Below are 66,421 nucleotides of genomic sequence, written 5' to 3'. Positions count from 1 at the left end.
CGCCTCTTTTTGCTACTCGGCGCTGCACTAATTCAACTGATAATTGCGCGGTCATGCAATGCTGCACCCAAACGAAATTTACGTTCTTTTTTTCACACAAAATAGAACTTTCTTTCGGTGTAATTTGATCACCTGTGCGTTTTTTATTTTTCACGCTATAAACAAAAAAAGCCCAAAAATTTTTAAGAAAAACAATATTTTTACTTTCAGCTATAAGAAATGTATAGTAAACTCAAAGTTGGTTATAAATTTATGCCAAAATGTATTCTGCTCCATGTTTTTGGTAAAAAAAATCCCAATAAGTGTATATTGATTGCTTTGTGTGAAGTTATAGCGTCTACAAACTATGGTATAGATACTGTAATTTACGCCATTTTTCTGCTATACAGCGCTGTGCTAGTTTAACGGACAATTGCGCGGTCATGCAATACGGTACATAAATGAAATTTACATCCTTTTTTTCCCCACAAATTGAGCTTTCTTTTGGTGGTATTTGATCGCCTGTGCGGTTTTTATTTTTTGCGCTATAAAAAAAAAGGCTGACAATTTTGAGAAAAAAAAAACAATATTTTGGACTTTTTGCTATAAAACATGTCCAGTAAAAAAAAAAAATGCAAAAATCTAATTTAGTCATAAATTTCTGCCAAAATGCATTCTGCGACATGTCTTTGCTACAAAAACCCAATACGTGTAAATTAATTGGTTTACGTGAAAGTTATAGCGTTTACAAATGGCGGGAAAGATACTGGGATTTTAGGGTTTTTTTTTATACTAATAATGGCGGCGATCAGCGAATTATGGCGGGACTGCGGTGGACATTCTGACATTGGGGGGTACTGACTTGGGGTCACTGACATCCCCAAAAACACTAATACAGTGATCAGTGCAAAAAGAAAAACACTGACACTGTACTAATGGCACTGGGGAGGAAGGGGTTAACTTTATTTTGAAGGGAAGGGTTATCTGAGTGAGGGGAGTGTTTACTAGGGGGCGGGGGGGGGTGTACTGCACGGGACAAGGCTGATCGAGAGAGAGAAACTCTTCTGTCTCGATCAGCTCGTCCTCGAGCTGACAAGGAAGTGACAGAAAGCAGAGCTACTGCAGCTGTGCTCTCTGTCACTGTTTACCGCCGATCGCCGGGAAACAACCGCTAAGGACCGGCTGTGACCCGGCGACTGACATCCGCGGCGGTGATCGGCGGGACAGATAGGGAGGCGGCGCGCCTCGCGCGCGCCCCCTATCTGTTTACAAAACACACGTTTTAAAATGTGGTTTTGCCTGCCAGTGCCGCCCTGCCGCCGTATTTCTACAGTGACAGGGCAAAAGTGGTTAAAAAAAAAAGATTTTTTTTTTTGGGTGTGTTTAGTGTCATAACACACCAGTCACACGCTTGCTGTACCCATCCCATTGTCTTATCCTGCAACATAGGCACCCTAACCTGTAGGTACTCACATTGCATTGTGGAATGTAGAAAAAGTAGTAAATTCTGACCTGAGGATGAATTAAGATTGTATGTAGCATACTTCCTGGCCCCTTAGTCATTTTTGGGGAGATCTTTTTTTTTTTTGTACGATGTTTGGATTCGTGTAATATACTGCTTGTACAGCACTGCTTTGAAGGATAAGTTCACCTTTTGGTAAAAAAAATAATAAATGCATATTTTTTTGCATGTAAAAAAAAAAATGTGCATTTATTATTTTTTAACTCAAAAAAATTATTTTGCGCTAGTAGATATAAAATTATCTCAATAAATCAAACATATAAATGGTGCAAAAAAAGTATATATGTGAAAAATGTCCACACTTTAAAAAATATAACACAAAGAAACTAGCAAAAAATATATATATATAAAGTGACAATGCCACCACCAAAAATAAATAAACTCACCAGAGCTAAAAAATATAATATTTGAACCATATATTGCTCTGGGAACAGTAGTTTTAATGAGAAGTCATTCATAGATGCATCTTCAAAGAATAGTATTCTGCAGAACCCAGATCCACATAGACCAATTTCAGATGGAGCAAGTTACTTTCAAATTATTTATCATCAAGGAAATCCACTTCTTAAGAAAGCCACCTTCAAACGTATCCAAAGAGGGAAATGCCAGACACTCGGAAGAAACAGAAGAGCTTCATGGTGCAGTATTATTAAAACAACATCTTTATTCAGTACTCATTGTACTTAACTCAAAGGTTGTCCCAGCCGACACCAGCATTAACAGCAATCACAGCAAAACAGACCCAGCTACTCGGCACATGCGCAGTAGCTCATTGGAAACGTAATGACGTCACATCGATCAAGCTCCGCCCTACGGAGCTCCGTGAGGACGTCGATGACGAAACGCGTAGGGCGGAGCTTGATCGATGTGACGTCATTACGTTTCCAATGAGCTACTGCGCATGTGCCGAGTAGCTGGGTTTGTTTTGCTGTGATTGCTGTTAATAATGGCGTCGGCTGGGACACCCTTTGAGTTAAGTACAATGAGTACTGAATAAAGATGTGGTTTTAATAATACTGCACCATGAAGCTCTTCTGTTTCTTCCGAGTGTCTGGCATTTCCCTCTTTGGATACGTTTGAAGGTGGCTTTCTTAAGAAGTGGATTTCCTTGATGATAAATAATTTGAAAGTAACTTGCTCCATCTGAAATTGGTCTATGTGGATTCTGGGTTCTGCAGAATACTATTCTTTGAAGATGCATCTATGAATGACTTATCATTAAAACTACTGTTCCCAGAGCAATATATGGTTCAAATATTATATTTTTTAGCTCTGGTGAGTTTATTTTTGGTGGTGGCATTGTCACTTTATTATATATATATTTTTTGCTAGTTTCTTTGTGTTATATTTTTTAAAGTGTGGACATTTTTTCACATATACAGTCATGTCCATAAATATTGGGACATGGACACAATTCTAACATTTTTGGCTCTATACACCACAATGGATTTGAAATGAAACGAACAAGATGTGCTTTAACTGCAGACTGTCAGCTTTAATTTGAGAGTATTTACATCCAAATCAGGTGAACGGTGTAGGAATTACAACAGTTTGCATATGTGCCTCCCACTTGGTAAGGGACCAAAAGTAATGGGACAGAATAATAATCATAAATCAAAATTTCACTTTTTAATACTTGGTTGCAAATCCTTTGCAGTCAATTACAGCCTGAAGTCTGGAACGCATAGACATCACCAGACGCTGGGTTTCATCCCTGGTGATGCTCTGCCAGGCCTCCACTGCAACTGTCTTCAGTTCCTGCTTGTTTTTGGGGCATTTTCCCTTCAGTTTTGTCTTCAGCAAGTGAAATGCTCAATCGGATTCAGGTCAGGTGATTGACTTGGCCATTGCATAACATTCCACTTCTTTCCCTTAAAAAACTCTTTGGTTGCTTTTGCAGTCTGCTTTGGGTCATTGTCCATCTGCACTGTGAAGCGTCCAATGAATTGTGAAGCATTTGGCTGAATATGAGCAGATAATATTCCCGAAACACTTCACAATTCATCCGGCTGCTTTTGTCAGCAGTCACATCATCAATAAATACAAGAGAAGCAGTTCCATTGGCAGCCATACATGCCCACGCCATGACACTACCACCACCATGATCACTGATGAGGTGGTATGCTTAGGATCATGAGCAGTTCCTTCTCCATACTCTTCTCTTCCCATCACTCTGGTACAAGTTGATGTCGGTCTCATCTGTCCATAGGATGTTGTTCCAGAACTGTGAAGGCTTTTTTAGATGTCGTTTGGCAAACTCTAATCTGGCCTTCCTGTTTTTGAGGCTCACCAATGGTTTCCATCTTGTGGTGAACCCTCTGTATTCACTCTGGTGAAGTCTTCTCTTGATTGGTGACTTTGACACACATACACCTACCTCCTGGAGAGTGTTCTTGATCTGGCCAACTGCTGTGAAGGGTGTTTTCTTCACCAGGGAAAGAATTCTTCGCTCATCCACCACAGTTGTTTTCTGTGGTCTTCCAGGTCTTTTGGTGTTGCTGAGCTCACCGGTGCATTCCTTCTTTTTAAGAATGTTCCAGACAGTTGTTTTGGCCACGCCTAATGTTTTTGCTATCTCTCTGATGTGTTTGTTTTGTTTTTTCAGCCTAATGATGGCTTCACTGATAGTGACAGCTCTTTGGATCTCATCTTGAGAGTTGACAGCAACAGATTCCAAATGCATATAGCACACTTGAAATGAACTCTGGACCTTTTATCTGCTCATTGTAATTGGGATAATGAGGGAATAACACACACCTGGCCATGGAACAGCTGAGAAGCCAATTGTCCCATTACTTTTGGTCCCTTAACAAGTGGGAGGCACATATGCAAACTGTTGTAATTCCTACACCGTTCACCCGATTTGGATGTAAATACCCTCAAATTAAAGCTGACAGTCTGCAGTTAAAGCACATCTTGTTTGTTTCATTTCAAATCCATTGTGGTGGTGTATAAAGCCAAAAATGTTAGAATTGTGTCCATGTCCCAATATTTATGGACCTGACTGTATACTTTTTTTGCACCATTTATATGTTTGATTTATTGAGATAATTTTATATCTACTAGCGCAAAATAATTTTTTTGAGTTATTTATTACACCTTATTGATTTTGGTGGTTTTTTGCAGCTGGTATATTATAATAAGTGATTTATAGATATATATATAGATATTCTTTTTCGTTTTCCATAGGCGCCATTATATATATATATTTTTTCATTTATTATTTTTTGCTGCAGTAGTATGTAAAGCATTGCACCGGTGATCAGTAGATCTTTGATGCCATGCAGCTCTCCTGCAGACCTGTTAGAATATCTGCTTGGCCGTACGGGATGTATGAGATGTATGAGAAAGCAGATAGACTGACAGGAAGATTCAATTCATTACCACAGCAGAGAGAAGGAGAAATGATTGCTTTTACAGCCTTTATGGGTGTAAAAGCAATAGGTGCAAAAAAAGAAAAAAAAAATCTTCATCACCCCCCACAAGTAGTACAGTATGTTAATAAAAAAAACAAACCCCCATAAATTATAATATATAAAAAAAAAAAAAATGTAAAAAAAAGTTTTTAAATGTATTATTTTTGGTTATAAACTAATTTTGGTTATTTATGTATTTATTTTTTTTATTAAAATGATAGATGAATACATTTTGGCCAAGATTTATGAAGAAAGATTATTTGCAAAATTTTATAAGAAAAACACTTTTTTCAAAATGTTTGGACTTTTTCCATTTTTATATAGCAAAAAAATAAAAATCCCAGTGGTGAATAAATACCACCAAAATAAAGTTTTATCTGTCTCAACAAAAATGCTAACAAATTAATTTGGGTACAGTGTTGCATGACCGCGCAATTGTCATTCAAAGTGTGATAGCGCTGAAAGCTGAAAATTGGCCTGGGGGCAGGAAGGGGGAAAGTGTCCGGACAGGAAGGGGGTGAAAGTGTCCGGACAGGAAGGGGGTGAAAGTGTCCGGACTGGAAGGGGGTGAAAGTGTCCGGACTGGAAGGGGGTGAAAGTGTCCGGACTGGAAGGGGGGGAAGTGTCCGGACTGGAAGGGGGGGAAAGTGTCCGGACTGGAAGGAGGTGAAAGTGTCCGGACTGGAAGGGGGTGAAAGTGTCCGGACAGGAAGGGGGTGAAAGTGTCCGGACAGGAAGGGGGTGAAAGTGTCCGGACAGGAAGGGGGTGAAAGTGTCCGGACAGGAAGGGGGGGGAAAGTGTCCGGACTGGAAGGGGGTGAAAGTGTCCGGACTGGAAGGGGGTGAAAGTGTCCGGACTGGAAGGGGGTGAAAGTGTCCGGACTGGAAGGGGGGTGAAAGTGTCCGGACTGGAAGGGGGGTGAAAGTGTCCGGACTGGAAGGGGGGTGAAAGTGTCCGGACTGGAAGGGGGGGAAAGTGTCCGGACTGGAAGGGGGGAAAGTGTCCGGACTGGAAGGGGGGGAAAGTGTCCGGACTGGAAGGGGGGGAAAGTGTCCGGACTGGAAGGGGGGGAAAGTGTCCGGACTGGAAGGGGGGGGGGGGGGGAGTGTCCGGACTGGAAGGGGGGGAAAGTGTCCGGACTGGAAGGGGGGGGGGGGAGTGTCCGGACTGGAAGGGGGGGAAAGTGTCCGGACTGGAAGGGGGGGAAAGTGTCCGGACTGGAAGGGGGGGGAAAGTGTCCGGACTGGAAGGGGGGGAAAGTGTCCGGACTGGAAGGGGGGGGGGGAAGTGTCCGGACTGGAAGGGGGGGAAAGTGTCCGGACTGGAAGGGGGGGAAAGTGTCCGGACTGGAAGGGGGGGAAAGTGTCCGGACTGGAAGGGGGGAAAGTGTCCGGACTGGAAGGGGGGGAAAGTGTCCGGACTGGAAGGGGGGGAAAGTGTCCGGACTGGAAGGGGGGGAAAGTGTCCGGACTGGAAGGGGGGCAAAGTGTCCGGACTGGAAGGGGGGGAAAGTGTCCGGACTGGAAGGGGGGGGAAGTGTCCGGACTGGAAGGGGGGGGGGGGGAAGTGTCCGGACTGGAAGGGGGGGGGGGGAAGTGTCCGGACTGGAAGGGGGGGGGGGGGGAAGTGTCCGGACTGGAAGGGGGGGGGGGGAAGTGTCCGGACTGGAAGGGGGGGGGGGGGAAGTGTCCGGACTGGAAGGGGGGGGGGGGGAAGTGTCCGGACTGGAAGGGGGGGGGGAAAGTGTCCGGACTGGAAGGGGGGGGGAAAGTGTCCGGACTGGAAGGGGGGGGGAAAGTGTCCGGACTGGAAGGGGGGGGGGAAAGTGTCCGGACTGGAAGGGGGGGGGGAAAGTGTCCGGACTGGAAGGGGGGGGGAAAGTGTCCGGACTGGAAGGGGGGGGGGAAAGTGTCCGGACCGGAAGGGGGGGGGGAAAGTGTCCGGACCGGAAGGGGGGGGGGAAAAGTGTCCGGACCGGAAGGGGGGGGGGGAAAGTGTCTGGACCGGAAGGGGGGGGGGGGAAGTGTCCGGACCGGAAGGGGGGGGGGGAGTGTCCGGACTGGTTAAGAAGTGACAAAATCCGCTGAGGAGAAGAAGCCCTGGGGGACGGGGTCAAGGGCTTGGCACCATCTTGCACCCTAAATATGAATGTCACATGGTACAAAAGGTGTACTAGGCCTTTAAGCGATTTTGTTTTGTTTTTTAGGGGGGGGGAGGGGTGAATTGGTTTCAGTTGATTAGTATTTATATATTAATAGAGATGTATCGCTTCCTGATCTAATCAGCCTTGAAGTCTTGGGAATTTTGGAGCAGATTACATCTGTGCTGGTGGTGTTCAGGCTCTGACTGACCTTGAAATCCTATTTTGTGTCTTCTAGGATGATGACTTGCCTCAGGTGCTTTTGGGAATTTTCATTGAGCAGCCCACCCCATTCCTGCCAGAGTTCCTGGAGAGACTGTCCACTCTGAGCTACCCAGGAAACCGGCTGTCACTCTACATACATAACAGCGTAAGTGCCATCTCCTGCTTCTACCACAAGGTCTGTGTAATGTCCCATGGTGGTGATGGTGTCACTCTCTACTATTGAATCCTCCGTGTGAAGGAAGAAGATATGGATGACCGCATTCCAAAGCAGGCTACTTTTATTGTACAGGATAATAAAACAAGGTGACGCTAACGCATTTCACCATTATAGCTATGATTAAGCCAGCCTTTCTCCTCCTTTTAACACAGAGGAACCTTGAAATAATGTTCCGGTCTCAGGGAAAACCCTGGTAAAAATGACTACATCTACAGCTCATCATACATTAGAGTGATGGTCAATGGGAAGAATGCTCCTTACACTTGTGGTCATTGAGAAGAATTACCCCCCTTACAGATAGACAAAAAGATCAGTGGTGTCAGTGGGAACTTATCTAAGAGACAGAACTTGCTCATTGCTTGAAGAACCCCTAGCAACCTCTGGAGGAACCTTGATTGAGAAACCCTGTTCAGTAGGGTTGAGGTCAGGGTTATGGTATGGAGGAACTAGTGTGATCTTCACAAGCTGGTCAAACCATGACTTTGAGGATGGTTTTGTACACAAGCATAGACATGCTGGAACAGAAAAGAAACTTTCCCAAACTGCGACCACAAGATTTTATAGTGTCTATGGAAATTTATGCCCATTTGTGGGGTCAGTACTGATGTTAGATGGGAAGAATCTCACAATCAACGGTCTGTTCATCCTAAAGCTGTTCAGTAGGGCTGAGGTCAGGGTTCTGGTATGGGAGGAACTAGAGTGGTCTTCACAAACTGGTCAAACCATGTCTTTGAGGCTGGTTTTGTACACGGTCATAGACATGCTGGAACAGAAAAGGAACTTTCCCAAACTGCGACCACAAGATTTTGTTGTCTCTGTGGAAATGTATGCCCATTTGTGGGGTCAGTACTGGTGTTAGATGGGAAAAATCTCACAATCAATGGTCTATTCATCCTAAAACTGTTCAGTAGGTTGAGGCCAGGCTCTGTGCAGGACACTTAGGTTCTTCCGCACCAAACTCACCATACCTTGTCTTCATGGAGTTGGCTTTGTACGTAGGGGTACAGAAAAGGGTCTTCACCAAACTGTTACCACAAGAGTTGGCTTTGTACGTAGGGGTACAGAAAAGGGTATTTACCAAACTGTTACCACAAGAATGGCTTTGTACGTAGGGGTACAGAAAAGGGTCTTCACCAAACTGTTACCACAAGATCAACTTCCTCCACACCAAACTCATCATACCTTGTCTTCATGGAGTTGGCTTTGTATGTAGGGGTCCAGTCATGGGGGAACAGAAAAGGGTCTTCACCAAACTGTTACCACAAGATCAACTTCCTCCACACCAAACTCATCATACCTTGTCTGCATGGAGTTGGCTTTCTACGTAGGGGTCCAGTCATGGTGGAACAGAAAAGGGTCTTCACCAAACTGTTATCACAAGATCAATTTCCTTCACCCCAAACTGGTCAAACCAAGTCTGTATGGAGCTGACATTGTGCACAGGGACACCGTCATGCTGGAACAGAAAAGGGTCTTCTCCAAACTTTTACCACAAGGAAGAGCACAGATGTCTACAATATGGTATAGTATTAACAGCACCCGTCACTGGATACGCCTTGGTGAGGTGTCCACATTCTACCACTGGAGGTGTGATGGTGTCCACAAACCTTTGGCCATGCGGTGTATTAGAAGCTGGCAGGGAACTGAAAGCTCCAGAGCCCCCAGCAGTGTATTTATAGTATGGGCCTACTCGGTATAGGAGCCTGTTTGCAGTATTTAGGTCACATTATGCACCAATTGTATGTGCTGGGGACAAGATAGGGTTTGCGTTGTTTTTAACTTTTTTTTTTTTTTTTCTTACCCAAAAATAGGAAGTTTTCCACGAGAAACACATCCAGACTTTCTGGGAAAACCACAAAGACGAGTTCTCAAATGTGAAGATTGTGGGCCCGGAGGAGGCGCTGAGCCAGGCCGAGGCTCGAGATATGGGCTTGTAAGTGTTTAGTGAAAGTAGAGTGGGGTGACCTTGGATAGATATGTGTGTTTGGGGGGGAGATATTTCAAATCTGACCTCCAGCCTTCCCTTCAGTCTTGCGCTGGGTTTACCAGCTCCTCTCCTGTGTTTAGATAGCTTACACTGGTTTCACTGCACACTGTGAGCTTCTCACAAACTGCATTAGGAGCTGCAGCAACTCAGAACCCACCTCAATTCATGGCTGGAGGACATCCAGCATCATCTAGCCCCCAGCCTTACGTCCCTGGCTTGCTCCAATCATGGAGGCTCAGCATCACTTTTGCGTGGTCTACATGCAACTATATCCTGACCAGAAACACCCACTCCACCAGACTAACAACCAAATCCTCAAGGCATTTTGAGAACGCCTCACAGGAGCCAGCCACTTTTTAGCATGAGGGCTTTTGAGAGGAGTACAGAGTTTCAGGAAGGTATGCACCCCTGCTGGCCCTTCCACCAGCCATGATCTGCTTGGATTGCATAGTGAAGTGCAGAGATCTAATGATGTCATCACTGGGTCTAAAGTAAGATATTTAATGAAAACGGAAATGTTTTCTTTACCCCCCCTGGCGGTATTCCCGAGTGTAGCTCGGGGTAAAGTTTCAGCACCACAAGCGGTACACCCCCCCAAGCTACACTCAGGAATACACTGCAGCATCGCTCCGGGATCTCTTCTGCACTTAACCTTGTCCTGCGCTCCCGCGATGTCCCCCCTGCAGCCTCCCCGGCCATCTCCTCCGGCCGATGTTGGCATCCGTCTTCCGTGTTCCGCTGCCTGTGACGTCGGGACGTACGGGGGGCGGGAACTGGCGGGAAATTTAAAAATTTCCAAAAGTGACATTTACTAAATACACTAAAATCACATAGTATAACATTCCTGTATCAAACATTTCACATACATTTTGTCCCGAGTGCTTTGTCCGGCGCCCTGCCTGCATTTTTACTGTTCTTTCTGCCTGGAAACTGAGAAACGTCCATGGCGTCCAAAAAGCGTCCCTTTAGGTCAAAAGCGGTTTTAGACCGGCTAGAGAACAGCGATAGTAAATCAGAACCACTTGCAGAATTGAGTGATAATGATTCGTGGGGGAAATTCCTCATCAGACACTGAAAACGATTCTGCGACTGAGCTCAGCGATGTCGAACTTGGCGCTATATTTCACATTCAGTGTTTTGGGTTTGATTATATTATTGAGTTAAACTTATTATTATTATATTATTATTATTTTTTATGATTATTAAATTATAATTTATGATTTCGTGTTTTAAATTTTATCCTCCCCGGGATGTTTACTAGACTCTTGTTCGGACAGATTTCAGTGAGTTATTCCTAAAAATTACAGCCTACAATAAAAAAAAAACATATTTCCATGCAAAAAAAGTACCGCTTTGAGCACAGAAATATGGCCATAATCAGACCGCTTGGGAAGCTACCTTTTAGTAGCATGTCGATGAGGAAGGAGGGAGAGACCAGGGAGGGCAAAATATAAGCAGAAAAAAACTTCAGCTTTAAATTTGGTAAAGGTATAGAATGGAGTAGGAAGTCTCCTCCATCTGTTAATACACAAGCAAATCTAGAACCTCCGCGTTATCGACTGTATGACCGGAAAAGTCTACCGAGCATCGCGATTGTCAGAATTCTCAGCATTTCACAGAACTGTAAGTAGCCTTTACATAGTCCAATGAAGCTTATATGTGTCTCCTAGGAAAGATTTCTTTTAAATCCTCAACAAACTCTTCACAAATATTCCTGAGAGACATTCAGGAGCGGCGAGTTCTTAAGAGATTGGCCGGGTCGGGGTGTCTGCTTAAGTTCTATTAAAGTCAACCTGCGGTAACTTTACAAATCTACTGACCTGTCACAATATACAGCAACAGGATCATTGTTTCAGAAAAGCTCCACCTTTTCTTAACCTCTTGCCGACCGCGCATAGCCGAATGACGGCTTCACCGCGGCCGGCCAGTTCTGAGTGGACGTCATATGACGTCCTCCCAGAATGCGCTCTCCTGCGCCAGGGCGCGCACCCGGCGATCTCCGTGATCGCTGTGTCCTACGGACACAGCTGATCACGAGATGTGGTAAAAGGCCAATCATACCGGCCTTTTACCACGTGATCAGCGGTGTCCAATGACACGCTGATCACAGGGAAATGCAAGTGCCGGTTCTCGGGCTGCACTTTCCTCACGCTGTCAGATCGTGAGGAAAGTACTGCTGAGAACCGGGCAGTTGTCAGAGCGGGGATCGGCACCGATCATCAGGGCACTGAGGATCAGTGCCCTGATGATCGGTGCCCAGCCAGTGACACCCGCAGTTCCGCCCAGCAGTGCGCCCACTAGCTCCGCCCACCTGTGCCACTCTGCAGTGCCCCCACCTGTGCCACTCTGCAGTGCCACCTACCTGTGCCCAGCAGTGCCCCCACCTGTGCCCAGCAGTGCCCCCACCTGTGCACTCTGCAGTGCCACCTACCTGTGCCCAGAAGTGCCACCTACATGTGCCCAGCAGTGCCACCCACCTGTGCCCACCCACCTGTGCCCACCAGTGCCACCCACCTGTGCCCACCAGTGCCACCCACCTGTGCCCACCCACCAGTGCCACCCACCAGTGCAGCCCAGCAGTGCTGCCAGTCAGTGCAACCAGTCAGTGCCCAGGGGTTGTGCCAGTCAGTGCCGCCAGTCAGTGCCCAGCAGTGATGCCAGTCAGTGCCGTCTATCAGTACCCATAATCAGTGTCACCTATCAGTGCCGCCTATCAGGCTGCATATTAGTGCCGCCTATCCGTGACACCTCATTAGTACTGCCTATCAGTGGCCCTTTAGTGCTGCCTATCAGTGCCGCCTATCAGTGCCCATCAGTGCCGCCTCATCAACGCACATCAGTGAAGGAGAAAAAATACCTGTTTGAAAAATTTTATAAAAGAAACAAACTTTTTTTTTTTCAAATTTTTTGCACTTTTTTTATTTATAGCGCAAAAAGTAAAGCGCCCAGTGGCGATTAAATACCACCAAAAGAAAGCTCTATTGGTGAGAAAAAAATGATCAAAATTTCATATGGGTACAATGTTGCATGACCGCGCAATTGTCAATCAAAGTGCGGCAGCGCTGAAAGCTGAAAATTGGCCTGGTAAGGAAGGTGGTATAAGTGCCCGGTAGGCAAGTGGTTAATGAAAAAGCCACCAGGATCTCCAGTGACATTGCCTTGGTGAGATAATGTCATCTATCTGCTGCAGGCTAGAGGAAGCATTTCTTCAGTCTCCTCTTCCCCAGTGATCAGGCTGTACGTTGTAACTTTGTAGCAAGTCACACAGGCACCATCTTTTTAATCTAAGCCAGGAACTGCATAGGGCAGCTCAGGGGGAATACATGACTTCACCCTCCCTGAGCTGGCATCTTAGTCCAGGAATAGCTGGTGACCCTAGAAATGCCTGAACACAGCTGATGCCATGAAGGCGTTGTCAGGGGGGGTACTCTGATCTCTGCCAGAGGTATCAATGACAAACTAATGAGCATACTGCACAGAACATGAAATACATACATACCATGTGATGCTAGATTCAGTTTAATCAGGCTTGTCCTATAGTAATCTAGGCAGTAATGGCTGAATTTCAATAGGTTGCATAAAACAATTGAATTTTTCCTTTGCAGAGACCTGTGCCGGAAGGATGAGACCTGCGATTACTACTTTAGTCTGGACGCCGATGTGGTTCTGACCAATCCTGACACTTTGTACATCCTCATACAGGAGAACCGGTCAGTATTGCGGATCACCACATATGATGATATATTGTTGATGAATAGATTCTGTACTCTCCTATTACAACCCCATGCTCGCCCTGCACACCTTTCTGCCTGCAAGCCCATGCTCACCATGCACACCTCTCCTCTTACAACCCCATGCTCACCATGCACACCTCTCCTCTTACAACCCCATGCTCACCCCTGCACACCTTTCCGCCTGCAAGCCCATGCTCGCCCCTGCACACCTCTCCTCTTACAACCCCATGCTCACCCTGCACACCTCTCCTCTTACAACCCCATGCTCGCCCTGCACACCTCTCCTCTTACAACCCCATGCTCACTCTGCACACCTCTCCTCTTACAACCCCATGCTCACCCTGCACACCTCTCCTCTTACAACCTCATGCTCACCATGCACACCTTTCCGCCTGCAAGCCCATGCTCACCTCTGCACACCTCTCCTCTTACAACCCCATGCTCACCCCTGCACACCTCTCCTCTTACAACCCCATGCTCACCCTGCACACCTCTCCTCTTACAACCCCATGCTCACCCCTGCACACCTCTCCTCTTACAACCTCATGCTCACCATGCACACCTTTCTGCCTGCAAGCCCATGCTCACCCCTGCACACCTCTCCTCTTACAACCCCATGCTCACCCCTGCACACCTCTCCTCTTACAACCCCATGCTCACCCTGCACACCTCTCCTCTTACAACCCCATGCTCGCCCCTGCACACCTCTCCTCTTACAACCTCATGCTCACCATGCACACCTTTCCGCCTGCAAGCCCATGCTCACCCCTGCACACCTCTCCTCTTACAACCCCATGCTCACCCTGCGCACCTTTCCGCCTGCAAGCCCATGCGCACCCTTGCACAGCTCTCGTCCTACAGTCCCATGCTCACCCCTGCACACCTCTCCTACAATCCCATGCTCACCCTGCACCTCTCACCTCCTACAATTTCATGCTGACCCCTGCACACTTCTTCAACAATACAGTACTCACCCCTGCACATCTCTTCTCCTTCAATCCAGTACTCATCCCTGCACCTCTCTCCTCCTACAATTTCATACTGACCCCTGCACACTTCTCCTACAATGTCATTCTTGACCCCTGCATTCCTCTCCTACAATCCCCTGCTCACCTCTCCTCCAACAATTCAGTGCTCACCCTCTGCACACCTCTCCCCCTACAATCCCATACTCAATTCTACACACCTTTCCTCTTATAATCCCATACTCGCCCTGCACCTCTCATCTCCTACAATTTCTCACTGACACCTGCACGCTTTCTCTCCTACAATCGCATGCTTGACCCCTGCATACCTCTCCTCCTATAATCCTCTACTCACCCCTGCACTCCTCTCCTCACTACAATTCTGAACTCGCCCCTGCACACCCCTCCTCCTACAATCCCATACTCACCCCTACACTCCTCTCCTCATTACAATTCTGAACTCGCCCCTGCACACCCCTCCTCCTACAATCCCATACTCACCCCTGCACTCCTCTCCTCATTACAATTCTGAAGTCGCCCCTGCACACCCCTCCTCCTACAGTTCCATACTCACCCCTGCACTCCTCTCCTCATTACAATTCTGAACTCGCCCCTGCACACCCCTCCTCCTACAATCCCATACTCACCCCTGCACTCCTCTCCTCACTACAATTCTGAACTCGCCCCTGCACACCCCTCCTCCTACAATCCCATACTCACCCCTGCACTCCTCTCCTCACTACAATTCTGAACTCACCCCTGCACACCCCACCTCCTACAATCCCATACTCACCCCTGCACTCCTCTCCTCACTACAATTCTGAACTCGCCCCTGCACACCCCACCTCCTATAGTCCCATACTCACCCCTGCAAACCTTTCATCCTACAGCAAGGTCATTGCACCAATGGTGTCTCGGAGTGGAAAACTTTGGTCCAACTTCTGGGGAGCTTTGAGCCCTGAGGGGTACTACGCCCGATCTGAGGACTACGTAGACCTCGTTCAGGGGAAAAGAGTGTGAGTAATTATAACTAGCATGAGTTGCTGCGTCACCCTGCCGGAGGATGGCAGGACTTCATCTGTTTTTTATCTGCTTCTTCCAGAGGTGTGTGGAATGTGCCCTATATTGCCCACACCTATCTTATTAAGGGCGAGACTCTGCGCAAAGAGCTGGTCCATAGAAGTGTCTTCACCTTGTCAGGACTGGACTCCGATATGTCTTTCTGCAAGAGCATGAGGGATAAGGTAAGGGGCGCTTCTAAGCTGTGTATTCCCCCAAACCCCCCCCCCCCCTTCCTCCACAGCCTTCTGAGACACATCACAGGTCCCAGAAGACTGCGGGACCGTTCACAAAGTGCAGTGCGTCGGGAAACCGTCTCTAAAGTTGTAAGGCTCCACTTTCGTTTCCCTTCGTTAAAATGCCGGCACTGGGACCCTAAGCCGATTGAAGAATCGGCCCCGGTGAGAACAGCGCTGGATCCCTGGACAGGTAAATGCCCTTGTATTAATAGTCAGCAGCAACAGTATTTGTAGCTGCTGGCTTTTAATTTTTTGCAGAGGCTGGAGCTCCTCTTTAACCCCTCGCTCTCCTGAGGATTCCCCCCCCTCTTTTTGCGTTACGGCGCTGCATTGCTTTAACTGACAATTGCATGGTCATGCAGCGCTGCACCCAAATGAAATTTACGTCCTTTTTTCCCCACGAATTGAGCTTTCATTCGATGGTATTTGATCGCCTGTGTGCTTTTTATTTTTTGCGCTATACTACGCTGCAGTACATTTAGTGTGACAGGTCAGCTTGTACGGACACAATCACATACCTGTACGTTGCGGCTTTTTTGCAGGTCTGCTCATGGACCCGGGAGACTGTGCTGTCATTGGCTGCAGCACAGGCTGATCAGCGGGTCCCGGGCCAATGATTTATGGCCAGGAAAACGCTGATCGGTTCAAGGAATGGACGGAAGAGAGCCCTGTGTTGGCAAAGCAGGGAGTAAAAACCGGCACATCACTTAGTAAAACAGCACACAGTAAACACACTAAACGTTGTTAGGCACACAGTTAACCCATTGATTTCCCTAGATGTTAACCCCTTCACTGCCAGTGTCATTAGTGCACTGACGGTGTATATTTTTAGCACTGATCACTGTACTCTTGTCACTGGGGAAGTCAGTGGCAGTTAGTTCCCCTCAGCGTCAGATTGCCTACCGCACTATCACAGTCCCACTATAAGTTGGTGATCACCGCCATTACTAATATAAAAAAGAAAAAAAAAATTCCAGTATCTATACCATAGCTTGTAGATGCTATAACTTTCACACAAACCAATCAATATACACTTATTGGGATTTGTTCTTAAAAGACATGTAGCAGAATAAATTTTTGCCAAAATTCATGAAGAATTGTTTTTTTTTTTTTTTTTTATTTGATATTTTTTATAGCAGAAAGTAGAAAATGTAGTTTTTTGTTTTTTTTTAATTTTGGGTCTTTTTTTTTGTTTACATCACAAAAAAAAAAATAGAAAAAACCCATTGGTGATCAAATGCCAATAAAAGAAATTTGTGAGAAAAAAAAATTATAGAAATTTTATTTCCGTATACATTGCATTGCATGATCACGCAATCGCCAGTTAAAGTAGCGCAGAGCCAAATAGCAAAAAATTATGTGGTCGTGAAGGGGGCAAAATCTTCCAGCGCTCAAGTGGTTAGGGGCTAATTCACATTATAAGCGGTCACAGACGTTTTGCCGTATGGTAAATTGTATGTCAGCACAAGGACACACAGGAAACAGTTGTTTGTGTCCCATTCACACTGTTATGCAACAGAAACAAGACATACCTGTGCGCAAATCCCAATAGCTTGTACATGCATTTATCTATCAGGTGCTAATGGGGTGTCACCACATGTTAACACCAGAAATCCTGAAAGGACCCTCTGCACACTGGTACATACCCTTCTATCACGTACCTGGTGATGGAGGCCAATGGAGAGAGGGCTTCCCTTGCGGCTAAGTTCCGGACTCCCCTGAGAGCGGGACAGCGGGAGTCGGGCCCAAAGTTGCACTGGTCACCTGTAGGAGTGCTGGTTGGTGGTCCACTCAGAAGCACAGCTGGTGCACGGAGATCGGTCTGCAGACTGGAGGCGCCTGTGCATGGTATGTAAGCCCTTCCGTGATTTAGATGTTTACTGGATAGTCGGTTCAAGCCAAGGTCAGGTACCAGGTGGGAATCAGAGCGGACGTAGTCAGATGGGATAGCCGAGGTCATACACAGAGGAGTGAAAGAGAGAGAGAGAGAGAGTATCCGTAAGCCAGGACGAGGTCAGATCAGGGGTAAGGCAGAGTAGACAGGTCCAGGAGCAAGCCGAATCGGTAACAGGAAACAGGGCACGGGGAGCTAGAGATCATCCAGCAACTAGAGGGAGTGATGAGCCTCCATATAAAGGCCGTCTGGCACCAGACTGAGGCTGATGTGTCCTTCTGCGGCCATGCAGAGTACTGGCAGAAATGCCAGATCTTCCAGAACTCCTGCTGTGAACAGGACCCTGACACCTTTACAGCGCACGTTGCAATAAAAAAAACAGGGATTTTTATCTCACGAAGTGGGGGAGAGCTACTAGTTCTTCCAGGATTTCTGGTGTTAATATGTGGTGACACCCCTTTAGTGCCTGATAGATAAATGCATGTACAGGCTATTGGGATTGGAGCACAGGTATGTCTTGTTTCTGTTGCATAGCAGGTCAGTAGCCAGACCTAAACCTAGTAGCTCTCCCCCACTTTGTGTCTGTTTGCCCCATATTGGCATAATGTCCACAGTAGCCTTTGCATTGGCAGAGCAGAGTCGGACTGGCCATAGAGGGATGACTTTGACGCAGCTGGCCAGCTTAAACATGTGTTAAGTGTGAACTAAAAATCCCTATCTTTTATTGCAACGTTGGCTGGAATGGGTATATAGCAGGAATCACGCACCACACTGCCCCCTAGCCAGTGGCGGCACTGCGATTTCACAGCTGTCAAGTGGAAATTTGCTGTTAGATAAAATAGCTGTCCTAAATACCACACCATGGCCATTGATTTACTGCACCTGAGCAAGGTGAAGGAAATCCTGAACCCATGAGCTGTTTGGGGGTATTCGAGGAGTGAGGTTGGGAATCATTGCTCTAGATCAGTGATCTCCAAACTGTGGTCCTGGGGCCAGGTGTGGCCCTTTGCTTGCCTTTATCCAAGCCCTTGAGGTACTGTTCCATCCACTGACACAAACAATGGGGAGTAATTCCTGTTGCTGACACCAATAGTGGGGCATTATTGCTCCCACTGAAACCATAAAAAGGGCACAATTCCTCCCAGTGATTCACTGACACCAACAATGGGGCAGAATTCCTTCCATTGACACATCAATGGGGCACAATGCCTTCCATTAACGCCAATGATAAGGCACAATGTCTTCCATTGACACCAACAATGGGGAACAATTCCTTCCATTGACCCCAACGATGAGGCACAATTCCTTCCATTGACGCCACCGATGGGGCACAATTCCTTTCATTAATACCAGCAATAAGGCACAATGTCTTCCATTGATACCAACGATGGGGCACAATTCCTTCCATTGACCCCAAGGATGGGGCACAATTCCTTCCATTGACCCCAAGGATGGGGCACAATTCCTTCCATTGACCCCAAGGATGGGGCACAATTCCTTCCATTGACCCCAAGGATGGGGCACAATTCCTTCCATTGACCCCAAGGATGGGGCACAATTCCTTCCATTGACCCCAAGGATGGGGCACAATTCCTTCCATTGACCCCAAGGATGGGGCACAATTCCTTCCATTGACCCCAAGGATGGGGCACAATTCCTTCCATTGACCCCAAGGATGGGGCACAATTCCTTCCATTGACCCCAAGGATGGGGCACAATTCCTTCCATTGACCCCAAGGATGGGGCACAATTCCTTCCATTGACCCCAAGGATGGGGCACAATTCCTTCCATTGACCCCAAGGATGGGGCACAATTCCTTCCATTGACCCCAAGGATGGGGCACAATTCCTTCCATTGACCCCAAGGATGGGGCACAATTCCTTCCATTGACCCCAAGGATGGGGCACAATTCCTTCCATTGACCCCAAGGATGGGGCACAATTCCTTCCATTGACCCCAAGGATGGGGCACAATTCCTTCCATTGACCCCAAGGATGGGGCACAATTCCTTCCATTGACACATCAATGGGGCACAATTCCTTCCATTGACCCCAAGGATGGGGCACAATTCCTTCCGTTGACCCCAAGGATGGGGCGCAGTTACTTCCATTGACCCCAGGGACGGGGCGCAGTTCCTTGCATTGACCCCAAGGACGGGGCGCAGTTCCTTGCATTGACCCCAAGGACGGGGCGCAGTTCCTTGCATTGACCCCAAGGACAGGGCACAGTTCCTTGCATTGACCCCAAGGACGGGGCATTTTCTACTCCCCACTGGCCCTAGTTTGTCCCCCCTAAAGTCTGAAGGACAGTAAACTGGCCCTTTATTTAGAAAGTTTGGAGACCCCTGCTCTAGATATAGAGATGAAAAATATTCCCACTGAGGACGGCGATAACAAACCCTTCCCTACTCTATTTAAAACTTCCGTAATAAACTAGCTGGGGGTTGCACTCTATTTTTTTACTATCCTGTTGTGTGACCGGCCTGCCATGTCCTTCCCTTTCCTCTGCAGAGCGTCTTCCTTCATATCAGCAATAGAGATGACTTTGGGCGTTTGCTGTCCGCCTCGAAGTATAACACGTCCCGCCTGCACAATGACTTGTGGCAGATCTTTGAGAATCCCGTGGTAAGTCCATCCTGCCTTCATCTAGATGTGTGTCACCCAGGGCTGCTGTAAACTTTCCAGATTCCCTTTAACTCTGCGTGTCCTTTGCAGGACTGGCGGGAGAAATACATCCATGAAAATTACACCAAGATATTCGAGGAGGATTACTTTGAACAGGTACGTTTTCTGGGGTGAGTTATGCTCTGATTGCCATGAAGGTAAAACTCTCCATGTGCGTTGATGGGTACTCATTGATTTATTGGCCGCCATACCTCCAGGTCTGCTGCTTGATTTTATCTAGTGTTGTCACCCATTCCATAACACATCCTTGTTCTCTGTGTCGGCAGCCGTGCCCAGACGTATACTGGTTCCCAATCTTTAAAGAAGTGATGTGTGATGAGTTTGTGGAGGAGATGGAACACTTTGGCAAATGGTCAGGTGGGAAGAATGAGGTAAATATCTTTCATAGTATATATACTCTGGCACTTTCATATTTTCCTCTCTTGTTAGATGACCATTGTGTTTGCTCATGGAAGTGACCCCCAACCTTTTTTTTTTTCCTTAAATTCTCTTGCGCATCTAGGATAAGCGGCTGACTGGAGGCTACGAGAATGTGCCAACAGTGGACATCCATATGACTCAAGTGGGGTACCAGGACGAGTGGCTGAAGTTCCTGCAGGACTACATCGCCCCCATCACGGAGAAACTCTTCCCAGGATATTACACCAAGGTGAGCGCAACATAATGCCTCTGTGATTGGACACTTTACAGCAGGGCTGCAAAAACAAACAGTTTAGGAGCCAGTCAGCACAGCCTGGCAGCCAGCTGGGTACTGAATTTATTTGCATTTCAGATGAAGTTAGACTAACTGCAGTCTGCTCTATACAGGGTTTCCACATGCCACCTGAAATCAGATCTGCAGTGGGATTTCTGTCTCTGTATGCTGGGTTAGACAGGGGGGAGTGTACAGAAATGCCATATAACTAAGCAGGGGTGCGAAGATCGAGAGAGCTGGTGTGGATAGATCGGGAGAGCGGCGATGATGGGATTGCTAGATACTGCAGTGGGGGGGGTTGTAGTGAGGTTGCCTGAGCAGGTCCTTGGGGAAGGGGATGTTGCCTGAGCAGGTCCTTGGGGAAGGGGAGGTTGCCTGAGCAGGTCAACGGGGGGCGGTGAGGTTGCCTGAGCAGGTCAACGGGGGGCGGTGAGGTTGCCCGAGCAGGTCAAGGGGGGGGCGGTGAGGTTGCCCGAGCAGGTCAAGGGGGGGGCGGTGAGGTTGCCCGAGCAGGTCAAGGGGGGGGCGGTGAGGTTGCCCGAGCAGGTCAAGGGGGGGGGCGGTGACGTTGCCCGAGCAGGTCAAGGGAGGGCGGTGAGGTTGCCCGAGCAGGTCAAGGGGGGGGCGGTGAGGTTGCCCGAGCAGGTCAACGGGGGGCGGTGAGGTTGCCCGAGCAGGTCAACGGGGGGCGGTGAGGTTGCCCGAGCAGGTCAACGGGGGGCGGTGAGGTTGCCCGAGCAGGTCAACGGGGGGCGGTGAGGTTGCCCGAGCAGGTCAACGGGGGGCGGTGAGGTTGCCCGAGCAGGTCAACGGGGGGCGGTGAGGTTGCCCGAGCAGGTCAACGGGGGGCGGTGAGGTTGCCCGAGCAGGTCAACGGGGGGCGGTGAGGTTGCCCGAGCAGGTCAACGGGGGGCGGTGAGGTTGCCCGAGCAGGTCAACGGGGGGCGGTGAGGTTGCCCGAGCAGGTCAACGGGGGGCGGTGAGGTTGCCCGAGCAGGTCAACGGGGGGCGGTGAGGTTGCCCGAGCAGGTCAACGGGGGGCGGTGTGGTTGCCCGAGCAGGTCAACGGGGGGCGGTGAGGTTGCCTGAGCAGGGACGTGACATTGCCAGAGTGGGGGGGGGGCGGTGACATTGCCAGAGTGGGGGGTGGTGGGATTGCCTGAGCAAGCGGGATGGTGAGATTCCCAGATGCTAGAACAGAAGGTGTTGATGAGATTCCTAGACTGCGGGGTGTTGGTGAGATTCCTAGAGAGGAGGGTGGCCAGAGCAGGGGGTGGTGAGATTGCCAGATGCTAGAGCATGGGGTGGTGGGGAGATTCCTAGAGCGGAGGGTGGTGGGGGGGGGGGGGTGAGATTCCCAGATGCTAGAGTGGGGGGTGGCGTGATTGCCAGACTCTGGGTGGGAAGGATCACAAGAGGTAAAAGGGTTAGCTGGTCCCTATACAGGAGGAAATACCCTCATAAAAGTATATAGTGGCAGATTCCTTTGCTGGTGGAAAGTCCCACATGAATACCATGTTGGCTGGTTCCCCTGTTGGTTGGAGACCCTCACAGGTTAGCTGTCAGAGGAAAACCAGCCAGCCTTTTCAGAGGACCTCCATGCTGTAAGAAAACTTAGACTTAAAGTGAACCAGTTCTTTGCTCAAGGGGGAGCTTTTCTTTTAATGGCCCACTCCCGTGCAGCACTTACTCTTCTTTCCTCTACTGCTCTATTTCGGCCCCCAGGAGTAAGTAGAGAGAGCCACGTGTAGGCCCTGATCTGCTCTGGTCAGTGCTGACATGTGACGGCACTGGGCCAATCACCAAGCACCAACAGTGGCAAATGCTCCTCCATACCATGGAATTATGGTGTATTTTCTTTGCTCTTGGCTCTGCTGGATGGAGTAGTGGGGAAGGGAAAGGTATTTGTAGGAGGGGAGAGGGCAATAAGGAGAATCTGTTGTATTTCCCTGAATAGGCAAAGCATAGCTTTTCTATAAATGTTAATGATCTTTTTTTTTTTTTTTTTTTTTTCACGTCCAGGCGAAAGCATTTCTAAATTTCATTGTCCGCTACCGACCGGATGAGCAGCCTTCACTCCGCCCCCATCATGACTCCTCCACGTTTACCATCAACGTTGCTCTAAACCAGAAAGGCGTTGACTATGAGGTGAGGGGACCCTGGACTGTCTCTGATGTCTTGAACCACTTGCCCTTCCTGACCAGGCTATTTTTTGCACTACGGCGCTGCGTTATTTTAACTGACAATTGCTCGGTCATGCAACGCTGTACATAAATGAAATTTACGGCCTTTTTTGCCCACAAATAGAACTTTCTTTCAGTGGTATTTGATCACCTGTGCGGTTTTTATTTTTTGCGCTATAAACAAAAAAAGACCGATAATTTTGAAAAAAAAAACACAAAACAATATTTTTAACTTTTTGCTATAAAACATCAGTAAAAAAATTTAAAAAAATCAAATTTCGTCATCAATTTAGACCAAAATGTACTCTGCTCCATGTCTTTGCGAAAAAAAAAAAAATCCTAATATGTGTAAATTAATTGGTTTATGTGAAAGTTATAGCGTCTACAATGACGGTGTATATATACTGGGATTTTAATTTTTTTTATACTAGTAATGGCGGCAATCAGCGTTCAGCATTCTGACACTGGGAGGAACTAACTGCCACTGACATCCCCAGCGAAACCAATACTAAAAAGCACTGACGCTGTACTAATGACACTGGGCAGGAAGGGGTTAACATCTGGGGTGATCAAAGTGCTAACGATGTGTTGTTTTACTTGATGTGCTGTGTGTGTTTTACTAGGTAGACATGCTGCTGTGTATTTCTCTGCTGTGATTGACATTCCTAGCCGCCAATGGCGCGCCCCTTACCCAGAAATGCAAATCACGTATGATTACGTGATTTTGCGCAGTCCTGCCGCCCTGTAGCAGTAGTTATATTACACGGTGGCGGGCAACTGGTTAAAGAGTTTCTAGTTTATTTTTGAAACCCAACTTAAACGTTCAGTTTATTATTATTATACAGGATTTATATAGTGCCAACAGTTTGCTCAGCGCTTTACAATATAACGGGAGACAATACAGCAACAATACAGTTCAATACAAGAGGGAAAGGAGGGCCCTGATCCTTGGAGCTTACAATCTAAGAGTTTAAGGCAGGTTCCCACCAGAATGCAGTTTCCTTCACTGTGTTCAATACGCACAGGTGCCAATACATCGTTAATGGAACCCCAAATACAGATTGCAAGCACAGTTAATGCCATAGGTAATGGCACCCCAACACCGGTACAGCAGTATCATGCGATTTTGGTGCGGTGGGTTTTTCAGATGTAGCGTGTGCACTACTTTTTTATGCATTTGGTATGATTTGCAGCCCATTCCTCAAGTCTGATCTCAAATAAATAAATATCTTAATTGTATAGTACAGGACACAGTATATTCATAGACCCTGGGTCTAACGGAACCGGACCCCGACTGCGCTAGGGTTTTTCCGGTAGACTCCCGCTTCCCTGTCCGAACACAGATCCACGGACACCACCGCTGACCATACAGGACGAGACGGCACCAGGCTTCTTAAGACAGGAAGTGAACTGCTTTATTTTAACACAAACACAAGATATATACACAGGGCGGGGAAATACAACCAGTAACAGGATGAGCAGGCCGTCCCATCAGGGGGAAGGGCTTCTGGAAACACCCCCCACCAAACCAAGACACACAATAGAACAATAGGATGTACCACCTGGCAGTAGACAATACAGGAACACATACATCCCATAACAGTTTGCTGGCCAGCAAGACACACAATAGAACAATGGGATGCAGCACCTGGCAGTGAACAATGGACAACCCCCCCCCCCACACCTATACATGTCCACAAAATACTAGGACAGATCACCCTGTACCCCTAACAGGCACAGGGTGACTTACACATAATGGGAACATGGGGAGCTGAGACAGGGGTCCCCCTACCCCCAAAGGCACTCCCGTCACACTGGGTTATACCGTCAGGTGATCGGACACTGGCAGATCTTTTGAGGACACCCTAATAACCGTACCCCACTATCTGAGTCCTCGTTTTTTTTTTTCTAGTGCCTTAAGAGAATGGATCTCTTCTTTCTGGAGAAATCACCCTTCGCTTAACTAGTTTAAATATTTTAATTTGGATCTAAAAAAAACTCTTTACTGCTTTCTGCTATAACAATAGAAACCGTTCCCCTGGATGGGTGCAGTCCCAGTCCAACCTTGAGAACCGTACCTGGACTCCACACTGTGGAGACGGCCTGTAATGTTGCTTCAGGCACTGGATGCTGCCTACATCGGCCCTGAATTCTGCTTACAATAGCACTTCGCATATTAGCACTGTGCAAGACATAGCAGGGTGCTATACAGATCCAGGGCTCTGATGTATCCCTTTTGAAAGCAGTTTCTAAGGACCCTTTGTGGGGGGTATGCCCACCATATTAACAAAGCCTGGACCCTAGATAGGGCCCAGCGATATAGACAGGTAAGACAGGGTTACTCTGTTACTGTAGCTCCCAATCCTGAATAGTATTTCATGTGTTTATACATTATAACTATCAGGAAACCAGCAATGTGTTTGAAATGTATTCATGTTACTGTGTAAACTTTTCAAACTTGGTGTTAAAACTCAACCACAGTCCAGTCTCAGGAGGATGACCGGGCGTGACATCACACCACAGGTCACACGCTTTACCTCCACTTCCACAGAGGGCCCTTATTAGGTACTCCGCTTCCCCCTGTCCTTTTTCCTCGAGGACTAATTTGTTTCCACACCTTACTCTAAAAGTACCCCATAGGGGAATACTCTCACTCGTAGCAATGGTGAAAACCAGGTGAAAGGGAGCCACGGCAAACGCTCAGGCAAACATTGGCCCTGCCGAGGGCCAGCAGAATACTTATAGTGATGATGCTTCTCATGCAATTGTGCAGGACCCGATTTTAAAGATGGTCTCTGCATCTGATTCTAGTTCTGTGCAGGCCTTCTGCTCTATTGTTTTTTCCAGAGTTGGATCCTGATTTGCCTGCCCTAGAAGAGGTAGACACAGAGGAGAATGACTAGGACACGGAGGTGATGTTAGAGGCTGCAGAGGATTTCTCACTCATGCACTCCTTTACACCTGACGCTATGGCTTCATGCAATATGCTTGCCAATGTGGATATTGTCACGTCTGCTGTTGCACATGAACCTCCTCCACCAAGCCCCCGTGGGTACAAACAGGACTGCTAAATATAAAAGCATATTCCCTGTTCATGAACAATTAAAATGGCCAAATTTATGACAATTGGATCAATCCAGGAAAGATTCGCACCCCTGCAAAAGTCATCCAGTGCAAAAGAGTTCATAAAGAAATGGTTTGTTCCAGTAGAGGATCCTGCCATGTCAAACAATTCCTGGACTCTATCGAAGATGTTCCTTTTTTCAAAGATTCTGCTGATAAAAAGTTTTAGGCACTCATAAAGGCTCCCCTTACCCTCATAGGCCCAGCTCTGCAACCAGCTATTGCTGCAATTTCTGTCAGCTAACTGGATTACAACAGTGAACAACCAACAGATCCTGCCTTCCACTGTCTTGGTTTAAAAGGGGTACAAAAGAGAGTTCAAAACTCTACCCCCTCTCTGCTTTCTTGTTTTAAACACAATGGGCAGTATTCATTCTATTGTATACTTAAAGTTACTAAACAAATACCTTCAAATTCCAAATTTCTCCTCTCTGAGATGAGGGGAATACTGGGCATCCAAAGACATTAAAGATGCTTACCTTCATATATCAAAAAGTAGCCTTTTTGGTTGCTATTACTTTAGTGAGGCTTGTCTTTGAACTAGTGTCCCTCTCTTGTAAGGAGCCATTTCTCATCCTTCGGAAGGACAAGGTAGTCTTACACCCAAGACCAGCTTTTCTTCCTAAAATGGTATCAGGCTTATTCCTTAATTAATACATTGTCTACCATCATTAGGTAGATGAGACAATTCTTCTAAAGCGCCTACACTCAGAAAAGCTGCTCCAGCACTCCCACTTTTCAGTCCACCAGATATGTAGGATTTTCTTGGGCATCTGCCCAGCTTTTTTAAGGCCACCAGCTGGTCTTCTGTGCATACCTACACAAAGTCCTACCAGGGGGGCATCCAATTGCTGGTGCTGTGGTGAGGTCTCAGCGGACTTCTTCCATATATTTTGGTACTGGATGGAGAACCTAGAGTTTTTCCGCTCCCTGACTACAATAACCGTTCCCCTGGATGGTGGATGTGTGTCTCTTGGGTCAGGTCATTCCTTTGGCACATGCCAGAGCTGTTAGGACACTCTTTGGTCTATTGCTCTTCTATGCCAGAAAGACCATTGTTTTGAAGTGGAAGGCAGCTCAGCCCTCTTTCTTAAACTGTTGGAAAACGCTGGTCAACTCTGTGGTGCCATTCTACAAGTTGACATATATTTCCAGGGGATGCCCTACAAATTTTAATAATATTTGAGATGTGTGGTTGGAATCTTCCTCCACAGTTGCGGCTGATTCAGGATGAACTGAGATGCTCCCTATTATTCTGCTCTTCTGATGTTTTACTGTCTTCATGACCTTGATTATGATCCTCCGGGCCCCCTGACTACCCACACGGAGTAATGCCTAGACTTGAATACCCTTCACCTTTATGTCCTGTTTTGGATTTTTATTTTTTTTGCTATGTAAATGAAAAAGTCCAAAAATTTTGAACAAAAGTATTTTTTTTTTATAAAATTTTGCAAATAAATAATATTTCATTATAAATCTTTGCTAAATGTATCTTTTTATTAAAAAAACAAAAAAAACAAATAAGTTTATAACCAAAAATTATAATTTTTAAACTTTTTTTTAAAATTTTTATTTTATTTTTTTATATTATTATTTTTTATTTATTTATTTATTTTACATACTGTCACCCTAGCAGTACAGTGTCACCATGGTGACACTGTACTACTTGTGGGGGGTGATGAAGATTTTTTTTTTTTTACACTGATTGCTTTTACAACCATATAGGATGTAAAAGCAATCATTTCTCTTTCTCTCTGTCTGCATTCCTGCACTCATTGAGAAGTACTGAGTGAGCTGTGATTGGTCACAGCTTGTCACATGGTACAAGGCTGTTGTGAATAGCCTTGTACCATGTGACCTCTGTGATCATTCACAGATTTAACACGTAGTAAGCAATGATGTCACAAGTGACATCTTGCTTAGTACTTTGCATGTGATCACTGATTGGCCAATCAGTGATCACATGATCGGGACCTCGTACAGAGGTCCTGTCCGACGATCGGTGTTTCACTGTGTCCGGAGGACACAGCGGGCACCGGATCGCAGTGCTGTGCGCTCCCAGGGAGCGCGCACAAGCAGGGTGCGGGAAGGCCGTTCATAAACGGCCACCCGACCCTGTACTGCCACCGTCCGGCCATTTATATGCAACGGCCGGTCGGGAAGTGGTTAAATAAATTAATGATAAAAATGTGTAAAACCTAAAGTGATGATTTGAGATACCCACAAATAAGTGAACAGCCGTGAAACACAAGCAAATAATATTCAAAGTGACGTGCTCAAAATGCAATCAATCAAGCAATAATAAAAGTGTAAAAACCAATGTCTGGTCTGCCAACCAATTGGCTAACCAGACTGGTACAGTGAAAATACTGAGTGATGCCCAACACTCAAATGATAAAGTGGCAAGTGCTCAGAATACAATACAAATGGATATAAATAAATGAAATACAGTCCACTTTAAAATGAAATTCTGTGCAAATAACAAATGTGTCCAATGCAACACAAAGTGCTTCAATCTTCATTCCACACTTGATCAGTGCTCTTGGTGATACTCTAGTGTGACTATCCTTAAGTGGCTAGAGTGCCTCCTGACATCGACCCCTAAGGACCACAGCTCATTAGATATCCCACACCAGGAGGAATCTCATAACCTGGCTCCTCTGGTTCCAATAGGATTCCATTCAAAGGCTGGCGTATCTTTAGATAACCATTCCACGCAATAGGACTCAGGCATAATAGGTATATATAAAGGAGTAAACAAAAAAGACCTCCATAGTGCAATAACGTTTAATACTCTGTAAAAAACGCCAAATAAGATGGACACTCACATTTAATCCAGTACAATACAGCAGTTCCCATGTGCTATGGGTGTACTAGGGGATTCGGGTGTACCAAGATGGCGTCGGACAGGAACCAGAAGTGCGTCTCCGCTCTCTACCGGACGTACGTCACCTCGCTCTACGCGTTACACCACGATCATCACTTGGCTTCCATCAGCTCCTCCAGAGTTTCTATGGGCCTCTTCTCTGATGAATGCTCTCCTTGCCCGACCTGTCAGTTTAGGTGGATGGACATGTCTTGGTAGGTTTCCAGTTGTGCCATATTCTTTCCATTTTTGGTTGATGGATTGAACAGCGCTCCGTGAGATGTTCAAATTTTGGGATATTTTTTTTATAACCTAACCCTGCTTTAAACTTCTTCACAACTTTATCCCTGACCTGCCTGATTTATTCCTTGGCCTTCATGATAGTGTTCGCTAATGTTCTCTAACAAACCTCTGAGGGCTTCACAGAACATTATATTTATACTGAGATTGAATTAGACACAGATGTACTCTTATTTGGTAATTAGGTGACTTCTGAAGGCAATTGGTTCCACTAGATTTTAGTTAGGGTATCCGAGCAAAGGGGGCTGCATACCAATGCACACCACACTTTTCAGATATTTACTTGTAAAAAATCTTGAAAAAATTTTTTATTTTCCTTCCATTTCACAATTATGTGCCACTTTGTGTTGGTCCATCACATCAAATCCCAATAAAATACATTTACATTTTTGGCTGTAACATGACAAAATGTGTAAAATTTCAAGGGGTATGAATACTTTTTCGAGGCACTGTATTAATATCAAGCCCGTGTCTGATACTGCACTCCAAGATATGGAATTCACAGGTAAATGAAAAATTACTTTAATTCTGCAATATTTAATTGGGTACCAGCTTCAGGCACTGATGGCAGGATAGAGTACAGCGGGGGTGAAAGGCAGAACCGATTAAATTTGCCCCAACCTCTGAGGATAGCAGGGGAGGAGATGGTTAAGGGAGAATTTACATTTGCTTTGCGGTGCCCCCATGTAAATGCTTGACCCAGAAGAGTATTTGCTAGACCTTAACACCCTCCAACGGGCACACAACTTTTTGCACAATCGTTTTCCTCTCACCTATTCAAGCACCATGACTACTTGGGCTGTGCTTGTACTCATTGTACAATTGTTTTGGGGAAGTTTGCTGTGGGTATAGGACAGATTGTCCTGTTTGGTTAATATGACTTGGTCTTTTAAAAATCGGGTTGATGGGCTCGTTCTTGCATAGGTCCTAAATGACTGACTTGTTCCTTCTATTTACACCTCACAGGGCGGCGGCTGCCGGTTTATCCGCTACAACTGCCACGTGGAGTCTCCCAGGAAAGGATGGTCCTTTATGCACCCTGGCCGGCTAACCCATTACCACGAGGGTCTTCCCACCACCCAAGGGACCCGCTACATTATGGTGTCATTTGTAGACCCTTGACATTGAAGACTTTCTTCCCCAAAAAAAACCAGCAAGACGAGACTCTAATCCCCTGATATGGAAGTTGGAGTGAGCTGCCATAGTCAGGTGTTCCCTTACTCTCTGACCACCAACCATGACTGTGGATGAACAATATGGTGGTGAAAAGTCACTGTCCCGCCAATCCGATCTTTATCATCCTACAGTGCTTCGTAAAATGCAACGTTCCACAAGTCACTGACTATGGCAACTTCTTCTGGCAGCCTGGGAACTAAGGAGAAAAAAATTACATTTCAAAGATGAGCAAGCAAGGTGCCTTACTGTCCACCATGTCCAGTTGATGTTCTCCTTCAATACTTGGCTTCTTCATGACCACCTCATTCTTACCTCAAGCTGCCTTAACTCCTTCATATGTGACATCATGGCGGTGGGCTTTAATGTTGTCCAACCACATATATGCGCACAGCCCTGTTGAGTGCTGGGAGCTTGCTCAGTCGCTCCGTAACCTCCTGGTCATTTAGCAACAATTGGGAGCCGGTAAGGCCGACTCCCGCCAGCAGAAAGGTGTTCATCTTACCAAAGTCATTAGGTGTTTCTCTTTTCTTGCAGAGTGATATAGATTGTTTGCACATTTGCCGGGAAAAGGAAACAAATATTTTTGTAGAGAGTTAGCCGGGTAGAAGTTAGCGGTATTACAGGGGGCGGACCTATAACTGGGAACCATGGAGTCATTTCATTGGGTGGGGGAAGGAGTTCCCCTTCCCACAGTTTAATTGTTTTTGCAGTTTGCTGGCTTTGTACAAAATGCTTTAAATTATTTGCTGCCTAAACATTTTTTAAGTAATTTTAAAGAGAATCAGTGATATACTTTTAATTTGTTTAATAAAATCAAAAACTTCTACAAGAAAATGTTTGGTTTGTGTTGTCAATGTGTTCCTAGATATTTTTGCAAGATGGAAGTGTTTTGTGTGTCCCTCTTGGTTACATGCAGCCACCGGATTCCGATTCTTGTGGCTTGAATGACTGGGTCATGCAGGCAGCATTAAAAAATGGCGGGCTGACAGTGGCTGCTCCTGTTTGCATGTAGTCACACACACAGCGGGTAATCGCAGAACCTGGCCATTCTATCAGCATGAATCCACCAATTCTGGGCACAGGAATGACTGGTAGTCATTGGGGCCCCCCTTAAATGGTAGTGTGACCCCTTACATAGTAATCAGTGGGCCTCTTTACATGATGGTCAGAGAGCCCCCCTTACATGGTGACCATTGGGACTCTTACATGGTGATCAGTGTGTCCCCCTTACTTGATGGTCAGAGAGCCCCTCTTTACATGGTGACCATTGGGACTCTTACATGGTGATCAGTGTGTCCCCCTTACATGATGGTCAGAGAGCCCCTCCTTACATGGTGACCATTGGGCCTCTTACATGGTGGTCAGTCTGCCCGCTTAGATGGTGGTCAGTGTGCCCCCTTGAGGGCTCGTTCACACTTGACTAATTTCTAATTCTTGCCAAAGCCCCTATAGCGTTTGACAGGCGTTTGGGAAGCGTTTTAACACTCCTCGAACGCTCCCCAAACGCCCTATATGCATTTTTGAGCCGTTTGATAGGCAATTGTCAAGCATTAAAACAGCACCAAAAATGCCTATAATGATATATAGTGTATTGGTATTAACACCTCGCCTGCCAGGCATTTGAGGAGTGTCACCATAGACTTGAATGGGAGGCGTCAACTCCCCCTGACTGGACATGAGGCATCCATTTTGCCATGACGCTAACGCTTCAGTGTGAACAGCACTGTGTTGCCATGTGTAGAATTTTCATAGGCGTTTTAGGAGCGTTAAAAACGCTTCCCAAACGCCTGCTAACAAAGCTAGTGTGAACTTAGTCTAAATGGTGGTCATTGGGCCTCCTACATGGTGATCAGTGTGTTCCCCTTACATGGAAGTGAGTGTACCCACTTAGATGATGGTCAGTGACCCCTCATTACATGATGATCATGTGGCCTCTTCCATGTTGATTATTGTATCTCCCTTACATGGTGGCCATTGTGTGCCCACTTAGATGGTAGTCAGTGAGCCCCCCTTAGTGGAGAGGAGTATAAGGGGTGAGAGGTGCAGAGTGGCGTAGGAATGAATGTACGGGGAGGTACAGAGTGGGATAGAGTGCAGGGTGTGTGGAGGTTTAGAGCTGGCTGGAGTGAAGGGTGTCAGATGGTGATGGTTTGGGTGGAGTGAATTGTAATGCTAGTATTACAGTAAAACAGAGTGGAATGGAGGGTGTGGGATGTTAATAGACTGGTAGAGAGGAGGGTGCTGGGAGGGTCAGAGCGGGATGGAAAAGGCATGCATGGAGATTTAGAATGGAAATGTAAGGGACACTGGGAGGATCAGAGTATGATGGAAAGGAAGGTTCTGGGATATTCAGGGTCGAGTGAGGGGTTCAAAGTGGGGTGGAAGGGATGGTGCTTGAAGTTTAAGAGTAGGCTGGTGAGGATGGTTTAGAATTGAGTGGAGTGGATGGTACTGGGTGTTATAGTGAGGTGTACTGGACATACTGGGGGATATAGAGTTATTGAGTGGAGTGGATGGTACAGGGGGTTGTAGCGAGGTGGAGTGGACGGTACTAGGGGTTATAGTGAGGTGGAGTGGACGGTAATGGGAGTTATATAGCGAGGTGGAGTGGATGGTACTGGGGGTGATATAGCGAGGTGGAGTGGACGATACTGGGGGTTATAGGGAGGTGGAGTGGACGGTACTGGGGGTTATAGTGAGGTGGAGTGGACGGTAATGGGAGTTATATAGCGAGGTGGAGTGGATGGTACTGGGGGTGATATAGCGAGGTGGAGTGGATGGTACTGGGGGTTATAGCGAGGTGGAGTGGGCGGTACTGGGGGTTATATAGCGAGGTGGAGTGGGAGGTAATGGGAGTTATAGCGAGTTGGAATTGGACGGTACTGAGAGTTATAGCGAGATGGAGTGGTGGATGGTACTGGGGGTTATATAGCGAGGTGGAGTGGATGATACTGGTGGTTATAGCGAGGTAGAGTGGATGGTACTGGGGGTTATAGCGAGGTGGAGTGGACGGTACTGGGAGTTATAGCGAGGTGGAGTGGACGGTACTGGGAGTTATAGCGAGGTGGAGTGGATGGTACTGGGGGTGATATAGCGGGGTGGAGTGGTGGACGGTACTGGGGGTTATAGCGAGGTGGAGTGGATGGTACTGGGGGTTATAGCGAGGTGGAGTGGATGGTACTGGGGGTTATAGCGAGGTGGAGTGGATGGTACTGGGGGTTATAGCGAGGTGGAGTGGAGGACGATACTGGGGGTTATAGTGAGGTGGAGTGGTGGACGGTACTGGGGGTTATATAACGAGGTGGAGTGGTGGACGGTACTGGGAGTTATATAGCGAGGTGCAGTGGATGGTACTGGGAGTTATTGTGAGGTGGAGTGGATGGTACTGGGGGTTATATAGCGAGGTGGAGTGGATGGTACTGGGGGTTATAGTGAGGTGGAGTGGATGGTACTGGGGGTTATAACGAGGTGAAGTGGACGGTACTGGGGGTTATAGCGAGGTGGAGTGGATGGTACTGGGGGTTATAACGAGGTGGAGTGGATGGTACTGGGGGTTATAGCGAGGTGGAGTGGTGGACGGTACTGGGAGTTATATAGTGAGGTGCAGTGGATGGTACTGGGGGTTATTGTGAGGTGGAGTGGATGGTACTGGGGGTTATTGTGAGGTGGAGTGGATGGTACTGGGGGTTATAGTGAGGTGGAGTGGTGGACGGTACTGGGAGTTATATAGTGAGGTGCAGTGGATGGTACTGGGGGTTATTGTGAGGTGGAGTGGAGTGGTACTGGGGGTTATTGTGAGGTGGAGTGGATGGTACTGGGGGTTATAGTGAGGTGGAGTGGACGGTACTGGGGGTTATATAGCGAGGTGGAGTGGGCGGTACTGGGGGTTATATAGCGAGGTGGAGTGGATGGTACTGGGGGTTATATAGCGAGGTGGAGTGGGCGGTAATGGGAGTTATAGCGAGTTGGAATTGGACGGTACTGAGAGTTATAGCGAGATGGAGTGGTGGATGGTACTGGGGGTTATATAGCGAGGTGGAGTGGATGATACTGGTGGTTATAGCGAGGTGGAGTGGACGGTACTGGGGGTTATATAGCGAGGTGGAGTGGTGGACGGTACTGGGAGTTATAGCGAGGTGGAGTGGATGGTTCTGGGGGTGATATAGAGAGGTGGAGTGGTGGACGGTACTGGGGGTTATAGCGAGGTGGAGTGGATGGTACTGGGGGTTATAACAAGGTGAAGTGGACGGTACTGAGGGTTATAGCGAGGTGGAGTGGATGGTACTGGGGGTTATAGCGAGGTGGAGTGGAGGACGATACTGGGGGTTATAGTGAGGTGGAGTGGTGGATGGTACTGGGGGTTATACTGAGGTGGAGTGGTGGACGATACTGGGGGTTATAGTGAGGTGGAGTGGTGGACGGTACTGGGAGTTATATAGCGAGGTGGAGTGGATGGTACTGGGGGTTATTGTGAGGTGGAGTGGATGGTACTGGGGGTTATATTGAGGTGGAGTGGACGGTACTGGGGGTTATATAGCGAGGTGGAGTGGATGGTACTGGGGGTTATATAGCGAGGTGGAGTGGGCGGTACTGGGGGTTATATAGCGAGGTGGAGTGGGCGGTACTGGGGGTTATATAGCGAGGTGGAGTGGATGGTACTGGGGGTTATATAGCGAGGTGGAGTGGATGGTACTGGGGGTTATATAGCGAGGTGGAGTGGGCGGTACTGGGGGTTATATAGCGAGGTGGAGTGGATGGTACTGGGGGTTATATAGCGAGGTGGAGTGGGAGGTAATGGGAGTTATAGCGAGTTGGAATTGGACGGTACTGAGAGTTATAGCGAGATGGAGTGGTGGATGGTACTGGGGGTTATATAGCGAGGTGGAGTGGATGATACTGGTGGTTATAGCGAGGTGGAGTGGACGGTACTGGGAGTTATATAGCGAGGTGGAGTGGGCGGTACTGGGGGTTATATAGCGAGGTGGAGTGGGCGGTACTGGGGGTTATATAGCGAGGTGGAGTGGATGGTACTGGGGGTTATATAGCGAGGTGGAGTGGATGGTACTGGGGGTTATATAGCGAGGTGGAGTGGGCGGTAATGGGGTTATATAGCGAGGTGGAGTGGGCGGTACTGGGGGTTATATAGCGAGGTGGAGTGGATGGTACTGGGGGTTATATAGCGAGGTGGAGTGGATGGTACTGGGGGTTATATAGCGAGGTGGAGTGGGCGGTAATGGGAGTTATAGCGAGTTGGAATTGGACGGTACTGAGAGTTATAGCGAGATGGAGTGGTGGATGGTACTGGGGGTTATATAGCGAGGTGGAGTGGATGATACTGGTGGTTATAGCGAGGTAGAGTGGATGGTACTGGGGGTTATAGCGAGGTGGAGTGGACGATACTGGGGGTTATATAGCGAGGTGGAGTGGTGGACGGTACTGGGAGTTATAGCGAGGTGGAGTGGATGGTACTGGGGGTGATATAGCGGGGTGGAGTGGTGGACGGTACTGGGGGTTATAGCGAGGTGGAGTGGATGGTACTGGGGGTTATAACGAGGTGAAGTGGACGGTACTGGGGGTTATAGCGAGGTGGAGTGGATGGTACTGGGGGTTATAACGAGGTGAAGTGGACGGTACTGGGGGTTATAGCGAGGTGGAGTGGATGGTACTGGGGGTTATAGCGAGGTGGAGTGGAGGACGATACTGGGGGTTATAGTGAGGTGGAGTGGTGGACGGTACTGGGGGTTATATAACGAGGTGTAGTGGTGGACGGTACTGGGAGTTATATAGCGAGGTGCAGTGGATGGTACTGGGAGTTATTGTGAGGTGGAGTGGATGGTACTGGGGGTTATATAGCGAGGTGGAGTGGATGGTACTGGGGGTTATAGTGAGGTGGAGTGGATGGTACTGGGGGTTATAACGAGGTGAAGTGGACGGTACTGGGGGTTATAGCGAGGTGGAGTGGATGGTACTGGGGGTTATAACGAGGTGAAGTGGACGGTACTGGGGGTTATAACGAGGTGGAGTGGATGGTACTGGGGGTTATAGCGAGGTGGAGTGCAGGACGATACTGGGGGTTATAGTGAGGTGGAGTGGTGGACGGTACTGGGAGTTATATAGTGAGGTGCAGTGGATGGTACTGGGGGTTATTGTGAGGTGGAGTGGATGGTACTGGGGGTTATTGTGAGGTGGAGTGGATGGTACTGGGGGTTATTGTGAGGTGGAGTGGATGGTACTGGGGGTTATTGTGAGGTGGAGTGGATGGTACTGGGGGTTATTGTGAGGTGGAGTGGGCGGTACTGGGGGTTATTGTGAGGTGGAGTGGGCAGTACTGGGGGTTATAGTGAGGTGGAGTGGACGGTACTGGGGGTTATATAGCGAGGTGGAGTGGGCGGTACTGGGGGTTATATAGCGAGGTGGAGTGGATGGTACTGGGGGTTATATAGCGAGGTGGAGTGGGCGGTAATGGGAGTTATAGCGAGATGGAGTGGTGGATGGTACTGGGGGTTATATAGCGAGGTGGAGTGGATGATACTGGTGGTTATAGCGAGGTGGAGTGGACGGTACTGGGGGTTATATAGCGAGGTGGAGTGGATGGTACTGGGGGTGATATAGCGAGGTGGAGTGGTGGACGGTACTGGGGGTTATAGCGAGGTGGAGTGGATGGTACTGGGGGTTATAGCGAGGTGGAGTGGATGGTACTGGGAGTTATAACGAGGTGAAGTGGACGGTACTGGGGGTTATAGCGAGGTGAGTGGATGGTACTGGGGGTTATAACAAGGTGAAGTGGACGGTACTGGGGGTTATAGCGAGGTGGAGTGGATGGTACTGGGGGTGATATAGCGAGGTGGAGTGGATGGTACTGGCGATTATAGCGAGGTGGAGTGGAGGACGATACTGGGGGTTATAGTGAGGTGGAGTGGTGGACGGTACTGGGGGTTATACTGAGGTGGAGTGGAGGATGATACTGGGGGTTATAGTGAGGTGGAGTGGATGGTACTGGGGGTTATAGTGAGGTGGAGTGCTGGACGGTACTGGGAGTTATATAGCGAGGTGCAGTGGATGGTACTGGGGGTTATTGTGAGGTGCAGTGGATGGTACTGGGGGTTATTGTGAGGTGGAGTGGATGGTATTGGGGGTTATATTGAGGTGGAGTGGACGGTACTGGGGGTTATATAGCGAGGTGGAGTGGATGGTACTGGGGGTTATATAGCGAGGTGGAGTGGATGGTACTGGGGGTTATATAGCGAGGTGGAGTGGATGGTACTGGGGGTTATATAGCGAGGTGGAGTGGATGGTACTGGGGGTTATATAGCGAGGTGGAGTGGACAATACTGGAAGGTTGAGAGTTGGGTGGAATAAAGAGTGTTGGGAGGGTCAGGGGGGGGGGGTGGAGTGAAGGATGCTGGGAGATTCAAAGTGGGCTGGAAAAGTAGGATGCAGAGAATGGAGGGTGCAGAGAGCTTTAAAGTGGGGTGGGGAGGATGGTGCAGGGGGTTCATAGTGGGATGAGGTGGAGTGGAGGGTGCAGGGGGTTCACACTGAGGTGGAGGCCGTGTGATGTAAATGTATAATTTCGTGTAGAATTCCATTGACACTCCCATCCCTCTGCCTGTGTATTGATGGGCCTATATTTGCAGCAGTGCCGCAATGACCGTCTAGACATGGCACACAGTGCATCCTCCAGGGAAATTTCTTCCACTGATCACACAAGACTTTCACTTGGCTTCAGTGGACGACTTTTGAAATCTCAGTGCGCCATCGTTTATTTTTAACCTCTTCAGTTCCAGCAATGTAATACCAATGTAACATGGAGATATGGAGGCAGGTAAAGAGAACCCGTCCTTTACATTATGCTTGTCAGCCCTTCTGTGATAGCAATAAAAGTGAAGGATTTTTTTAAAATTAAAAAATAAAACCAATGAAATATAAAATCGATAAATTCAGGAAGAGGACACCCTATCCCAAACCATCCAGCAACCAGCCATGTACACAGCCCTGGTATTTCCACCTCACCAACTGGGAGGAGCCGCTCTGAATCCCGGACTATGTGTGTCCTTCAAGGAAGACAGCTTCCTGGGAGCTTTGCACATGGATTATATAAAATAATGACCCTATAATACATCCTCCATGTCTTTGCTGGGGATGAGGACAGTGTCCTAGACACATGGAGGAGTCTTTTTTTTTTTTTGTAAACTTGTTTACCTTACACTGGGGACATCCCTGCCAGAGCCCTGTGAACTAGAAGAAACCCTCACATTTCTCTGGGCCATTGCATGTGCACGGCTCAAAAACAATGAAAGGAACACTTTGAAAACTCATCAGATCTCAATGGGGAAAAAAAAAATCTCCTGCTGGATCTCTATACTGACATGGACAGGTAATGTGTTAGGAACGTAAGGACGCCCCATCGTTGGATGGAAATGAAAATGATCGACCTACAGAGGACTGAATTCAAAGACACCCCAAAAATCAAAGTGAAGAAATGATGCAGCAGACGAGTCCATTTTGCTGAAATCTCATTGCAGCAACTCAGAATGGTCCTCAGTAGTCTGTATGGCCCCCATGTGCTTGTATGCATGCCTGACAATATCGGGGGAGGCTCCTAATGAGACCACGGATGGTGTCTTGGGGGATTTCCTCCCAGATCTGGACCAGGACATCACTGAGCTCCTGGACAGTCTGAGGTGCAACCTGGCGGCGTCGGATGGACTGAAACATAATATCCCAGAGGTGTTCTATTGGATTTAGGTCAGGAGAGTGTGGGGGCCATTCAATGATATCAATTCGTTCATCCTCCAGGAACTGCCTGCATACTCTCCCCACATGAGGCCTGGGCAATGTCGTGCACCAGGAGGAACCCAGGACCCACTGCACCAGGAGGAACCCAGGACCCACTGCACCAGTGTAGAGTCTGATAATGGGTCCAAGGATTTCATCCCAATACCTAATGGCAGTCAGGGTGCCATTGTCTAGCCTGTAGAGGTCTGTGCATCCCTCCATGGATAGGCCTCCCCAGACCATCACTGACCCACCACCATCACTGAAGAGATGCAGCTGCTTAGGGCTGTACTCAGGTCGCCATGCTTTGCTTCAGATACAAAGTTTTTCTCTTTCTGTTGCTGATTGTTACATCTTATATCCGCCAGAGCAAGACAGCCCAGTACAGATGGAGCAATACTGCTACCTACTGGACGGTGGTCAGAAGTACACCACACAACATAGACCCTCATCATCTGCCTTCCTCCACTGAGCCCCAATGTGTTCCTTACACGTCCTACCTGATAGAGGTCTAAGGAGGAAGGGGGACACCATTTTCCCTTACAAGCCATGCTGGGAGGAGGAATACTCTACAGGAAGAAGTGATCAGTCAGGAGAGGAGTGATACTCTGCAAGAATTGCTCAGTAATGGAGGGATGGTACTCTGCAGGAAGACGTGATTGCTTGCAATGGGGGTAGTGATAGCCTGCATGGAAATATGATCAGTAAGGAGAGAAGTGATACTCTGCAGGGATGTGTTTGCTAATCTGGTGAGTGATACTATGCAGGGAGAAGTGAATACTATGGAGGGGATGATACAGTGCAGGGAGAAGTGAATACTATGGAGGGGGGTGATACTGTGCAGGGAGAAGTAAATACTATGGAGGGGGGTGATACTGTGCAGGGAGAAGTGAATACTATGGAGGGGATGATACTGTGCGGGGAGAAGTGATTACTATGGAGGGGATGATACTGTGCGGGGAGAAGTGATTACTATGGAGGGGGAGGGGGTGATACTGTGCAAGGAGAAGTGATTACTATGGAGGGGGGTGATACTGTGCAAGGAGAAGTGATTACTATGGAGGGGGGGGGGTGATACTGTGCAAGGAGAAGTGATTACTATGGAGGGGGGGGGGGTGATACTGAGCAAGGAGAAGTGATTGCTATGGAGGGGGGGGGGGTGATACTGTGCAGGGAGAAGTGATTACTATGGAGGGGGATGATACTGTGCAGGGAGAAGTGATTACTATGGAGGGGGGTGATTCTGTGCAGGGAGAAGTGATTACTATGGAGGGGGGTGATACTGTGCAGGGAGAAGTGATTACTATGGAGGGGGGTGATACTCTGCATGGAACGTTGTTTGCTAATCTGGTGAGTGATACTGTATAGGGAGAAGTGATTACTATGGAGGGGGGTGATACTGTGCAGGGAGAAGTGATTACTATGGAGGGGGGTGATACTCTGCATGGAACGTTGTTTGCTAATCTGGTGAGTGATACTGTATAGGGAGAAGTGATTACTAGGGAGAGGGGTGATACTGTATAGGGAGAAGTGATTACTATGGAGGGGGATGATACTGTGCAGGGAGAAGTGATTACTAGGGAGGAGGATGATACTGTGCAGGGAGAAGTGATTACTAGGGAGGAGGATGATACTGTGCAGGGAGAAGTGATTACTATGGAGGGGGATGATACTGTGCAGGGAGAAGTGATTACTAGGGAGGGGGATGATACTGTGCAGGGAGAAGTGATTACTATGGAGGGGGATGATACTGTGCAGGGAGAAGTGATTACTAGGGAGGAGGATGATACTGTGCAGGGAGAAGTGATTACTATGGAGGGGGATGATACTGTGCAGGGAGAAGTGATTACTAGGGAGGAGGATGATACTGTGCAGGGAGAAGTGATTACTATGGAGGGGGATGATACTGTGCAGGGAGAAGTGATTACTAGGGAGGGATATGATACTGTGTGTAAGGGACCGCCCGGCGACACCACTAGCACTCCACTAATCAGGCGTCCCCAGCGCACGGAGTCTAAGTCCCAGAGTACTTGTTCACCAGGGCCCCTGATTGTGGGGATGGACTTGGAGTACCCCAGGACCAGGTCGTGCCTACTGAGGATACCCGTCAGTGGTAGGGGTGTTCGCCAGGCGCTCCCACGGGAGAGAGCCTGATATGAGGAGGTCTGGAGACCCCGTTGAGAGGGATGGATGGATGGCTGAGCAAGTGCAGAGTCAGGCAAGCCGGGTCGGTAATGGGGAGGACGGTATGGTACAAGGCAGCGGGCAGAGAATAGTCGGGTTACACGCCAGGTCAGAAACAGCAGGTCAGATCCAATAGGGGGCATTCAAGAGAGAGGTCAGGCAAAGAAAGGGTCTGGGCAGGAGAATACAGCAGTGGTCAGGTACAATCCGGGTCAGCAACTTACTTAGAAACAGGTTCAGGATACAGGATGCAGGATAAGGATAAGACCAGAAGGCACCGAATGACAGCTCAGGGCCGTTTAAATATCGCGCCCTGCGCTGCCATTGGTGCCCAGCGGGCGGCCGCGGCTTCTACTGCGCATGCGCGAACTCGCACGCCACGGCCAGCCCGGACCTAGAGCTCGCGTCCCTGCACAGGGCGGCATACTGCGCCGGGACCATCGCGGCGGGGATCGTGGAGATCCCTGACACTCTGTGGGGAGAAGTGATTACTATGGAGGGGGTGATACTGTGCAGGGAGAAGTGATTACTATGGAGGGGGTGATATTGTGTGGGGAGAAGTGATTACTATGGAGGGGGGGGGAGTGATTACTATGGAGGGGGATGATACTGGGCAGGGAGATGTGATTACTATGTAGGGGAGTAATACTCTGCAGGGAGAGGTGTTTGCTAATCTGGTATTTAATACTGTATAGGGAGAAGTGATTACTAGGGAGGGGGGTAATACCCTGCAGAGAGAAGTGATTACTATAGGAGGGGGGGGGGTGATACTGTGCAGGGAGAAGTGATTACTATGGAGGGGGTGATACTGTGCTGAGAGAAGTGATTACTATAGGGGGGGGGTGATACTGTGCAGGGAGAATTGATTACTATGGAGGGGGGTGATACTGTGCAGGGACAAGTGATTACTATGGAGGGGGTGATACTGTGCAGGGAGAAGTGATTACTATGGAGGGGGTGATACTGTGCAGGGAGAAGTGATTACTATGGAGGGGGGTGATACTGTGCAGGGAGAATTGATTACTATGGAGGGGGGTGATACTGTGCAGGGAGAATTGATTACTATGGAGGGGGGTGATACTGTGCAGGGACAAGTGATTACTATGGAGGGGGTGATACTGTGCAGGGACAAGTGATTACTATGGAGGGGGTGATACTGTGCAGAGACAAGTGATTACTATGGAGGGGGTGATACTGTGCAGGGACAAGTGATTACTATGGAGGGGGTGATACTGTGCAGGGACAAGTGATTACTATGGAGGGGGTGATACTGTGCAGGGACAAGTGATTACTATGGAGGGGGTGATACTGTGCAGGGAGAAATGAGAAAAGAGAGCCAAAGAATATATTAGAATCATCGGCTGTGAAAGTGAGACAGGTGGGTGTGAGATGGGGAAAGATAAAGAAAAAAGAAAATAATAAAGGAAATGATGATCAGCATGAAAAAATACCGAAAGAGGGAAGGGGAGGAAAAACTGAGAAAAAAGGAAAAAAAAATACACTGCTCAAAAAAAATGAAAGGAAGACTTTGTAATGAGTGTAGCATCAAGTCAATGACACTCCTGGGATATTGATCTGGTCAGGTAAGTAGCAGAGCTGGTTGGTAATCAGTAACAACAGGTGCACTAGATTGGCAACAATGAGACAACCCCCAAAACAGGAATGGTTCTACAGCTGGAGGCCACTGACATTTTTTTCCCTACTCATCCTTTCTGACTGTTTTTCACTAGTTTTACATTTGGCTAGGGTCAGTGTCACTACTAGTACCATGAGGCCATACCTGGACCCTACAGAGGTTGTACAGGCAGTCCAACTCCTCCAGGATGGCACATCAATACATGCCATTGCCAGAAGGTTTGCTGTGTCTCCCAGCACAGTCTCAAGAGCATGGAGGAGATTCCAGGAGACAGGCAGTTACTCTAGGATAGCTGGACAGGGCTGTAGAAGGTCCTTAACCCCTCAGCAGGACCGGTATCTGCTCCTTTGTGCAAGGAGGAACAGGATGAGCTCTGCCAGAGCCCTACAAAATGGCCTCCAGCAGGCCACTGGTGTGAATGTCTCTGACCAAACAATCAGAAACAGACTTCATGAGGGTGGCCTGAGGGCCCGACATCCTCTAGTGGGCCCTGTGCTCACTGCCCGGCACCATAGAGTTCGATTGGCATTTGCCATTGAACACCAGAATTGGCGGGTCCACCACTGGCCCCCTGTGCTTTTCACAGATGAGAGCAGATTCACCCTGAGCACATGTGACAGACGTGAAAGGGTCCGGAGAAGCCGTGGAGAACGTTCTGCTGCCTGTAACATGGTTCAGCATGACCGCTTTGGTGGTGGATCAGTGATGGTCTGGGGAGGCATATCCATGGAGGGACGCACAGACCTTTACAGGCTAGACCAGGGATGGGCAAACTGTGGCCCTCCAGCTGTTGTGCAACTACAAGTCCCATCATGCCTCTGCGAGTCATGATGCAACTGTCAGCCTTTCAATGCCTCATGGGACATGTAGTTCCATGACAGCTGGAGGGCCGCAGTTGCCCACCACTGGGCTAGACAATGGTACCCTGACTGCCATTAGGTATTTAGATGAAATCCTTGGACCCATCAGCAAAATGGACTCGCCTGTTGCATCATTTCTTCACTTTGATTTTCAGGGTGTCTTTGAATTCAGTCCTGTAGGTTGACCATTTTCATTTCCTCCAACGATGGGGCATCCTTACATTCCTAATACATTACCCCGTCCATATCAGTATAGAGATCCAGCAGATTTTTTTCCCCATTGAGATCTGATGTGTTTTCAAATTGCTCCTCTAATTTTTTTGAGCCGTGTATATAAGAAAAAAATATGTAAAAAGAACAAAATAAGATGAAAATAAAGTGAAATAAGGAAAAAAGGGGAAAATGATGGTGAAAAAAATAGAATAAAAAAGATGAAAAAAAGGCAAAAAAACAAACACATGCATGATTGATATAACCAGGAACAAAAACTGACGAAAGAAGGAAATGTAAAAGGTAAAAAATTATTTATTATAATTAATAAAAAGAAAAGAAAAAAAGAAAAAAAAGTGAGTGAAAAAATGTGAAAGTGAAAAATGAAAACTATTAAAATCAGAACTCCACTGTCCTCAACAGGGACATCATTTAGGACATATGAAAAAAATTTATTAGGAATATATTTATTAACCTCTTCACGCTGGCCGAACGCAAATGTGCGGCCTCCCGGCGTCTGGGCCTTGACGCCGAGCGGCCGCATATTTGCGTTCTATTAAAAAAGGACATACGTGCCGAAAGTGCGCGCCCTGCGCGCTCCCAGCACACATGTCCGGTACTCACGGAAAGGTCCCGATCTCTTCTTTCGATTGGGACCTTTCCCGATCATGTGACCGCGTGTCATGGCGGTCACATGACCCTAAGCCTCGCCCCGCCTCCTGGCTTCCGAAACTCTTAAAGGGCCGGGAGGCGCCAGCATGAAGGGGTTAAGAATAGAACGGATTAGTCAGGAAACTATTGTGAGGATGATCTTATTCATAAAAGTGGGTGACGTCCCACTCAAAATTTAGTCCTTTGGGTATCCGGGTTTCAAGTTTGAATATCCAAAATCTCTTTTACTGAGGTTGGGGGCTGTGATTAAAAACACATCTCAACCGTGGAATTTTATTATTTATGTTTTCATTCATAGGACATGGAAACAAGGCTAAGCGACTCAACCATGCACAAACGCTTTGGTCGCACCAAACATGGATTTGATTTGGATTCCTTATCTGTTCATTTTTTATTAATTGATAAAAATAAAATAATAACACTTCTATTTCTGAAAGTATTCTTAATTTACAGCATTCTTTCATACCTGCCTAAGACTTTTGCACAGTACTGTACGTCTGATTCGTTTCAACGAGCCAGGGCTTAATCGTAGAGCCGCTCTAATATTGAGCCTACCTGGACATAGGCAAGATCGAACTCTTGTCCTTCACCACTCAAGTAACTGCCTCATGACACAAATAGGTAGCAGTCATCACAGTTTGGCAACTCTTCTGGCCTTTCATAAGCCAGGCTTTGCCAAGAAGAACTTCCCCCATCAATCACCCCAGAGGTCAGGCTTCTACATGCCTCCAGGAATCTTGCTCAAACCCACCTATTGCCTAGGCTGGTACAGAAGAGTCGTCACCCTTTTTGTAGTAAATCCGAGGCTAACATCTGAGTTATTGGGTTGATACATACCTTATTGGACTTGTAATTTTGCCCCGATTTGTGCCAATTTGTTGTTGCACCCAAATCTCAGTGCCTAAAGGTGTGTTCCCAAAATTCCTGTCTACTTAGCCATATCATCTGAAATGAGTGGTGTAATAGCAAGAACAAGCGAACCCGAATTTACACTCAACGGCCACTTTATTAGGTACGCCTTACTAGTGCCAAGAAAATCTCCCCCACACCATTACACCACCACCAGCCTAAACCATTGATACAAGGCAGGATGGATCCAGCACACCATGACACCACCACCACCAGCCTGAACCGTTGATACAAGGCAGGATGGATCCACCACACCATGACACCACCACCAGCCTGAACTGTTGATACAAGGCAGGATGGATCCACCACACCATGACACCACCAGCCTGAACCGTTGATACAAGGCAGGATGGATCCATCACACCATGAAACCACCACCACCAGCCTGAACCGTTGATACAAGGCAGGATGGATCCACCACACCATGACACCACCACCAGCCTGAACTGTTGATACAAGGCAGGATGGATCCACCACACCATGACACCACCAGCCTGAACCGTTGATACAAGGCAGGATGGATCCACCACACCATGAAACCACCACCACCAGCCTGAACCGTTGATACAAGGCAGGATGGATCCACCACACCATGACACCACCGCCACCAGCCTGAACCATTGATACAAGGCAGGATGGATCCACCACACCATGACACCACCACCAGCTTGAACCGTTGATACAAGGCAGGATGGATCCACCACACCATGACACCACCACCACCAGCCTGAACCGTTGATACAAGGCAGGATGGATCCACCACACCATGACACCACCGCCACCAGCCTGAACCATTGATACAAGGCAGGATGGATCCACCACACCATGACACCACCACCAGCTTGAACCGTTGATACAAGGCAGGATGGATCCACCACACCATGACACCACCACCACCAGCCTGAACCGTTGATACAAGGCAGGATGGATCCACCACACCATGACACCACCACCAGCCTGAACCGTTGATACAAGGCAGGATGGATCCACCACAACATGACACCACCACCACCAGCCTGAACCGTTGATACAAGGCAGGATGGATCCACCACACCATCACACCACCAGCCTGAACCGTTGATACAAGGCAGGATGGATCCACCACACCATGACACCACCACCACCAGCCTGAACCTTTGATACAAGGCAGGATGGATCCACCACACCATGACACCACCAGCCTGAACCATTGATACAAGGCAGGATGGATCCACCACACCATGACACCACCAGCCTGAACTGTTGACACAAGGCAGGATGGATCCATGCTTTCATGTTGTTTACACCAAATTCTGACCCTACCATCTGAATGTCACAGCTGTAATTGAGACTCAGCAGACCAGGCAATATTTTTCCAATCTTCTATTGTCCAATTTTGGTGATCCTGTGTGAATTGTATCTTCCGTTTCCTGTTCTTAGCTGACAGGAGTGGCACCCGGTGTGGTCTTCTGCTGCTGTAGCCCATCTGCTTCAAAGTTCAACATGTTGTGCATTCAGAGATGTTATTCTGCATACCTTGGTTGTAACAAGTGGTTATTGAGTTACTGTTGCCTTTATATCATCTCCAACCAGTCTTCCCATTCTCCTCTGACCTCAACAAGGCATTTTCCTCCACGCAACTGCCATTCACTGGATATTTTCTCTTTTTCGGACCATTGTCTGTAAACCCTAGAGATGGTTGTGCATGAAAATTCCAGGAGATCAGCAGTTTTTGAAATACTCAGACCAGCCTGTCTGGCACCAACAACCATGCCACGTTCAAAGTAACTTAAATCCCCTTTCTTCCCCATTCTGATGCTCAGTTCAGCAAGTCGTCTTCACCACGTCTAGATGTCTAAATGCATTGAGTCGCTGCCATGTGATTGGCTGATTATCAATTTGTGTTACCAAGCAATTGAGCAGGTGGACCTAATAAAGTGGCCGGTGAGTGTATACGTGGCTGTTTCAGGAAAATATTGTTTAGAGTCATAATCTAACCAGCCTAACAAAAGCCTGAAAGCAGTTTATCCAAAACCAGAGGACACAAGGACAGTGTGAATACCTCCACACCCCCTGGGGTCTACAAGAGCGAGAGCTGCTAGGTGCTATATCCAACCAGTTCTCCCTGGGACAGTGCTGCAAGTCTGTTCTAGAATCGCTTGCTCCTGGATAATCTTCAAAGACAGCCAGGTGGATCAGTAGTTTCTAGCATAGGGTTCCAAGAGGTTCATTTAGAGGGCACTAAATGCTCCTCACAGAGACTGTGTTACTGATGAAAAGACTGATGCCACTCTGGAGGGAGTAGAAAGTCAAGGATCCTTCACTGTTGTACAGAATTTAGAAAGCTTGTCAAGGTTTCATGTCAAGTTGGGCAACCCAAAACCAGCGACTCTCAAGGGGGTAGTGCTACATAAGTTAGCCACTTATTGGGATCAACAAAACAGGACATTCTCTCTCTCAATTGATCAATGGCTAACATGGTAGTAGACTCTACTACTAGTAAAAACTTGCAAAGTTTTCTCTGAAATATCCAGTAAGATATCAGGGCACAATACCCTCCTTGTGTGCAGATCCTCAAACAGTTTTCCAGTAGGGGCAATTGCCAGATAGTGTTGACACAGTATGTGAAGTCAGAATCGACTCCCCTCATCTCCCAGTGGGCTTGCAGTGCTAGATGTCTCGACCTCTGTACACTTCCCAGTGCCCTTCCCTGATCACCTCTACGTGTCTCTTCATTACAGCTTGCATCTGTGGACTTGGATCATACATGAAGCTCCTCTGTGTCACAAGTGTGCTTACAAGTCAGCTTTCAAAAAATGTCATGTGGGTGCTTGTCTGGATGTCCACCCTCATTCAGGAGCAAAGAGGAGTACTGGCTGTCCCGGGACCAAGGAATATGTTACGTTTTCCTTTCTATTAGATACTAAATATACAAGGAGTATGTCCATAGCCACTTGGTGTGCCAGGTCCTGAGTCTTCTTTCCTGCAAAGGAGGAGGGTTCTCCAAGGTAATGTAGACTCTTCCTTTTGGCTTGTCTCTGAAGATTGCAATGATGGAGGATGTCAGGAAGAGGCGACTGGTTTGCTGCAGTGCTGATCCATCAGTTGGATCCATCATTGTCACTCCCAGAGGCTGTCGTGACTAGGGACCTGGATGATGGCGTTAGGTGAGTATAAAAGGTATCACTTAACAAAACAAAATGGCTGAGGAGTGGGGGAGTGGGTGGATCTAGGGGTGAAAAGAGTAGAAACAATTAAGATTTTCTCAGGGATGGGCTTTAATGTGCATTTACAGGAATATCCAAAATTAAGTTGATCCTCTTCACTCACTGGCTACTTTATTAGTTACACCTGTTCAATGACTTAGTAACACAAATTGCTAATCAGCCAATCACATGGCAGCAACTCAATGCATTTAGACATGTAGACATGGTGAAGACGACTTGCTGAAGTTCAAACTAAGCTCCAGATTGGGGAAGAAATGGGATTTAAGTGACTTTGAACGTGGCATGGTTGTTGGTGCCAAACAGTCTGGTCTGAATATTTCAAAAACTGCTGATCTACTGGGATTTTTACACACAACTAGGGCGGACTGACAACACATGGGGCCCCTGGGCAATAGGGGATCATGGGGCCCCTGTGTCCTTGCCCAAACTCAAAAAAGCCTATGAAAAAGGTACCAGGGGCATCTCATGGGGCCCCCTACTGACCCTGGGCCCTCGGGCAGTGCCCGAGTTTCCAAATGGTCAGTCCGCCCCTGCACACAACCCTCTCTAAGATTTACAGAGAATGGTCTGAAAAAGAGAAAATATCTTGTGAGGGGCAGTTGTGTGGAGAAAAATGCCTTGCTGATGTCAGAGGTCAGAGGAGAATGGGCAGACTGGTTGGAAATGATAGAAAGGCAACAGTAACGCAAATAACCACTTGATTTTGGCAGAATACCATCTCTGAATGCACAACACATTGAACCTTGAAGCAGATGGGCTACAGCAGCAGAAGACCTCATACTCTTTGTCACTCCTGTCAACTAAGAACAGGAAACAGGCTACAATTCGCACAGACTCACCAAAATTGGTCAATAGAAGATTGGATAAAGGCAGCCTGGTCTGATGAGTCTCAATTTCAGCTGTGACATTCAGACAGTAGAGTCAGAATTTGGCATAAACAACATGAACGCATGGATTCATCTAGTCTTGTATCAATGGTTCAGGCTGGTGATGGTGGTGTATTGGTGTGGGGGATATTTGATTGGCACTAGCAAGGTTTACCTAATAAAGTGGCTGGTGAGTGTGAATATCTACACAATTTTATACTGCTATTTTACATTCCAGGAAATCTGTCTTGGCAAACATTTTTTGGCTGCCTACCTCATTCTAGTTCTCTGGCTGTATCTAGCTCCAGTACTCATACAGCCAGTTAAGTTGGTGTTTTTGGGATGGGGGCCTCCATATTTCCCTCAATACAGATTTTTGTCAGCCACATCTTGAACTAGGTATGTTTAATTTGACAGGTATAAGGCTATCATATATGTTTATTGGGACTTTTCTGCAGTAGTCTTATGATGGCCTTTTTCACCTCTTGGTTCCTCAAGCTGTAGATAAGAGGATTCAGCATTGGAGTCACCACGGTGTAGAAGACAGAAGCCACTTTGTCTTTCTTTTCAAGAGCACTGGAGGATGGATGAAGGTAAGTGAAGAAAACTGTAATGTAGAAGATGGACGCACACATGAGGTGTGAGGAGCAGGTGCTAAGAGCTTTCCTCCTGCCAGCCGCAGAGTTTATCCGTAGAATGGAAGAAAAAATTAGGGCGTAGGAGACCAGGATGGTCGTCATTGAACTTAGGCTACAAAAACACACAAAGAAAAGGGTGACAATGTTGCATGCATACGTTTCGGAACAGGACAACCTGAGCAGTGGAGGGATGTCACAGTAGAAGTGGTCTATGAGGTTGGATTTACAGTATGTAAGACTAAATAGACTGCTAGTCTGTGCTGAAGACTGTATAAAGCCAACTGAGAAAGCAAGGATGACAAGACTGAGACATTTCTTTTTAGTCATTACTGAGACGTAGTGGAGAGGGTGACAGATGGCGACATATCGGTCGTACGCCATGTCCGAGAGCACAAAGACCTCAGTACTTGCAAGAGCAGCAAAAAAGAAGAACTGAAGGGCGCAACCAATGAATGATATTAGTTTCCTTTCTGAAAGAAGGTCGGACAACATTTTTGGAGTAACAACTGAAGAGTAGAAGAGGTCCACCATAGAGAGATGGCTCAAGAAGTAGTACATCGGAGTGTGGAGGCTGGGCGAGATATGAACCATTGCCATCATCCCAACGTTTCCACATATGGTCACTATGTAAACCAGCAAAAAGAATACAAAAAGGAAAGGGGCAACTTCTTTATCATTAGACAGACCAGAAAATTCAAACACAGTTATATGAGTCTTGTTGAGGATATACATGGGGTTTTTCTTGTGCTGCGAAATAGTTAAAAAAAGCATCACTTTTGTTTAGGATGTACAAACAGATTACATAAAGTACTTTCATAAAGTAAAAAAGGTGTCATTAGGCCTAATTAAAGCTACAAGCAGGAAAAGTTAAAAAAAGAGTTAACGACCCATTCTTTCACCAATGTTTGTAGAAGAAGTCTGCATGCCTAGGCGCTTGATTTTATACACCTGTGTCCATGGAGGAGATTGGAACACCTGAATCACATGATTTGGAGGGCTGGCCCAATACTTTTGGCAATATAGTGTATATATACCATGGTCTGTAGACTCCATAACTTTCACACACTGATTTGGGTTACTTTTACCAAAGAAATGTAGTAGAATACATTTTGGCCTAAATTTATGAAGAAAGTTTATTTATTTGCAAAATATCAAAACAGGAAAAAGAAAAACGTGTTTTACTTTTCAAATATGTTAGTATTTCTTTGTTTACATAGCAAAAAAAGTAAAAAAAAAAAGAACTATCGAAATACCAGCAGAAGAGAGTTCTATCTGTGTGAAAAAAAAAATTATATAAATTTCATTTGGGTACAGTGTTGCATGACTGAGCAATTGTCAGTTAAAGTAGCGCAGTGTTGAATAGCAAAAAATGGCCTGGTAATGAAGGGGGTAAATCCTTAATTAATAATCAGTACCTAGAAGTACAGACACATATCAGGAATCTGAAATCTTGGGGTAGCATATACTTTAACATCTTCCTCTCCTTCACTCCTTAGCTTTTGTTTGCAGATTTTGAAAAATTTTATTCACCTTTCATAGGTATACATGTATAAAAGGTAGCCATTGGCTGCACCCTGGCCGCATTATATGGTTTGCCCCAACCCTTAAAACTGACACATTTGTTGGACAGCAACAAGTATAGAAAACTACAGAAAGTGGAAAAATAACAGATCTCGCGACGTAGCCATGTTCTTTGACTACGCTTCCACTTGATCCCAACCTGAAACCTCTTGTTACTGATCTTTGGCTTGTTCCATGACTACACTTCCACTTGATCCCAACCTGAAACCACTTGTTACCGATCTTTGGCTTGCTCCTCGACTACGCTTCCACTTGATCCCAACTTAAAACCACTTGTTATTGACCTTTGGCTTGTTCCTTGACTACACTTCCACTTGATCCAAACCTGAAACCTCTGGTTATTGATCTTTGGCTTGCTCCTTGACTACACTTCCACTTGATCCCAACCTAAAATCACTTGTTATTGACCTTTGGCTTGTTCCTTGACTATGCTTCCACTTGATCCCAACCTGAAAACACTTTTTATTGACCTTTGGCTTGTTCCTTGACTACGCTTCCACTTGATTCCAACCTGAAAACACTTGTTATTGACCTTTGGCTTGTTCCTTGACTATGCTTCCACTTGATCCCAACCTAAAACCACTTGGTATCGACCTTTGGCTTGTTCCTTGACTACACTTCCACTTGATCCCAACCTGAAAACACTTTTTATTGACCTTTGGCTTATTCCTTGACTACGCTTCCACTTGATCCCAACCTGAAAACACTTGTTATTGACCTTTGGCTTGTTCCTTGACTATGCTTCCACTTGATCCAAACCTGTAACCACTTGCTATCGACCTTTGGCTCGTTCCTTGACTACAGTTCTACTTGATCCCAACCTGTAACCACTTGTTACTGTCCTTTGACTTGTTTACCGACTACATTTCTGCTTGATCCCTACCTGCATTATCTGCTGCTAGACTCTGGCTTGCTCACCTCCTGGTGGGGTGATCCTGAGGACCGCAACCTGGTACTAACATGCAGCAAAACCCATCTCCACCATCAGAAATTCTTTTAAGACAGGTTTGCGCTTAGACCCCGTGCCTTGGGTGAGCCCATGCCATCCACCATGGTGACTAACTAGTCAATGGGAGCCTCTCTACTGCTATAGCAACTGGTCTTCGAGCCTGACCCCTGACCGTGACAAGCATAGTCTGGTCTTAAAAAGAGCAAAATGCAAATAATTTATTGAATCAAATTTTTTTTCTACACTTGCAAACTTCAGGTTCCAAGCTGGAAAGATAACTGAGCAGTTGTATAATAAAATCTGCCAATTCTAATAGTCGTGTGCTCCCAAAATGATTTTCAACATAATTTTTGCTTAATAGAATTTTTTTTTACCTTTTTCGCTGTCCTATAACAAGAATGGCAATTGAAAAAATGTTTTGCTTTGCCTTGATTGGAGCTGCTGTATTTATTTAACATTTAATTTGTAATTATATCTGATATTTATCTATAATCAGGAATCAGGGGATTTCATTTTGATCTCTTACCTCTGTGAGATAACGTCATCTAACAAGCAGGATTTACACGTCTAAATATGTCTGTATACTGAGCAGTTTTTATACTACACACAATTACCTGAAGACAATTGTCATCTTCCCCAAGGACCATCATTATTATTATTATTGTAAAAATAATGAAGGAAAACAACAATTAGTACACAATTTTCTTTACTAATGAAAGCAGTCACAAATATAACATACAGTGCCTTGAAAAAGTATTCATACCCCTTGAAATTTTCCAAATGTCATGTGTAAATGTAAATGTATTTTATTGGGATTTGATGTGATAGACCAGCACAAAGTGGCACATCATTGTGAATTTGAAGGAGAATGATAAATGGTTTTCAAAATGTATTCAGCCCCCCGGAGTCAATACTTTGTAGGACCCCCTTTGGCTGCAATTCCAGCTGCAAGTCTTTTTGGGGATGTCTCTGCCAGCTTTGCACATCTAAAGAGGGACATTTCTGCCCATTCTTCTTTGCAGAATTGCTCAAGCTCTGTCAGATTGGATGGAGAGTGTCTGGGAACAGCAATTTTCAAGTCTTGCCACAGATTTTCCATTGGATTTGGGTCTGGACTTTGACTGGGCCATTCTAACACATGAATATGCTTTGAACTGAACCATTCCATTGTAGCTCTGGCTGGATGTTTCGGGTCGTTGTCCTGCTGGAAGGGGAACCTCCGCCCCGGTCTCAAGTCTTTTGCAGACTATAACAGGTTTTATTCTAAGATTGCCCTGCATTTGGTTCCATCCATCTTCCCATCAAATCTGACCAGCTTCCCTGTCCCTGCTGAAGAAAAGCATCCCCATAACATGATGCTGCCACCACCATGTTTCACGGTGGGGATGGTGTGTTCAGGGTGATATGCAGTGTTAGTTTTCTGCCACACATACCGTTTTGCTTTTAGGCCAAAAAGTTTCATTTTGGTCTCATCTGATCAGAGCCCCTTCTTCCACATGTTTGCTGTGTCCCCCACATGGCTTCTCACAAACTGAAAACGGGATTTCTTATGGCTTCCTTTCAACAATGGCTTTCTTCTTGCAACTCTTCTATAAAGGCCAGATTTGTGGAGTGCAGGACTAATAGTTGTCCTATGGACAGATTCTCCCACCTGAGCTGTGGATTTCTGCAGCTCCTCCAGAGTTCCCATGGGCCTCTTGGCTGCTTCTCTGATGAATGCTTTCCTTGTCCGGCCTGTCAGTTTAGGTGAATGGCCATATCCATGTCCATGTAAGTTTTCAGTTGTGCCATACTTTTTCCATTTTCGGATGATGGCTTGAACAGTGCTTCGTGAGATGTTCAAAGCTTGGGATATTTTTTGTTATAACCTAACTCTGCTTTAAACTTCTCCACAACTTTATCCCTGACTGTCTGGTTTGTTCCTTCGCCATCATGATGCTGTTTGTTCACTAATGTTCTCTAACAAACCTCTGAGGGCTTCACAGAATAGCTGTATTTATACGGTGTGACGGGAGTGACTTTTGGGGGTGGGGGGACCTCTGTATCATCTCCCCAAATCATTATGTTTAACCCACCCTGTGCCTGTTTAAGGGTACAGGGTGTACATGTGAATGTCCCAGTATTGTGCATTTGTGTGTTGTCCTTTGTCTAGGCCACATGGCTGTCCATTGTCTGTTTGCCATGTGCTACCCCCCATTGTGCTGTGCCTTGCTGGCCAGCCAACTATTATGGGATGTACTGTTTGTGTATTGGTGTGGGGGGTTGGTCAATGTCCTTTGCCATGTGCTTCATCCCATTGTTCTGTGTCTTGGTGGGATGGGGAGGGGTGATGATGTATTTCCTGTTCTTGGTTGTTTCCCCGTCCTCTGTATATATCCTGTGTTTTGTGTTAAAATAAAAAGTAGTTGGCTTCCTGTATTAAGAAGAGCTGGGTGCTGTCTATTTCCTGAGGGATTTCAAGGGTGTGGTCCATGGATGATGTTCGGACAGGGGAAGCTGTGGTATAACGGAAAAACTCAGTGCGGTCTGGGTTCCGGTTCCGTTACATACGGAGATTACTTTACACATTTATAGGTGGACTCTATTTACTAATTAGGTGACTTCTGAAGGCAACTGGTTCCACTAGATTTTAGTTACGGGTATCAGAGTAAAGGGGGCTGAATACAAATGCATGCCACACTTTTCAGATATTTACATGTAAAAAATTTTGAAAACCATTTCTCACTTTCCTTCCACTTCAAAATTATGTGCCACTTTGTGTTAGTCTATCACATAAAACGTTTTACTGAAGAAAATGATTGAAATGTAGGTTCTTCAACACAAACCCACTGCAAAAATGAAGCTAAATCCAAGATATATGGTCATGGCCAAAACTATTGGCACCCTGTATTTCTGTCAGATAACGCAGCGCTTTGCCCACAAAATTGTTGCAATTAGAAATGTTCCGGCATTCTCATGTGTAGTTCTTTTGTTTGTATTGGTATGACACAAAATTGGAGAAACAAAAAGCCAAATCTGACACATTCAAAACAAAACCCCAAAATGCATTGGACAACATTATTGACACCTTCTCAAAATTGTAAGAAATAATTGCATCCGTATCTTTGCAGAGTGAGAATGCTCTAACAGTTGATTTTGATCCCTGGCCAACAGAAGAATGTCCTCCAGGTGGTGGTGAACCCAGAGGCCCTGCAGTCTGAGCAAGGCTAATACAGCAATGAGAACTTTTGTGAACGTCCTGGGAGAAGTGCATAGGCCGAAAAGAAGGCTCCTAAACTGTAAATGCATTTGTCCAGCAGCAACCTCAGGTATTTCTGGAAAGAAGGAAGAACTGGGATGTGAGAGTAAGCATCCTACAGATCCAATGAAAGCATCCAGTCGCCTGGCTGTACTGTTTGAATGATAGTGTGGAACTTGAACTGGAACTTCTCCAAGAGGATAAAGCTGTTCAGCCTTTTTGGGTCTATAACTGGATGCCAACCCTCATCCTTCTTGTGAACTATAAACAAGGTAGCATAGAAACCTGTATATCTTTCTGTGAATGGAACTAGAAGTTGAAGTGTTGGTAAGTACTGTATATATATTAACGGGGACTTTTCTGAAGCAGTCTTACGATGGCCTTTTTCACCTCCTGGTTCCTCAAACTGTAGATAAGAGGATTCAACATTGGAGTCACTGCTGTGTAGAATACAGAGGCCACGATTTCCTGTTTTTTGAGGGTACTGGAGGATGGATGAAGGTAAGTACAGAAAACTGTAACATAGAAGATGGTAGCACACGTAAGATGGGAGGAGCAGGTGCTAAATGCTTTCCTTCTGCCAGCCGCAGACTTTATCCGTAAGACAGAAGAAATGATGAGAATGTAGGTTACCAGGATGGTCGTCATTGAACCTAAGCTACAAAAACACACAAAGAAAAGGGTGACGATGGTGCAGGTGCGGGTTTCGGAACATGACAACCTGACCAGAGGAGGGATGTCGCAGTAGAAGTGTTCTATGAGGTTAGATTCACAGAATTCAAGACTGAATAGACTGCTGGTCTGCGCAACTGACTGCACAAAGCCGACAGAGAAAGAGAGAATGATAAGACAAAGACATTTCTTCTTAGTCATTACTAAGACATAGTGTAGAGGGCGGCATATCGCGACATAGCGGTCATACGCCATGTCTGAGAGGACAAAGACCTCTGTACCTACCAGTGCACAAAAGAAATAGAACTGAAGAGTGCAACCAATAAATGTTATTAACTTTCTCTCAGAAAGGAGGTCAGCCAACATTTTAGGAGTAGTTACTGAAGTGTAGAAGAGGTCCACCAGAGACAGATAGCTCAATAAGTAGTACATTGGTGTGTGGAGGTTGGGTGAGATTTGAACCATTGCTATCATACCAATATTTCCAAGTATGGTCACTATGTAAACCACTAAAAAGATCATAAAGAGGAACGGGGCAACTAATTCATCATCTGTAAGACCAGAAAACTCAAACATGGTCACTTGAGTCTTGTTCTTGACATTCATGATGTTTGTGCTCTGAAATAGTTAAAATAGTATCTCATTTGTTTATGTAAACAGTATATCCAAAAATTATACAAACTGGTGTCCTGCAGTAGATGTTCATGCATTGAGACTTTTTTAAAATTTATCCTCCCACATAGAATGATAATTTGCAATATGAGGAATATCTGCTAAGTTTTGAAGAGAAACATTTTATCTCCATTTTATCATCATCATCATCATCATCATCATCATCATCATCAGATAAAAGGTTCTTGGTTAACATTATCAGTGATTGTAAATGTGGGCTTAATATCTTTCTAGCTGGAAATGCAATACCTACCTATAATTAGTGGGGATTCATCAAAAAGAGTGATTGACTCAGAGAATTAGTTTGGTTTTTTTTTTTTTTGGAATCGGTGGTGGTGAAGGGCCAGAATCCCTGTTGGGTTTTTATTTCTGTCTGTGTCCCCGTTGGGAAGATTCACCCTCTGTATTTGTTTTGGTGAACATTGCCACAGGATCAAAAGTGAAGGAAATTCCAAAAAAACAAATAAAAAAACAGGGTTTTTAACACTTACCAAAAAAGTTCTGGTTTTATATACAGTGGGGCAAAAAAGTATTTAGTCACCACCAATTGTGCAAGTTCTCCCACTTACAAAGATGAGAGAGGCCTGTAATTGGCATCATAGGTAGACCTCAACTATGAGAGACAAAATGAGAAACAAAATCCAGACAATCACATTGGCTGATTTGGAAAGGATTTATTTGCAAATTATGGTGGAAAATAAGTATTTGGTCACCTACAAACAAGCAAGATTTCTGGCTCTCACAGACCTGTACCTTCTTCTTTAAGAGGCTCCTCTGTCCTGCACTCATTACCTGTATCAATGGCACCTGTTTGAACTTGTTATCAGTATAAAAGACACCTGTCCACCACCTCAAACAGTCACACTCCAAACTCCACTATGGTGAAGACCAAAGAGCTGTCGAAGGACACTAGAAACAAAATTGTAGACCTGCACCAGGCTGGGAAGACTGAATCTGCAATAGGCAAGCAGCTTGGTGTGAACAAATCAACTGTGGGAGCAATAATTAGAAAATGGAAGACATACAAGACCACTGAAAATCTCCCTCGATCTAGGGCTCCATGCAAGATCTCACCCCGTGGGGTCAAAATGATCACAAAAACGGTGAGCAAAAATCCCAGGACCACACGGGGGGACCTAGTGAGTGACCTGCAGAGAGCTGGGACCAACGTAACAAAGGCTACCATCAGTAACACACTACACCACCAGGGACTCAGATCCTGCAGTGCCAGACGTGTCCCCCTGCTTAAGCCAGTACATGTCCGGGCCGTCTGAAGTTTGCTAGAGAGCATTTGGATGATCCAGAAGAGGATTGGGAGAATGTCAGATGGTCAGATGAAACCAAAATAGAACTGTTTGGTAGAAACACAACTCGTCGTGTTTGGAGGAGAGAGAATGCTGAGTTGCATCCAAAGAACACCATACCTACTGTGAAGCATGGGGGTGGCAACATCATGCTTTGGGGCTGTTTCTCCGCAAAGGGACCAGGAGGACTGATCCATGTACAGGACAGAATGAATGGGGCCATGCATCGTGAGATTTTGAGTGCAGACCTCCTTCCATCAGCAAGGGCATTGAAGATGAAACGTGGCTGGGTCTTCCAACATGACAATGATCCCAAACATACCGCCGGGCAACGAAGGAGTGGCTTCGTAAGAAGCATTTCAAGGTCCTGGAGTGGCCTAGCCAGTCTCCACATCTCAACCCCATAGAAAACCTTTGGAGGGAGTTGAAAGTCCGCGTTGCCCAGCGACAGCCCCAAAACATCACTGCTCCAGAGGAGATCTGCATGGAGGATGGGCCAACATACCAGCAACAGTGTGTGCCAACCTTGTGAAGACTTCCAGGAAACGTCTGACCTCTGTCATTGCCAACAAAGGATATATAACAAAGTATTGACATGAACTTTTCATATTCAACAAATACTTATTTTCCACCATAATTTGCAAATAAATTCTTTCCAGATCAGCCAATGTGATTGTCTGGATTTGTTTTCTCATTTTGTCTCTCATAGTTGAGGTCTACCTATGATGCCAATTACAGGCCTCTCTCATCTTTTTAAGTGGGAGAACTTGCACAATTGGTGGCTGACTAAATACTTTTTTGCCCCAGTGTATACTGACTGTCATTATTGGGGTTAAGGATGTTCTTTTTTCCGGCCTGTGACAAAAAAATTACCAGTTGATCTAAAGTGATTCCAAAGGCACAACAGTTTGTACCTTAAAGCAGAATTTCCTGAAAATGTTTTTTTTTCCCATGCAGTGGGACAGTGGGACAGTGCCCGCACTGCAAGGGTTAACTGCGTGTTTTGTTCAGGCGCACACAGAAAAGCTATACTTACCCGGGACTCATCGAAGTCCAGCGGTGGACTGTTCCTGCCATCCTCACATGCAGAACCGGTCTATGGGCGGGATGACGTCAGGAACTGTCCCTGCTCAAGACTGCTAAATTGTGTGTGTGTAGTTACCCATGCAGTGCAAGCACAGCCCCACTGCATGGGGAAAAAGTATTTTCCTGGAGTCCAGCTTTAATGCATTTCCTCAACCCAGTGCTGTGCCCATCTGCAGTGGTGCCGGGCTCTTTCTCAGGACTCAGTGAGAGCAGTGGGAGTCATTGGCTACTGCTGCTGTCAATCAAATCCTGTAAGGAGGGAGCAGGGGTGTGGGACCAAGCCATGTTGTGCATATCTTTGGATGTGCTCAGCCTGGATTAGGAGTGAGACTACAGGTGCGCCCCCATAGAAAGCACCGAGAAGAGGAGCAGGGGAAAAAACAGAGGACCTCAGAGGAGGAGGTTTGGGGTAGCTCTGTGTAATACTATTGCACAGAGCATGTAAGTATACAATATTTATAATTTTAGAAAAAAACATTTAAGGTTTACAACCCATTTAAGTCTGGTTTGCCTTTTTCTGGATCAGTAATAAAACTAGAACTGGTTTAAATTATAATTTCTCATGAACTTTTTAAAGCAGACCTTGCACTATATATAAGGTCTGCTGTTTACCTTTTTCCACCCTTCCCCTGCTGAAATTCGTGAAATAAAGGTTCAACAAGAATAATATTCTCACCTTTCCTCCAGGTTCTGTGGTGCAGGGGGTGATGTTATTCTTCTTTGAAGAGGTCCCGGGGAATGATGAAAACTCCAAACCAGCAGCACAGTTCTGGGAGCATCTTTGAGATTTGGATTACTCTACAGTTGTGGCCAAAATTATTCAACCCCCACTGAAATTGAGTGTTTTGGCCAGTTTGACATTGCTTTTGATCATTCAGTCATCTTGCTTACATTTACATTAAAGAGGCACTTGTAGGTCAGACAAATATAACATAACAGTTATAATGAAATAACCACAAATGTCTTTTCTGTGCTCACAGCATTATCAGTTTTATTCAACCCCCAAGTGACATTCAATCTTAGTACTTAGTACAGCATCCTTTTACAGTTATAACAGCTTTTAAACGTGAAGCATAGCTTGACACAAGTGTCTTGCAGCGATCTACGGGTATCTTCGCCCATTCTTCATGGGCAAAGGCCTCCAGTTCAGTCACATTCTTAGGCTTGCGCACTGCAACTGCTTTCTTTAAGTCCCACCAGAGGTTCTCAATCGGATTTAAGTCTGGTGACTGCGATGGCCACTCCAAAATGTTCCAGCCTTTCCTCTGCAACCATGCTCTAGTGGACTTGGAGGTATGCTTGGGATCATTGTCCTGTTGAAAGGTCCAACGTCTCCCAAGCCTCAGGTGTGTGACGGACTGCATCACGTTTCCATCCAATATCTCCTGGTACTGAAGAGAATTCATGGTACCTTGCACACGCTGAAGCTTCCCTGTACCTGCAGAAGCAAAACAGCCCCAAAGCATGATTGACCCTCCACCATGCTTCACAGTAGGCAAGGTGTTCTTTTCATCATAGGCCTTGTTCTTCCTCCTCCAAACATAGCGTTGATCCATGGGCCCAAACAGTTCTAATTTTGTTTCATCAGTCCACAGAACACTATCCCACAACTTTTGTGGTTTGTCCACATGGCTTTTGGCATACTGCAGTCGACTCTTCTTATTCTTTGGAGACAGCAAGGGGGTACGCCTGGGAGTTCTGGCACGGAGGCCTTCATTACGCAGTGTGCGTCTTATTGTCTGGGCTGAAACTTCTGTACCCACATCTGACAAATCTTTTCTCAGTTCCTCAGCAGTCACACGGGGACTTCTCTCCACTCTACGCTTCAGGTAGCGCACAGCAGTCGAAGTCAGCATCTTCTTTCTGCCACGACCAGGTAGCGTTTCAACAGTGCCCTTTGCCTTGAATTTGCGAATGATGCTTCCTAAGGTGTCTCTTGGTATGTTTAACATCTTTGCAATCTTCTTATAGCCATTGCCCTTCCTGTGAAGAGAAATCACCTCTTCTCTTGTCTTCCTGGACCATTCTCTTGCCTTCACCATGTTTGTAACCACACCAGTAAATGTCTAGAAGGAGCTGAGTATCACAGTCATTTTAAAGCTGCCTAATTGGTGCTTATTATGCTTGATTGCTGCTCGGTGACATCCACAGGTGTTTTCAATACCTGATGGAAAGCACCTGTATGAACCTCTGTTCTTCAGAGTGGTAGTCTTTAAGGGGTTGAATAATTGTGGCAATGAAGAAACCACATAAGAACCATTTACTACTGTATTACATAAACAATTGATGTCATTTTAGTTGCATTTGGGTAGTTACAACGTCCTTGTAGGATTTGATTCTGAATACAATTCCAAATGTACACTATAGTCCCTAAACCCCTTTACAGCATTGGGGGTTGAATAATTTTGGCCACAACTGTACATTCTCCAGGACTCAGCAGAAGGAAGATAATGCCATCTTCACCCAGGCACCACAAATGGAAGATAGGGAAAGGTGAGAATATTATGTAATTATTCATTTCTCTTACAGGCATAATTTTAAACTTTTTTTTGTACAGTGATTATGCAAGGGGTGGGGGGGGGATTGTAAACCACAGGCCTCATATATTATTTTTATTTTATTTAATATCAGAATGTGTACTTTTGCTGTGAAAGAATAAAATTGTGAATGAGTACCAGGTACTTTAGCATAAATGTAATTATATGTTTGTTGTGTTTGGGGCTGTATAGCTGTAGGCCGGTCAGGGTGCCCATGCTGACCCATGTCCACAGCCAGAAGTGGCTACAATGGGCACATGAGGACCAGTATTGGACCACAGAGCAATGGAAGAAGGTGGCCTAGTCTGATAATTCACCTTTTTCTTTTACACCATGTGGATGGTCGGGTGTGTGTGCATTGCTTACCTGGGGATGAGATGGCACCAGGATGCAGTATGGGAAGAAGGTAAGCCGGTGGAGGCAGTGTGGCGCTTTGGTAGATGTTCTGCTGGAAAACCTTGGCTCCTGCCATTCATGTGGATGTTACTTTAACATGTACCACCTATGTAAACATTATTTGTGACCAAGTACTCCCCATCATGGAAACTGTATTCCTTGATGGCAGCGGCCTCTTTCTGTAGGATAATACGCCCTGCCACACTGCAAGAATTAAAGGATCTGCTACTGATGGAGTGGTGCAAGATACCACAGATACCTTCAGAGGTCTAGTGGAGTCCATGTCACAATGGGTCAGGGCTGTTTTGACAGTAAAATGGGACCTACTGAATATTAGGTGGGTGGTCATAAAGTTAAGGCTGATCGGTGTGTGTGTATGTATATATATATATATATATATAGTAATATGGGGGATGCTTAGCTCAGTGGTAGATGCGTTTTCAAGTTAGTTCATGTCAGACAGGAACTAAATTCAAAGGCCTTTTATTATTATTATTATTATACAGTATTTATAAAGCGCCAATAGTTCGCTCAGCGCTGTACATTACAGAGGGGGACAGAACATGTGACAGAACAATACCAATACAATGCAAAACATGAGGGGATCGAGGGCCCTGCTCTTTGGAGCTTACAATCTAGGAGGGAGGGGATGGTGGCACAGGAGGAGATAGCTGTGGGGGATGGAGTGGTAGGAAGAGTGGAGGAGCTCGGCAAGTTAGCAGGGGGTGGGGTAGGCTTCCCTGAAGAGATGGGTTTTCAGGGTGCGCCTGAAGGAGAGGAGAGTAGGTGATAATCTGATGGGTTGGGGCAGGGAGTTCCAGAGGATGGGTGACACCCTGGAGAAGTCCTGGAGGCGGGCATGGGAGGAGGAGACCAGGGAACTAGAGAGAAGGAGGTCTTGTGAGGAGCGGAGTGTGCGTGTTGGGTGGTACTTGGATATTAGGTCAGTGATGTAGTACGGGGCAGTATGGTGGACAGCTTTGTACGTCAGTGTTAGGATTTTGAATTTGATCCGTTGCGCAATCGGAAACCAGTGGAGGGATTGGCAGAGGGGAGTGGTGGAGACGGAGCGGTTGGAAAGGTGAATGAGTCTGGCTGCCATATTTAGGATCGACTGAAGCGGGGATAGCCAGCGGCAAGGCAGGCCAGTGAGGAGGGAGTTGCAGTAGTCGAGTCGTGATATGATGAGGGAGTGGATGAGCTGTTTAGTGTTTTCTGGGGTTAGGAATGTGCGGATTTTGGCGATGTTATATTAAAATGTGACTGAAAGGTCCTTTTTGACACAAGGTTTCCCACGCAGAGGGTTTCAACTTCACTCAAAATCGTACATTGAAAATACAGAGCCGCCTGGCTCTCTAGTTAGCAGTACCTCTGCTCAGTTTGGTCTCCCAGACCATTGGCTGTTCAGGCTCTCTCAGCCTACGTGACAGCTCCTTACTGTTCAGGCCCCACAAGGCCTCTGGACAGAGTTTCCCCTGTACTTCAGCTTGGATCCTCCAGTGACTCACAGATTCCCTCCAGCCTCCTGGACTCACCGGCCTCCACAGCTTCCTTAGCCTCCCAGACTCTTGTAGCTAGCCTGACTTTCCCAGTCCTTGGGCCCAGAATCCCCCTCACAAGGGTTGTAGCCTCCACCAGGAGCTACCATCTCTCCTGACATGGCTCAGTCTTCCGGCTTGCAGCATTTGTTATTCCACCTCCAGCACTTTTGAGCTATGCTCAGATCTGCCTTTTAATGAATGTGTGCACCTGGAGACACACACACCCTGCAGAACTTCTGAAAAACTAGGACACAAGCAGGGGTGGACTGACAACTCATGGGGCCCCCTGTGTCCTCACCCACACTCAAACCACACCCAAAAAAGCCTATGAAAGGTACCAGGGGCATCTCATGGGGCCCCCTACTGACCCCGGGCCCTCGGGTGGTGCCCAAGTGCACGAATGGTCAGTCCGCCCCTGGGCACAAGACTGAAGACTCTGTCCTACCTAATCTTCTTTGGAGCCTTCAAGCCTACAGCCCCGATCCAGACTTACCAAATCCAGGGAAAGCTTAAAACACAGCTTCCTCTGCGCGCAAAACATTTGCTGGAGCCTCTCAAACTGACTGTTAGAGAGTCTTGTGTCCTTTTCAAACCCATGTTCACAGTCACAGAGCCCTGCTCTCTCTCTCTCATCCACCGCCGTATAGCAGATATACTGCCACATGGTGGGATGGGTGCGCAAAATCACACACACACACACACATATATGGCTTTGCATTCCTGGGTAGGGGGTGCACGCGCACCCTACCCGCGCTGCCATTCATGGCCGCAGATGTCAATCACTGGGTCCCGCCCGGTGATTACTGAAATAACCGGCGGGGAGGAAGACTGTTTTGTTTAAAAACAATCTTCCTCCCTGTCAACTTGTGTGTGCATATTGCTCTGGATGGCTGTGCATAGTGAAGCAGTGAAGCACACACCCCCAGCCCCCTAGTAAAACACTCCCAGCGCACAGTTAACCCTTTGATCGCCCCTCACATTAACCCCTTCCTGCCCAGTGCCAGTGCTGTTTTTAAGCGCTGATCACTGTATTGGTGTCACTGGGGATGTCAGTGACACCGTGTGTCAGAATGCTTACCACAGTCTCACTAAAAGTCGCTGATCGCCGCCATTACTAGTAGGAAAAAAAATAAATCCCATTATCTATACTGCCATTTGTAAACGCTATAAATTTCACGTAAACCAATTAATTTACACGTATTGGGATTTTTTTTTAGCAAAGACATGGAGCAGAATACATTTTGGCCTAAATTTATGACGAAATTTGATTTACATTTTTTACTGGACATGTTTAATAGCAAAAAGTAAAAAATATATTTTTTTTCTCAAAATTGTCAGTCTTTTTGTGCTTATAGCACGAAAAAAAAAATGCACAGGCGATGGAATACCACCAAGAGAAATCTCAATTCGTGGGAAAAAAGGGACGTAAATTTCATCTGGGTGCGGTGTTGCATGACCGCACAATTGTCAGTTAAAGTAACGCAGCGCTGTAACACGAAAAATGGTCCGGTCAGGAAGGGGGGGGGGGAAATCCTCTGGAGAGCAAGGGGTTAATTATGTATTAGACCAGATGCGATTTCTCCTGCGCTCTAGGGCCCAGACCGGTGGCAAATAGATGGAACCAACACCAGAGCAAGCGACCACCAGTATATTTCAAGGTTGTGCAGCTCCAAAACAGGGCTGGGGAAGCCCGATCGATACTGCAAAGTGAAACAAAAAACAAGAAGCGCACCAACCTTGCGCATTACCTCAGTAACAGAATTTATTAATAGAAGATAGGTACTCACAAACAGCGAATAAAATCAGGCATGTAGTCCTCAAAGGGACTTCAAAGATAAGAAGCCAGCGCGAATCCCATCATGGGGGTAGACAGGCAGTATAGCTGACGCGTTTCGAAGGCTGTGCCTTCTTCCTCAGTTTTTTTTTCACTTTGCAGTTAATTATGTATTAGCCATACCTGTAAGACTAAACTTACCTGGTGTCAAGCTGTGCATTCGTGTGCGGCTGAAGCTTGGTTAACTCTCTGTATTCTGTTTATTAAAAAAAAAAAAAAATTCTCAATAACAATGTACATAAAAAAG

The 66,421-nt window shown here is 46.6% G+C and overlaps 3 protein-coding genes across 3 annotated transcripts; 1 reads left to right on the top strand and 2 right to left on the bottom strand.

The window, feature by feature from the left end:
- Positions 1–7,296: 7,296 nt before the first annotated feature.
- Positions 7,297–31,239, top strand: LOC149449658 (multifunctional procollagen lysine hydroxylase and glycosyltransferase LH3-like; the record flags this gene model as incomplete). Its single annotated transcript, XM_089693015.1, has 11 exons — positions 7,297–7,428; positions 9,312–9,433; positions 13,093–13,197; positions 15,077–15,202; positions 15,289–15,430; positions 19,890–20,003; positions 20,094–20,159; positions 20,330–20,434; positions 20,566–20,712; positions 22,780–22,905; positions 30,196–31,239. Coding segments are annotated over 11 exons (1,341 nt in total), but the record flags the coding sequence as incomplete, so codon positions are not given.
- An 18,915-nt stretch (positions 31,240–50,154) lies between these two features.
- Positions 50,155–51,096, bottom strand: LOC149449657 (olfactory receptor 5AR1-like). The gene has a single exon (XM_089692985.1). It carries the CDS (start codon positions 51,094–51,096, stop codon positions 50,155–50,157), a length of 942 nt encoding a protein of 313 aa, XP_089549111.1.
- A 5,381-nt stretch (positions 51,097–56,477) lies between these two features.
- Positions 56,478–57,410, bottom strand: LOC149449656 (olfactory receptor 5AR1-like). The gene has a single exon (XM_089692983.1). It carries the CDS (start codon positions 57,408–57,410, stop codon positions 56,478–56,480), a length of 933 nt encoding a protein of 310 aa, XP_089549109.1.
- Positions 57,411–66,421: the final 9,011 nt, after the last annotated feature.

Source organism: Staurois parvus, unplaced genomic scaffold (assembly GCF_062004578.1).
Source record: "Staurois parvus isolate SC_StPar_1 unplaced genomic scaffold, SC_StPar_1.0 ptg000609l, whole genome shotgun sequence".
NCBI lineage: Eukaryota > Metazoa > Chordata > Amphibia > Anura > Ranidae > Staurois > Staurois parvus.
This window is presented reverse-complemented; position numbering and strand designations above follow the sequence as displayed.

What these genes read in the sequence shown, in the direction of transcription:
- LOC149449656 (XM_089692983.1), bottom strand. Translation starts at nt 57,410, where the DNA reads ATGAATGTCAAGAACAAGACTCAAGTGACCATGTTTGAGTTTTCTGGT.
- LOC149449657 (XM_089692985.1), bottom strand. Translation starts at nt 51,096, where the DNA reads ATGTATATCCTCAACAAGACTCATATAACTGTGTTTGAATTTTCTGGT.